Source organism: Lycium barbarum, chromosome 9 (genome assembly GCF_019175385.1).
Source record: "Lycium barbarum isolate Lr01 chromosome 9, ASM1917538v2, whole genome shotgun sequence".
Lineage (NCBI taxonomy): Eukaryota > Viridiplantae > Streptophyta > Magnoliopsida > Solanales > Solanaceae > Lycium > Lycium barbarum.
The window spans coordinates 1630284-1691628 of record NC_083345.1 but is presented as its reverse complement, the minus strand read 5'-3'; the positions used below and the strand labels follow the sequence as shown (position 1 = coordinate 1691628).

Below are 61345 nucleotides of genomic sequence, written 5' to 3'. Positions count from 1 at the left end.
TGAATTCCTGACTTCGTTAAATTTAAAGAAGTGGCTAATGACGTGTCATTTTTTTAACATAAATTAAAAATGGGTATAACGAATCGAAGTCAAATTTATTGTAGTCTTTTGTACATAAACAAAATACCTTTTTCTAGTCCTTACTCCTTACCGTCGTCCTTTGCAAAATAAATTACCGAGCGCGGCTTTCTGTTGTTATATACTTCTTCCGTCACAATTTATGTGACAGTATTTGATTATGCACGAAATTTAAAAAAAAAAAGTAATTAATTTTATGGTCTAAAACAAATTTTCAATATTTGTATGACTGTTAATCATCTCAAAAAGTTAAATTATTTTTAAATATAAAAAAAATGACATTCTTTTTTTAATAGACTGAAAAGAAAAAAGTATCACACAAATTAAAACAGAAGGAATATAAAAAATATTCTTCTTTCTCTCTTTTTAGTTAGTCGTGAGGTCATGATATTATATTTTCTCTGAGAGTTATTGATGTGTTTGTATTTGGGACACAATGGATCCCACAAAATGAAATTTGGAGAAGGTGGAATGTATGCAAAACTTATCCCTATCTTGAAGATGTGATAACTTTTTTGTATGTAACATGAATTTGGCGTTTGAAAATTAATGGGTAATGTATTTGTAAGTTTCTATATCTGGTGCTGACTGTGTATTAGGCTTTGGGATGTATCCAGTCACAAGTAATTTTATAATTGAGCTAAATATTGCATATTTTGCTTTTAAGTTTCTGGTTCACTCATTCGTTATAAAAAAAACATTACTTCTTCAAAGCTTGTACACCATTACAGAATTTCTGGCTACGCTACTGCCTAGAGCGACATTTAGTTAATACTAAAATAATAATTATGTTCACAGTAAGATATTTAATGGATTTATTAATATATATATATATATATATATATAAATGGATGGAAAAAAATTATTAAACTCATGTGAACCCATAATCTATCCTCTGAATCTGCCCCGGAGATAGCGGTAGGCAAATATTATGCATTTTTACTTCAAAGAAGAAATTCTATGCAGTTCATATATATACACATTATTTTTCTCTAGACGTAATTTAGTACTAGTTCTTTTTCAATCTTTCTTATGCAAACCAAAAATCATAGCTCCTAATTATTGAATTACTCAAGCTACTCAAATTTTCTATTACTAATCAATTAAGTTGAACAAACAGTTTAAAGTTCAAACTTTATTCATGCAAAATATACATGTTAAGACTAATAGGGAAAAACATGATAAAAGAAATTAAATTGAGCTACACTGGCAAAGATAGATATAAAATTTATTAGATTTTTCAACTTAGATCTTGTATACTACTACAAAAAATGATAGAGAAGGAAAATGTGTAGAGAGACTACCTCCACATCCTTCAGCCAACGGAAGTACGATATACCATATACGTACTACATAACAGAGGAAACTTGGGGTGAGTTTGGTACGGAGGAAAACATTTTCTAGATATTTTCCCATTTTCTCATGTTCGTTTAATAAAAAAATTTAGAAAACAATTTCCTCAAAACTGGGGAAATGACTTCCCTAATAAAAGTAGGGAAAACAAGTTCACCCAACCCAATCCCATTCACTCTCAATCCCCCACCCCCACACCCCGCCAATTTTATTTATTTTTTTGAGAAAAAGTTTTAATATTATTTTTGGTTTTTTGCAACCCCGCACCCTACCCCCCCCCCCTCCCCCCGGAAAAAAAAATATTTTTTTTGAAAAAAAGTCAAAACTCCCCCCCCCCCCCCCCCCCCCCCGCCTGCAAAAACCCTATTCTTTTTGAAAAAAAAGTTTTGACTTTTTTTTTTTGCACCCCACCCCGTACCCCTCCCCCACCCCCCACACCTGTACCCACCTCAATAAAAGTAGGCGAAACAAGTTCACAAGTTCATTCCACAAACCACCCAACCCAATCCCAACCACCCAACTCCAACCACTCTCGACCCCCCATCCATTCCCCCCGCCCAAAAATATTTTTTTTTTTCAGAAAAAGTTTTGACATTATTTTTGGTTTTTTGCACCCCCCACCAAAACCCCGCACCCTATCCCCCCTCCCCCCACGCAAAAAAAATTACTTTTTTTGAAAAAAAAAAGTTTTTGACTTTTTTATTGCACCCCACCCCGCACCTCTAGCCCCCTCACCCCTACCCCTCACCCCTCCCCCCGGGCAAAAAACAATTATTTTTTTTGGAAAAAAAAGTTGACTGTTTTTGCACCCCACCCCCGCACCCTACCCCTCCCTCACCCCCGCACCTCTACGCCTCTCAGTCCTCCCCCTCCACCCCCCCCCCCCCCCAAAACCCAAACCCTGCACCCTACACCCCCCAGCAAAAAAACAAATTGAAAAAAAAAAGTTTTGACTTTTTTTTCCACCCCCACCCCACCCTGCACCCTACCCCTCCCCCATCCCCAGCAAAAAAAATATTCTTGAAAAAAAAAATTGACATGTTTTTGGTTTATTGTACCCCTCAACCCCCACCTCACCCTGCACCTTACCCCCCTCCCAAAAAATATTCTTTTTGAAAAAAACGTTTTGACATTTGTTTTGGTTTTTTGCACCCCACCCCCCCTCCAAAAAAAATTGAAAAAAAAGTTGAAAATTATAAAAATTGAATGTTTGCGTGGTTAAAAATTAAAACTTTTGGAAGGGGTGATGGGCTATTTGGGGGGGGGGGGGGGGAGGAGGGGGGTTGTGTGGTGAAAAGATTTTTTTTGGGTAGGGGGTGTCTGAGGGTGTAGAAACCCACAAAAGATAATAAAAAACTTCAAAAAATAATGTTGGGGTTGGGGAGGGGGGTGTTGGTGTGGTATAGGTTTCCACGCAAGGGGGGAGGGAGCTGATGGGGCATGTGGTCGTGTAGAAAATTTAGAAGAAAAATTAAAAAATTCAAAAAAAATGTTGTGGGTGGGGGGTAGGGGTAGGGTGCGGGGGGAGGGGGTGGTGTGTGGGTTACGGGAGTGGTTGGGGTGGGGGTGCAAAAAACAAAAAAAATGGAGGGGGGTGGGGGCGTAGGGGTGGGTGAGTGGGAGTGGGGTGGGGGTGAGGGTGGGGGGGTATGGGGTTGGGTTGGAGTTGGTGAGGGTTGGGGTAGGGGTGCAAAAAACAAAAACAAAAAATAATTTTTTTTGGAGGGGGGGCGTAGGTGGGTGGGTGGGAGTGAGGTGTAGGTGGGGTATGGGTTGGGTTGGAGTTGGTGAGGCGTGGATGAGTATTTTCCGGAAAACGTTTTCTATCAACCAAACGAACATGAGAAAATAAGTAAATAATTCACTTATTTTCCACGACCCAAACGAACATGAGAAATTAAGTGGAAATTCACTTATTTTCTAGGAAAACATTTTCCTCCATACCGACCACACCCTTGAAGATTATAGTGTGTGTTTCCGGGTCATTCGCACAAATATTCGATTTCAGGGTGGTCTTTAATTTTGCCCCTCAAATAGCTGGGCCTTAATTTTTGTCCTTCGACACTTTAAATAATAAAAGAAATGGCCAAAAATACCTCTGACACTGTGGATTGGAACCCAACAGAGTTATGCTATAAGGCATAGTTATGTAGTATGCCTTTTCCAGTATAGTTTCATACTATAGATTAATTTCTACAAAACTAGGCCTTGTCCGGCATAGTTATGTAGGAACTAAGTTATATAGAAACTATGCCTTCTCCAGCATAGTTCTGTGTAAATTAAGTTATCCTACAGAATTATGTCTTGTCTGGCGGCATAGTTCTGTAGGATACTATAAAACTGTGTCTTGTCCGGCGACATAGTTTTTATGAAAATCTTGCCTAGCAGATTTTTTTTTTTTTTTAACATTGCTGGGTTCGAACCAAGAATCTCTAATTTCATGAACCAATGAATGAGGATACTTTAGCTCACAAATTCTCATTAAGTGAGAAGTAGAAGCAAAAATTGAAGAAAAGCGATTTAAGGGACAAAAATTAAAGACCAACCCATCTGAAGGCCAATCCGCCCAATTATTTTGTGTGTTTCCCTGTTCGTGTTTGTGCGACTGTAAAATGGGTCATTTGTGTGGGTAAAATTCCAAAATTAACCGCTTTGGGGACTTATGTAATTGAAATATTGCTATAGATTCAAAAGTCCCTCAAAAATAGCTAAGTCTAAGACTTCATGCAATTGTCATGCATGAATTTCGATTTTAAGAAAGTGAAACTTCATCATAGTATCCCAGAGGAAATTTAGGATACAATTTAAGATATTATCATATAGTTTTACTTTCTTTAAGTTCAAAATTCTCGCCAAATCCATGACCATATTTTGGACTTTTACTTATTTAAATTTGAAATCCATGGCACTATAATATTTTTTTCCTATCAAATGTGGCTATTTTTATAACAATTATCAAATACTAATTATTTACTTAAAATTGTCTGAAAAGTGACTAGCGACAGCGAGTATTCCCTCTGTCTCAATTTATGTAACACTTTTCGCTTCTCCAGATTAAAACTGTATAAACTTTGACTATCATTTTAAGATGTTTTTCTTCATCAAATGGATATGAAAAAAGTTGCAATTTATAGTACTTTTCGTGTACTTTTCAAATATATAAATTTTGATGTTAAAATATCGAGTTAATCTAATTCAATTTAGCTTCAAAATTTAGTTAAATTGACCCTCGAAAAGCTAAAAATGCCACATAAATTGGCAGAGGCAGAGCCAGGATTTCAAGTCTGGGGGTTCGAATCATAAGACATGACAAGGACCTCAAGCTAATGTATAACAACCGTTAAACTAACGAACAAGTATCGGTATTTAATATATTCAAAAAAGCGACAAACTACTTATATACTACATAAATATAAGCATTATCATTACAATTGCACTCGATGAGTTGTCATCTTTTGAAAACGATCAATGTTCGCATCATTAGGTACACTTTCAAATACTTCATCCTCTATATAACAAACTAAACAATCATTCAAAAAGCCATCACTAGTTCTACTTCGCAAGTCATTTTTAATAAACTTCATTGAGGAAAAAGCTCTTTCCACTGTTGCAGTAGCCACAGGTAATATCAAGCTTAACTTCACAAGCAAATAAACAAGTCCTCATGTCTTGTGCATATTTGATTTAACCAACGCCATTGAAAGATCTCCAAGTCCTTTCAAATTTGAAAAAGCTTTGTCCACTTCTCTCACATAGTAAATATAATTGTCAAGATCAAAACTAAGATCATCAAGCTTGGAAGCACCGAACTCATTTGGATAATAAGTAGCAAGCTTCATGATCCTGTTTTTATCATAATTTGCAAAAGAATTCTCGGGACTCAAACTAGCCATGCCAAGAAGTAGATCAGTATTCACTTCACTAAAACGATTGTTAAGCTCTGAAAGTTGCAAATCAATAACAGCATAAAAAACTTCCACACGCAAATGATGAGAACAGATAACACTTGAGCTTTTACGCTTCGACTTTCCAAGACCATACTTCTCATTCATTTCCGGGATCATAATACCATTCTTTTCACAAAATAAGGAGACGTCTTCTACCAAAGAATTCCATTCAGATTCCCTCATTGATTGCAAATTTTTTTTTGTGAAATCAACAAGCTTCATAGCACTAACAATATCTTGATCTTTTCGTTGGAAAGCCATATTCAAATCATATGTAATCACCAAAATTTTCAACATCAAATGCAACATGTAGATAAACTCATAAGATCTAATGTCTTCCACTAGACTTTATGTCTTCCACTAGACTTTTTGCCATTGCTTTCTCATGATAATTTGCACCCTCATTTGCAAGAACTCCAAGTACATGCACAATTGATGAGAATAAGGAAATGAAGTTACGTACCATCTTAAAATGAGATCCCTAACGGGTATCACTAGGCCTTTGAAGTCCAAGTTCTAGATTTAATCCACTTCCCGTATGAACTTCACCGAGCACTAGTAATTCCTCTAATTTTTCAGCTTGATCATCTCGAAGCATCTCCCTACGCTTAAAAGAACCTCCAACGATATTTAAAATATTGGCAAGAATGTCAAAAAAATTATTCACATCATGATGTTTTTTTTGCAACGGCTACAAGAGTCAATTGCAATTGATGAGCAAAGCAATGTACGCAATATGCCGAAGAATTATCTTTCAGAATCAGAGTTTTAAGACCATTAATTTCTCCTTGCATGTTACTAGCTCCATCATAACCTTGTCCCCGTATTTGAGATCGACTCAAAGAATGGTCTAAAAGCAAAGAATAGATCACTTCTTTCAATGACTTTGCAGATGTATCTTTCACATGAACAAGACCAAGAAAACGCTCAATAACTTTACCCTCCTTGTTTACATATCTCAAGACAAGAGCCATTTGTTCCTTATGAGAAACATCCTTAGACTCATCAACCAATATCCCAAAGTAATCTCCGTTCAAGTCTTCAATAATTGCATTCACTGTTTCTTTTGCACAAGAATTCACAATGTCTTTTTGGATATCGGGAGAAGTCGTGGTGTTATTTTTTGGAGATTTTTCTAGTAACACATTTTTTACATCTTCCTTCTTATCGGCATACCACTTTAAGAGATCTAGAAAATGACCCCTTCTTGTAGAAGTTACACACTCATTGTGACCCCGGAAAGGCATTCCTTCTTTTAAAAGATACCTTATCACATCAACCGAAGCATTCAAGCGAACCCGATAATCACCTTTAAATTTCTCGAAAGGCTTGTCAAATGAAGTTAGAATAGATTGTTCTTGATTCATCAAATCTAGCATCATCATGAAACGTCGAGTATGAACACTATTCACTTCACCCACATGCTTTTTAAGCCTTTCTATACCTTTATTCCAACTTCGAAAACCTTTCGTTGTGAAAGCATCACTTACTTTTTTTCCATATCCTCCAAGCTCATTTTTAAACAAGTAACAACATAAGCAAAATGCTGCATCTTTTTTAACACTATATTCTAACCATTGAGAATATGGATCGTCAAACCAATCGGGATTAAAATGACGCAATTCTCCTCCAATATCTCTACTTGGAAATTCAAATTCTTCAGATTAGCAAGGTTTCTTTAGTATGTAATATCTCCTCACTCGGTCACGTATATTAGGAGAAAATTTCGACATTTGTTTTCTTTCAGCAGGATCTGATTTAAGATCCAAATCAGCCAACACTTTGTCATTATCCGATGCATTGAAAAGATTGACAGGCGACGAAGAACTTGGCAAAGGAGAGCTAGGAATAGTATTTGAAGGAGCTTGAGGCTTGAAGAAATTCGTGATCATCTTGACTTTTGCTTAAAGATCCTAAAAGTCAAGAAAACACAAATTACACTTCAAATTTTGGAGAGCATACAAAAGCAATATAAATCTGATGTAGTTCACCATAGCTTTTAAAGGCTGTTAACATTTAACAATCAAATAATCTTAGTGTAGACTCATCTAAAAACAGCATTTGCACTTCTTTAATCAATCATAGTTCACAATCTTAAAGTAATTTATTTTGCAAAAAATATCTTAAGCTTGTATACTGTGTAGTCTCATATTTAAAAAGAAACATATTGCACTCTATATAAAAATTAGAAATAAGAAAAGGACCACATACTTGTTTGGTATTGAAATTTGGAAAGCAAAACAGGAAAATTTCATAAATATAGAAGGTCAACAGGAAAAGGACCACATACCATACCAGTCGGCAGTCAGCAATCAGAGGTCCGTCGGCATCGCGTTCTCCAGTGAAAGGGGGCAAACGAAGTGGTGATTTGCAGGCTTCAAGCAAAAGTTAAAACCCTAGCTTTTTTGAAAATTTATTTTTGATTTGGCTTTGTTGTGAAAGAGAAAGATGAACTTAAAAAAAAAGCTGGCTTTGGATCGTTAATATAAAGAGAAAGAGAAAGATTTGGCTTTGTTGGTACAATTTATATTTTGTACCCCAAATCCCAATGGAAAAAGCTGCTTCGTTTGCCTTTTTACTTTTGGGTTTGGATTGTTAATTTTATATTTTGTACCCACAAATCCCAATGGAAAAACTACACTGCTTTATACCAAAGAAAACAAAAAAGAAAGCAATGGGCGCTAGTGGGATTCGAACCTGCATCACGAGTGGGATAGCACTTCGCTAGGCACTACCCAACAACTGAACCGTTTGCTTGCTTATGTATGGGGGTTCGCAAGTAAATATTATCTATATTTACTAATTTTTTTAATACAAATACAAGGTCTATGAAAAAGCTACTGGATTCGGCCGAACCCCCCTATATCACTGTAGCTCCGCCCCTGTAAATTGGGATGGAGGGAGTACAATTTTTAGCATTCGGACAATAACCTTTATGAGGTCATTTCGTTAGCACATTAGTTTAAATTTTGATATAAATGAAAATATTCAATTGCTTTTAAAGCCAAAATTTAGGCCGTTACGTTAATGGAGATATAATTCAGAGTATGATATCGATGAAGGCCATTCAGTGCAAATTTCATGTGAAAACCTATTTTGGTTCGATTAAGCAAGTGTCCATTTTGACCGATCTTTTTCCATGACTCTTGACATAGTGGATTACTAGATTTTTTTTATGAAGTAATGAACCTCTGCTAATTAACAAGCATGAAGAAAATAAGAGATAGAGAAAACTAGATATTCTATGATCATCACAGAGTTTATAATACACTCTATGATTATATTACAAATGAAGATGCTTAAGTAATGTAAAAATAAAAACGGAAAAGGGCCAAAATTACCCCTGAACTTTGGGAAATAGTTTATTCATACCCTTCGTTATACTTTAGGATATACTCTTACCGTTATACTATGGGGTCAATTATACCCTTATATTTAACAACTGTCACGTGGTATCATCCTAGCCCTTCAAAATTATTTTCCTCTCAAATAATTTTTTACCCACTAAAATAATCCAACCCGACTCGATTTTTTTTTTTCCAGCCAAGGGGTAATGGGTTGGGTCCGTATCACTTTGGCTGGAAAAAAAATTCAGGTCCGGTCGGGTTGGGTTATTTTAGTGGGTAAAAAATTATTTGAGGGGAAAATAATTTTGAAGGGCTAGGATGATGCCACGTGGCAGCTATTAGACATAAGGGTATAATTGACCCCATAGTATAACGGTAAAGGTATAATTGGCCCTAAAGTATAACGAAGGGTATGGATGAACTATTTCCCAAAGTTCAGGGATAATTTTGGCCCTTTTCCGAAATATAAAAGTCATGAATAAAGTTGAGTTATCATCCTCAAACTTCATGTTATATATGTATGAACTAAAAAAGATAGCTTGCCCGTCAATCTGAAGTATTTTCCTCTTGTCTTCTTCTTCAAATTTGTCCAACAATACTTGATAGTTCATCACTTCTTGAATTTATTAGATCTTTTTAAAGTTGTTGACACTATCAGATGATTCTGCTTCGCCAATCGGATCGATGGGTGCCTTGGAACAAATTCCTCAGTCACCTTACCATCCCAACTGTGTTTCCTTCCATGTGTCTTCGTTTTGCTTTTGTTGCTTCCACTTCTTTGTTGCCTAGGTGAGAGATCTCCATCCTTGACCACCTTATCAAAGCATATGTCTAGCATAGCATCCTCATTATCCCCATCGGACATGTCATCACCATCTCCCAAGTCAATATCATAAGCTGTAGGTGATGTTGCTTGCTGCCCCATATGCCGAGGAGATGTGGTACTGGTTGTGCAAATTTGCTTATGAACTGAAAACCATCAAAATACCTTATGAAAATAGCATAATCATTAGAGTTAGAGTTGTCTTCGACATGTTTTCATATTCTGACAACAGAAAAATTTACCTAATACTTGATATTCTATTCAAAATACAGTTGGATCTCACTAACAAACTGGAGTAACTAGACTTAAAGAATCAACACCCCCTTATATTTGCAATATTCATTTGATCACAAATTGCGTCTTAGCTCAAATTTTGTATGGACGTGATCGGATAGAATTTGTATCTACAAATATAAATTTCAGATTGATGTAAAAAAATGTAACCTACTCATAAAAATTGTACAACATACATGTAAACAAAACGTAATTTACACATAAAATTTGCACGGTACACAAAAATACTAGAAACTAAAAGACATAGGTTCATCAATTTAACAGGAAAGAAAAGATTAAAAAATTTAAAGAGTTGGCAGCTAAGCTATGGGGCAATTCATCGTGTGGAGTTTCACTATTTTTTTAAAGTTTGGTACGCCAAAATGCCAAATCTTTTTAAAAGTATCTATAAATGGGAGAGGAATGCATATTGTTTGATCATCCACAAATTAAATATCAACAAACTTCTATAAGTTAATTAAATTCATCCAAAATGGCATTCAAGGCAAATGTTTTGCTTATTTATTCTTTGGTTCTTCTGATAATATCATCAGAGGTTATTGCAAGAGAGATGGTTGAGCCTTCACTTCCAATGCTTGAGTGTAAGTTTTTCAATTGTAGTTTTAAGTACTAATAAAAATCTTCATATGACAAATTAAATTAAGTGCATTGTTTAAAGGGAAAATGGTAAAAATAAAAAATCTTTTACTATACGAATAATATCTTAGTTTTACCTTTCGCTTTAATATAAAGTCATCTATATCCTTAACATTAACCCGATATATAAAATATAGTAAATTTTACCATAATTAAAAGTAGATGAGTACTTGAACCTTTTTCTCGAAATATCTTAACACATTGAACTCACATACTCTATGTTGGAGCTCATTCAAAGTCAAGAGTAGATACTGAGACAATTTACTAGCTAGCACAAGAATATATGTAAAATACCCCCAAAATATAATTAAGGGTAAAATTTAGATATCCCATGTAGCAGATGGGCATAGTTGTTTCTAGCATTTGCCTAGTCTAGGTAACCATTGATCCTATATGAAAAACGTGGTATTGACTTTGACTATAGATAAAAGAAAATAATATAATTATTAAAAATATGCTATATTTAGTTACGTTCTTTTAACATATTTTATTTTCTCCATTATCAAATAGAGTACTATACATAAATTTTGATGCAGCAAATGAAGTTCAGAACACAATTAAGATGAACGACGCAACGCTTCACGGTCAGAAAAAAGATGGCGGGAGGAAAGGAAAAGTTGGTTTTAATTTAATGTGTTTTGCTTGCGAATGCCCAAAAAAGAATGATGACGACAACGACGATGATAACAACAATAACAATAACAATAACAATAACAATAACAGCAACAACAGTGGTGGTTTTGTCGATGATGTATGTAAAGCCATGTGCTGTTAGAAACAAAAGGATCACAAGCACTGAATAATCATTTTCTTCTGATCCATTACCTAATAATATATACTTTGTGCCCTAATATTATATACTTTGTGTAATAATATGAGATTGGTTGAATAAAGGAAAACTTTGAGTTATCCTCATGTTATTTTCCACTTTGTTTGTAATAATAATACGAGTTATCACGAAAAAAGTAAAATAGTACGAATTGTAGTACTGCTTACTCAATTGTTATGTGTGCAAATTGTACATGAGACTATGAGAGGCAATTAAATTAGGTCATGGCCTCTTTTACCTGCTGTACTTTAATGTAACTATGTAAGATATAAATTTGAATTAATAAAGGAAAGCTGTAAATGGTTTTCCCCTTTCAAACGATTTGCAATGTTTATTTATATTGTCTTAATTTGCTGTTACGATGGGACGTAAAAACAGTAAATACTTACTCGTAATTAGTATTTATATGAAACTCAGAAATTTAATCTTAACGGAAAAAAAATTGAGAATGTACTCAGAAATTTAATCTTAACGGATAAAAAAATTGAGAGTGTAAATATAATATATGTATGACACAAACAATTCCTATAAAACTTTGTCGGAGAAGATATCGGAAAAGATGGGTTACAATGAATGGGTCTATTTATGTACATTTGGGCTTCAATCCATTTTTACATATGTAGGCCCATACGAAATCAGCACCAACATAAATATTCCTTTCCTGTCATTTTCATTCAGTTAGGTTCATTTTAGCAAAGACTTATTTTAGCCTACCAAATAATTTGTTGCCACTTGGCATTAGTTGGTTAGATAAAGGAATCTAAATAGGTGTATATATATATATAGGAGACCATGTACAGTGCATTAGGAACTCAATACACGAAAAGGGAAAATTTCCAAATCTTCACTGCTTTATTATTTTATTTGCAGTTTCAGTTTCTGTTTTGACATGGTATCAGAGCAGGTTTAATCCTGTAGTTTTAATTTTTTTTTTTTTAATTTTTTTTTTACTAAATTTCGCTTCTCTAACTTATTGATTCACAATGGCAACTTCTAGTGTGCTCAGTGATTCTCTATCACCTTCTGCTGATATTCATGGCAATTCGCTGAGTGCTGGTGTTACACCTTGGAAATCCTCCGTACATGTACAGTGAATGGGTGAGCGAAGGACATAACATATGCGATGTTTTGACGAGCAAGAAATGATATAAATGACCCTAATTAAGATCTCAAGGACATCCGAGATGAGGAAAGAAAGTTAGTAAGGAAAAGCGAACCATATGTTGTGTATCAGATGAAAATAATGAATAACGATTCTGTGATGGCATAATGATGGTTAGAGACATGTTATAACGTCCCTAAGATTGGTATTGAGGTGTTAAGCAAGTACTAAGAAGGTTCCATAAGGATCGGAGATCAAACGAGTAGACAAGAACAAGTCTCGAAAAAATGGGCAAACATACGGCCAGACATACAGGCAGTATAAAATCCACGGACCGTACGTCCAATCGTGGATTTGGCCCAGCACCATATAGTTCACTGGACCAAACATACGGTCCAACATACGGTCAGTAAAAATTATACGGACCGTATGTTGGTCCGTATAAAGTCCCTCGGCCAGATTTCAATTTTAAATATAAGGGACCCTTTCCATTTTTTTTTCATTTCATTTCCACTCTTCACTTCAAGAACCCTCTAGAGAATACTCTAACATTCTTCCATAAGAAAACTTCAAGGGGAATTGACGAGAAACAACATAAAATCCATGGAACAAAGCATATGAAACTCAAGTAGGATTCATCTTCTTCAAGAAAACCCTAAGGAGGCAAAGTGAAACTTTGGTGCAAGAGGAAGAATTCCATTCAAAGCTTGTTCCACCATCATCTAAGGTATGTTTCATGATTTTACTATGTTGTTTAAGGGATTGGAAGGTTAAGATGCTTGGATTGTAGAAAAACATGGAAAATGAGTTTTTAAAAGCATGAGTAGTGTCACAATTGAATGGAAATCATGAATGTTGATATGTTGTGATCATGAATATATTATAAGTATCGTTTAGACCATGGGATAAGTGTGACGTATGAGGAGATGTGATGATAGGCTAAAATCACTAAATGTGGAGAATTTGGAGGAAATTGGTGAATTTTGCTAAATGTATATAAGCGATGATTGTTGGTTTCTATATTGTGATTATTGTTGTGAATGTTTGGGAGCTGAAATAGAATATGAGAAACGTAGTAGAAACAAAGGAGATGCTGCCCAATTTTCCCTAGAAATAGAAGCCCGTTTTTTTATAATTGCTTAACTAACGACGGCATGAACTCTCTTGAAGGTATATACGAGTGCATCATAAGGGAAACGAGCAAGCGATAAGAACGGTAAACGTCCAAGGTATGTGAGGCTAGTCCTTTTCTTCCATGGCATGAATCCTATGACATGATTCTTCTTTCATCCTCATGATTCTCCTACATTCCTAAAGGCTAAGAGTCTAAGATCATGAATAATTATACGAGATAAGAGCAATGTTATGAGTTTAGTAGTGATAGGATGTCATTCCTTGCTTATACTCACCTCATACATTAATCCCTTCGAGGTGAGGCAGAATGGTTATAAATGTTCATAATGGAATTGAGGGTTCACGACCTTCTGTTACCTCGATAGAGTATAGTTGTTCTAGAGTCTTTATGTATATACTATGATGAACATATTACGATGAGCATATATGATGAGCATGTTATGATGAGAACGGCTTTATGTGTCGTACCCCATTTTAACCGGGTTAATTTTAGGAGTACAACATATTGGTGATTCCTATTTGTTTTATTTTAAGGAGTCGCCACCTAATTAATTTAACGGTGAATTAGGACACCTCATTTATTAACTAAGGTAAAGGTAACTAAACCTCCGTTAATAGTCTGCTTAATCATTGTGATTCTAGGTAAGGGTTCTATATTATCCTAAAGGGAAGGGGTTAGGCATCCTTTAGAATCCGTTAACTACGGTTATCCGGCCAAACTTAGGTTAATTAATTAAGAGTAAATATAATGCATAAAAAAAATGGTTCACAAATGTTGCTAAAGTTTTAAAAAGGAAAATAATATTAGTGAAAATAAGATTTACAGAAAATATAATATGAAAGAAAACTTTGAATGTCATTTTTAAAATAAGACTTATAAATATCGCTAAGACTTTAAATGAAAGTAATAATGATGTCATTTAAAATAATACTTGTAGAAAATATGATGTATTGCATAAAAAAAAAAAATTAAATACTATTTAAAATAAAACTTGGACATGCTAAGCCTTGAATGAAAATGTAGTAATGTTCTTGAAAATAAGACTTTCAAAAATATAACAACTCGCCTATAGCCTTTTAGCAAAATGTGAACTTTAGACAAAATTTGTATTATATCAATATGGTGATGTAGAAATACCTAGACTTATTTTCTTTAAAATGTGATGGAAAGGGTATGAGTTTTCTTTCTTTTATATTAACTATACTTGGCTAAAAGACGCATAGTTAGGTAACTCTTGAAAAAATTGTTTGTAAAGCATACTTGAACTCGTATTTTGCAATATTAGTGACGTTTTTAATTTTTAAGATAGCAAGAACAAATCATGATTCTTTTAGCTCAAAAATATGTAGTCATGCTATTTTGAAAATCAATTATTCTAATAAAAATAAATACTATAAATAATTTTAACATAAAAAAGGGAATGAAACTTATGGAACTAATGTTAGTTTTTTTTTTATTAACTACCCATCATATTAAAACTAAACCACTAATTTAACTAGGATTCATTTAAGTTAAGAAAATAAAATAAGATAAGGTGTTAGTCATACAAAGCAAAAAAATAAAAAAAATACACAACAATAAAAATAAGGTAGATGGGGAGAAAAAATGAATGGATCTAGCCCATTTTAAGGCCCAATTGCTGCGGACTGTTTTGCCATTGGGCTTTAGCCCAAAATTCCTTTCTTTTTATGTATATGTTGCGGATGGGCTGGACGGGGAGAAGAGTTTCGTTAGGATTTTAGCCCAACGCCGAATACAGGAGAAGATGAGTTCCCCGGACTCGTATGCGATGTTCATGCATAAAGAAAATGGAAAGAAAAGGATTAGTATCTAATCAATGCATAAGTTAAACATGTACATATACATACATAATCAAATATGGCGCGTATGAAAAGCATATAAGATCTTAAACAAATGTCGAAAATAAATATACTTTAGCAGTGCAATACAAGGGGAAGCAAAGTTTAACATAAACCAACCTTAAAATCAAACTGTCATGAAATGAAATAGACACATCAAAGTATTTTGGGTTTGCTGCAAAGTTAGGTGTTTAAAAGGATTCTCATATAGCTTCCAAACACAACAGAAGTTCGCACACATATATATTTTAGACCAAACTAATTCCGAAATGATAAGATTATTATTTCAAATGCGTCAGGCAAACCCATAACTGGACAGAACTCGTCTTTTAAACCAGTAGTAGACTCTTCAAGGCATGATTGTTGCTACTAAATGAAATAGTTCTTCGTAAGTTTAGCTGAACACTAAATGAACATTTAGGTACACAGGCCCATTGGACCATAGTCTCTTTAATCATACATTGATATCCAAACTTAAATGATCTCTAAACCCCCAAGTCATACTTAACTAAATCATCTTCATTTTCAGCAAGAAATGATACTAAAGCAAACTGATCCAAACAATGCCTATTAAGCTGAGATCCACTAAGCTACTGATTCTTAGCAAACCAAGCTTATGGCCATCCCACAGAGTTAGTAACAAACACTTATATAGTTATACCACACAAATAACATTTGAACTAAAAGAAATCTATAACTAGCTTACACCTTAAATAAAGGAATTGAGCTAACTGACAATCATACTAATAGTGCACCAAACTCATTGTTTAAGCTAGAATAGAATCAACACTATGTGGTTATACACCTAATGCAACAATAAGTAAGCTAGATATACAAAATCCTTCAAATAAGGTGGCAGTTCAAAGAGAAGGCAGAACTGATTTCAAACAAGAGGCATACATGGGATGCAGGCATAGCTAATATAATGGTCAACCCATATAGACACCTTATCCACAGCAAGAGGTCATGCTTACCAAATAATTTTGTATTTAGGCTGAAACAAGAGAGAGGCTTGATAAATTACAGTGTAGATGATTAAATGCATGTTGAGAGTTGTTTCAGATGAGGTGTTGCACAAGATAAGAGAGTATGCATGGGAAGGCAAGCTGAGATGCAAGAAAAAGGAGGCAGGGGAGACACATAATCACACATATGAGGACATAACAAGGTAAGGGGAATGGATGCAAAGAGATACAAGTAGGCTGTGAACTATAAGGAAGCATACACAGAGATGAAGGGGATGCTTATGATGAGAGGCAGGATAGCAAGGAAGGAAGATATGTCAACATCAACATATAGGGGATTAATCAGAACAGTGTAGGTACAATGCAAATGGTGACATGCACAGAGGTCATAATCCAGGATGAAGCTAATATGGTGTTCCAACAGGATAGACTAGTCAATGATGATGCTAAGGATAGTATGACCTACAAATGCATGGCTGAGATGCAATATATGATCCTGGATCCTAGAGTCCAACCAAGGGCTGATCTGGAGATTGACAATAGCAGTGCAGGTTCTTGCCAAGAAACAACTACAAACTAGAAATTTAGACAAACTATATTGAAACCAAAGTTACACCTTTAAAACTGTCATCAGTTTGAAGTTTCAGCAGTAGCTTCAAAACCATTTTAAAGTTACATCATATGCTAATATCTAGACTAGATATAGATTACAACAACAACCAAACTAAGAATGGCAAAAAAAAAAAAAAGAAACAGGCTAATGTTTAACTTGAACTAATACACACTCCACTAAGCAGATCAGAATGAACTTATGCTAAGGCCAAATGTTTATCCAAATTCTTATAGAACAAGCAGGGACCTTAGTGTATGAACTCATACCCAGGGGATTTAAACAATACAAAACCAAAAGCTGGCATTTCTAGTGTAGACAGATGAGATTCAGAACATAGATTTTATGACTTAATCTACAATGTTGAAACTCATTCCTTTTTTATTACCAGCTGACCTTAACAACATATTCTAGTCAAATAAGGAAGGTCATTGTCATATTTTGAGTGAGGTTACCATGACACAACTGCCAAACAAGGTTCAAATCAAACCAACGACTACAGAGGCACAAAAGGTCAATATGCTTATGCCAAATTAATATGAAAGAGACACTAAACTGAAACAATATTCACATTCTTTATTGAACTACTAAAACATCTGAATAAACATATGCAATTGTACCAATAGGATTTCTGCCAAAATAGTATGGGGAATAATAATAAACCTAAACTAAATGTTGTAACCATAGCCAGGTAAAACCACAGGTTTATCTGATGCATGACTGGTCAAGGCTGGACATGTATGGCATAGCTAAGTAGCTACAGACCTGGACTAATATGTGAACAATCATTATTGAGCATACAAACTATACTTAAACTGCTATAAGCTGGATACATATGGTTGATCAAAACAAAGCATAAAATGAACCATCGCGGAACAAACTGAAGGTAAACACATACACGTCGTTAGCAAACCACAAACTAATATACAGAACTAATCTTATGAAGAACAAATAAGCAACGTGAACCTAACAAAACACATGATTAATCCAAATCGATATCTAACATAGAACTGAATAACTACAGAACTAGACACAGGATCAAACTAAGCTCAAACACGCGTAATACAACTAAAACAAACACAAACAGGAATTAAATCATAACTGATCAAACGAATCACACAAGCAGTTTAAGCCCTCAAACATTTACTAAAAATAACTAATGGAAGGGGTATTACCTTCTTCGGGTGCAGCGAAATGGATGCGGGGTCTTTGATTCACACTCGAACACCACACTCCGAATTTGTATAGATCCGAAACAGAACCCAGAGCGAAAAATGGACAGAAATGATTTGATATGTTTCTTATCAATCACCAAAATATATGACTACTACAAATTGATATCTTTTAGGGGGGTTTCCAACTTTAGTCTCTAGGGGATTCTGCCACTAAAACAAACCTGTTCTTGGAGGATTCCATGAATCGAAAAAACCCTCCCCTTCAACTAATTTGGAGATGACTATTTATAAGGCGATTTAGGGTTTCTTGTGAAGAAGAGAGAGAAGAGCGGGGGACAAGACGAAGTGGGGGTGACAGTGGCGTGGGGGGACAAGGAGGAGTGGATGTTGAAGAGGAGCGTGGTGTGGGGTGAGGAAGAGCGGAAGAGAGAGAGAGTGAGGGAGGCGGCTGAGTGGAAGGGGAAAGAAAGAGAGATTAGGGATTAAGGTAAAATAAGGGAATGGGCTAATCGGGTCGGGTCGGGTATTGGATGTGGTGGGCTGAAAATATATGGGCTGGGATATTTATTTTTGGGCTGGGGTGAATTAAAATGTGGGCTGATTTTATGAATTGACCCGAAAATAATACGGGTTCTAAAGAGACTCGTTTTAAATTAATCATTTACTGAGTGTGCTAAAATACCCCCTAATATAAAGTACGTGTTTATTAATATTTAGATGAAAATAAAATGACGTCGTAATAGCCGGGCGATAATATATTTGAGATTCAACAGTAAGTAAATGCTATTATTAAATTACGTGAAGATAAATGCGATGCGTGTGCATAAGCTGGTAAAATGATAAAAATTGTGAATAATAATAATAATAATAATAATAATAATAATAATAATAATAATAATAATGGTAGTAGAAATGGTAATAAAAGATAATGACAGCATAATGCAATGCCGGTATTAATAAAAACTAATAATTATAGTAAAAATATAAATACATTTTTTTTAGATTTGCCAAAATATTAGAAGCGTAAATAGGTATTTCGGAGGAGAGGCGGGACAAAATTGGGTGTCAACATTATGTTTAAAGGTTCCAATTTTACGACCTCAAAGACGACATGAGAATGTTGAGCGATCTATTGACTTCTCGATTTTATTCATGAATGATGACTACATTTTCTCTAAGATTCCAAAAAAATATGGATTGACTTCTTATAAGATTATGACCCTATTTTATGTTTACTCTTGATGTTATTATTCATACCTGTATTCTTCATTGATAGTCCCACCTTATAATAATTGTTCCTTCAAAGTGAGACATGACGATCATGATTAATCCATAATATAGTTGGAGGCTACCTACTACCGACCTTACGTCACTCCGATAGAGTCATAGCTTTTTCTTGGGCTCTTATGCATGCTATGTATATTATATAAGTATATGATATGTATATGTATTCAGGAGATATGGGAAAAGGTGAGGCGCTATAGACGCATAGCCACCTGGTCAGCTGGCATATTATGATCTCATCCCGGACGCGGGATATATGGGTGATGGATCGGGCCGTACGTTCCACGGCATTATATTGATATATGATGATATATGGATCGGGCTGCACGTTCCGCGGCAATATATGATATGATGTTTTATGAGTATGCATGCATGAATCCGCCTTAAGAGGCAAGCAGATACTTGTTATCTTCTTGTATTTACTTTATCTTCTTATTTTCTCCTTATTTCTTGATGTATGCCTTACATACTCAGTACAATGCTCGTACTGACATCCTCTTTCTTTTGGATGTTGTGCTCATGCCCACAGGTAGACAGGGAAACGCTGCAGATCTGTAGGAGTCGTCTACAGATTTATAGGAGCACTCCACTATTCCGGAGGTGCTATTCGATTGATCCTTTTGTGTATATTTGTATATGTCATCCAATAGAGGCTCGAAGATACTCGATGTGGGTTATGTGGTTCCATGAAGTGGATAGTATGTATGTTTATAAGTATATTGAGATATGTTTTTGTATTAGAGCCTTATATTCTGTAATGAAAACCAGATCCTTCTTAAAGTTAACAAGGAATCGATGAATGATTGTTAAATGGGTTAAGGAAATGATAGCACGAGCGGTGCTCGATGGTTAGCCCCGGGTACCCGTCGCGGCCCCAAGTTGGGTCGTGACAGCTGGATCTTCCATAACTAATATGGTTGATTCTTCACACCCTTACTATCTCCATCCCTCGGATTATCCAGGGATGAGTCTCGTCTCTTCACCATTTGATGGCAAAAGCTATGGTGGATGGAAAAGAGCAGCTGTTATAGCTCTTTCAGCAAAAAATAAGTTGGGTTTTGTTGATAAAACATTATTGCTCCACAAATACGGAGTATCAAATTTTATATTTTTCTAAACTTAATTAAAATCTAGATATGTACTTCTTGCATTGATTTATATCAAGTCTTAGAACTCTCATCAATCGAAGATCCCAAAAATTTCTATATCAGGAATGGAGCCATGATTTGAATTTTATGAACTCTAAATTCTAGGATAGCGACATTAGGTATTAATAATTGAGTTTTAAATTTAAACTTTAAACATCTATATATATATATATATATATATATATATATTAACGTAAACTAAAATTACTTGATTCAGCCAAAGCGTACATCGGATTCTAGCTCTGCTCGTGCTAGCCTCCCCAATTCTTGTCAAATACTTTTATGATGAAAAATTTAAGCTCCACTTAGTGGTCCAAAAATTTCTCTTATAATATTCACTATTTAATATATATGTATAAAAAATACATTTTGATCAATATACTTCATATAATTTTTCAACATGCGTTTTTGTACTGACAAACCTTTATTGTATGTGACTATGCTACTCACTCCATTTATACCTCAAACATATCCAGATTTCAACTTTTTATTTTTATTTTAGACTTTTAGTGCAATTCAACTTAGTAAACATATCCTTAATATCATGCATATCTACGACATCTAGCATGATTTTATTTAAACGTTTTAAAGCTAATTAATCTAACTCGAGCAAACTACAGTGGTTTTATCTTAAAACTGAACCACAGTTGTTTGTTCTAACTTGTTCTAAGACCTAACACTAACTACATAAATGCTGCCAAACATTGTTCTCCCCTCACACAACTTCCAATTAACTAAAGTAATATAATATTTCAGCCATGCTTCTATGCCTTCATTGAATTAAAATATGAATTTCCTGGTCATATATGTAATCAAGCATTTAAATTTGAGGTGTTCAAAATTTAGTATTTAATAAAATTTTAAGTATTACTTTTCACATATGTATATCACATTCCAAGAAAATACTCGGTCCGATTGAACCTATAAAATACGACATATCTGCCGACATTGGGTTTTGAGGTATTGTTAAGTCTAGCATTCTGATTCTGATTTGTGAGGACTAAAATGTGAACGTACAATAGCATGCTGACGCTCAACAATGGAAGGGCACTGGACTTCGATAATAGGAAAAGTCAACTTGATCTTTGCTTGTATTACCGGCGCACACAATATTATACAAAATCCAGTAATTTAAATTTAAGTGAAAACATATGTGACTTAACTATAATTAAGGGTGTGTCCGGTATGGAGTGTTAGGATTTTGAATCCCAAATCCGACCTTTGTAAGCAGGTTCCCAGGAAAGATTAGAGGGTCACAGCTGGACCACTTAAATACCAACCTCCTTAGACAGAACCTACTTATGTCGTGATGTAAGCGAAGAATAAATAGCACACACAGATTTATAGTGGTTCACCCTCAATGTGAGAGCTACGTCCACGTTGCTGCTGCAGATCTTATTAAAGAAGAAATATTACAAGTGTTTACAACACTCAACCTCACAACCCCAATCCCAATTACACTCAAGAATTTTTACTAAAAATTCTCTCAAAGACCTTCTCTTACTTAGGCCTTTCACTAAGAGTATTTCTCTTAAATTTTTCTCTCTTTGGGATGTGTTGTCTTCTTCAATTTTTTGGTGTGTCTAGCAAATGAGAAAGCTTCCCTATTTATAGGTATGATATGAACCTATTGATGTCATTAGTGACTCAAGCAAGCACTTGACAATTTGTCAAAGACAAGGAAGATGTTTTCTTCCTCAAAACAAGGGAAGTGTTTTATTCCCTAAAATAAGGGGCTGGACCTAACAAATCTCCCACTTGAAGGCTAATTTTAATTAGTCTTCACACTTTGATCGATGCAGCAGCTCTTTCCTAGTTTCATACTTCGTGCAGGCCAACTGAAGCTGAACATAGCTTCAGTTTGTCTATCGTCACTGCCTTTGTCAGCATGTCTGCTGGATTCTGACTCCCTGCGATCTTCTCAAGCACTAACACTCCATCTTCCAAAGCTGATCTAATGAAATGGTACCGGAGTTGTATGTGCTTCGTTCGAGCATGGTAGACCAGGTTTTTTGCCAAATGAATGGCACTTTGGCTATCACAATATAGCACACTTCCCTCGTGGTCCTGATCCAATTCCCGCAGAAAAGATTGTAGCCACATCATTTCCTTTGTGGCCTCCGTCACAGCAACGTACTTAGCCTCACAACTAGAGAGAGCTACTATCTTTTGCAACTTGGAAACCCAAGAGATTGCAGTACCTCCGAAGGTGTAAACATACCCGGATGTGCTCTTTCTGCTATCAACATCACCACCATTGTCAGCATCAACATACCCTTGCAATCCTGTTTTTTATTTTCGGAAATATAGAGTTGAACTCGAGCTGCCTTTCAGATATCTGAATATCCACTTCACAGCCTCCCAGTGTTGCTTTCCCGGATTGCTTATAAATCGGCTGACAACTCCCACTGCATATGCAATGTCTAGCCTTGTACATATCATTGCATACATAAGACTACCGAATGCAGATGCATAAGGTATCTTGTCCATCTGCTTCTTCTCATCCTCAGTTGTCGGCGACTGATCCTTTGACAACCGAAAGTGTCCAGCCAAGGGAGTGCTGACTGGCTTGGCATCATGCATGTTGAACCTTTTGATAACTTTCCTCACATATTTTTCTTGTGAGAGTTTGATGCCTTCTTTCTGTTGAAATCCCTTTGCAACCAGCCTTGCTTTATAACGCTTGCTTCCATTGGGTTCTTCCTTTATTCGATAAACCCATTTGTTTTGCAATGCCCTCTTGTCCTTTGGCAACTCAGCTAACTCCCATGTATGATTTGCCGATAGTGAATCCATCTCATCTTTCATTGCCAGCTCCCACTTAGTCGATTCATCGACTTGCATTGCTTTTTCATAACATTCTGGCTCCCCTCTATCAGTGAGTAGAATGTAGTTGAGGGATGGAGAGTACCTGTGAATCGGCTTCCTGATCCTGGATGATCTACGTAGTTCTGTGATTGGCGTCTGCTTATTTGTTTCAGAATCGGCACTTTCATCAGCACCTTCTCGGATTGTTTGTTCCTCTGCCTCGGCTGTACCTGGCTGCGGCTCAGGTGTCGGGAAGTCCCTCAAATCGACTATTTTCGATTCCTTGTCCTGACATTCTGAATTTATTTGCAACTTGTCTTTGTACAGTACCTCTTCGTTGAAGACAACATTCCTGCTTCGGATGATCTTCCGATTTTGTTCATCCCAAAATCGGTAACCAAGCTCGGTGTCACCATAGCCAATAAAGTAACACTTCTTTGATTTTGGATCAAGCTTGCTTCTAGCCGTATCATCATTATGAACATATGATAAGCAGCCGAACACTTTCAGAAATGAAAGATTTACCTTCTTGCCACTCCAGACTTCTTCTGGAATTCTGAAATCCAAGGGAACTGACGGTCCACGGTTAATTAAGAAGGCCGCGGTATTGACTGCATCTGCCCAGAATGTCTTGGGCAGTCCAGAGTGTATTCTCATACTCCGACCACGCTCGTTCAACGTTCGGTTCATTCTTTCGGCTATTCCATTTTGTTGCGGCGTTCCAGGAATAGTCTTCATCATCTTGATCCCATTATCGGCACAATACCGTTTGAAATCACCATCAGTGTATTCTCCGCCGTTGTCGGACCTCAAACACTTCAACTTGAGGTTTGCTTCATTCTCAACCATGTCTTTCTATCTTTTGAATACACTAAACACATCGGATTTATTTTTCATAAAGTAAACCCACACCTTCCTGGTTGAATCATCAATGAAGGTCACGTAGTAGTGTGATCCTCCAAGAGAGGGGACAGTGGTAGATCCCCACACGTCTGTGTGCACCAATTCCAGCTTCTCGACCTTCAACTCCCTGCCTGCATTTGAGAAGCTTACTCGCTTTTGTTTTCCGAGAATGCAGCTCTCACACGTATGAAGGTCCACCGTCTTCAGCTCCGGAATTAAGCCATTTGTCACCAACAGCTTCATCCCCTTCTGGCTGATATGCCCCAGCCGACAATGCTACAAATCTGTCTTCTTTGTGTTGTCAACCACAGCAATAGTATCACGACAACTCATCGTCATGTAGAGAGTGCCAATCTTCTTTCCTCGGCCAACTACCATATCACCTTTCGCCACCTTCCAAGACCCATTACCAAAGTTGAGATCATATCCCTCATCATCAAGCTGACCTACTGAGATCAGGTTTCGCATCAGCTTTGGAACATGTCTAACTTTTGTAATCTTCCACGAGAATCCATTTGACATCTTCAAATTAATGTCTCCCGTGCCAACAACATCTAGCGGCTCTCCATCGGCTAAATAAACTTTGCCGGTATTCCCAGCCACGTAGTTTGTCATTATATCATGATGTGGGGTGGTATAAAAGGACGCTCCTGAGTCAAGCACCCAAGAGTCTATCGGGCTGTCAACCGATAGCAACTACGCATCGCCAATGTCTTCCGTAGCAGCGTTGATTCCAGCCCCCTTGTTGTCCTCCTTCTTTGGCGCCCTGCAGTTCTTCTTGAGGTGACCTGGTTTTCCACAATTCCAACACTCAAGTGTTCGTCCTGGTCTGGATTGACCCCTGCCAGTCCTTGACTTCGATCTGCCCCTATTTCGGTTATAGTTTCTGTCATAATTTCTGCTTCTGTTTTCAACATTAAAAGCAGAACTCGTCGATGCCTCTCCAGAATCTGTCCTGCGCACCTCCTCAGCAAGGATACGATCCCTAACATCGTTGAACTTTAGTTTGTTACTGCCGACAGAATTACTAACCGCTGCTCTCATTGGCTCCCAGCTATTTGGTAGAGATGCCAAAAAAATTAGAGCTTGCACTTCATCATCGAAATCAATTTTTACCGATGACAATTGATTTACAATGGTATTGAATTCATTTACGTGTGCAGCAACATGAGCATTTTCCATCATCTTTAGATGAAATAGTTTCTTCATGAGAAATACCTTATTATTTGCCAAAGGTTTCTCATACATGTCAGACAATACCTTCATCATATCTGCGGTGGTCTTCTCCTTTGCCACATTGTGAGCAACGTTCTTCGACAGCGTCAGCTGAATGACTCCCAGAACTTGTCTGTCGAGGAGATCCCAATCTGCTTGCTTCATCTCCTCTGGTTTCGGACTCAGAGGTTCATGAAGCTTTCTGCCATATAAATAATCTTCAATTTGCATTCTCCAGAACGCAAAATCTATACCATCGAATTTACCGATGCCGTGCGTCGTACCATCTTCGCCTCCCATCGTTTCTAAATCACAACACAACCTGTTGCTCTGATACCAGTTGTTAGGATTTTGAATCCCAAATCCGACCTTTGTAAGCAGGTTCCCAGGAAAGATTGGAGGGTCACAGCTGGACCACTTAAATACCAACCTCCTTAGACAGAACCTACTTACGCCGTGATGTAAGCGAAGAATAAATAGCACACACAGATTTATAGTGGTTCACCCTCAATGTGAGAGCTACGTCCACGTTGCTGCTGCAGATCTTATTAAAGAAGAAATATTACAAGTGTTTACAACACTCAACCTCACAACCCCAATCCCAATTACACTCAAGAATGTTTACTAAAAATTCTCTCAAAGACCTTCTCTTACTTAGGCCTTTCACTAAGAGTATTTCTCTTAGATTTTTCTCTCTTTGGGATGTGTTGTCTTCTTCAATTTTTTGGTGTGTCTAGCAAATGAGAAAGCTTCCCTATTTATAGGTATGATATGAACCTATTGATGTCATTAGTGACTCAAGCAAGCACTTGACAATTTGCCAAAGACAAGGAAGATGTTTTCTTCCTCAAAACAAGGGAATTGTTTTCTTCCCTAAAATAAGGAGATGGACCCAACATGGAGGAAAATGTTTTTCAATTTTCTCATGTTCGTTTGGTCAAAAATTTTGAAAAATGTTTTCTTTTGAAAAACATTTTCCTCCATGTTGGGTCCATCTCCATGTTGAAAAACATTTTCCTCAAAATTGGGAAAATGACTTCCCTAGTAAAAGTAGGGAAAACAAGTTCACAAGTTCATTTCACCAACCACCCAACCCAATCCCAACCACCAAACCCCAACCCCCCCTCCCCACCAACCCCCCCACCCCCGCCCAAAAATAAAAAAAAATTGGAAAAAAAATTGTAATTATTTTTGGTTTTTTGCACCCCCAACCCAAACACCGCACCCCTACCCCTCCGCCCCCCGGCAAAAAAATTATTTTTTTGAAAAAAACAAGTTTTGACCTTTTTTTTTTGCACCCTGCACCCTAACCCCTCACCCCTACGCCCACCCACCCCCCCACCCCCCACCCCCCAAAAAAAACAAAATTGAAAAAAAGGTTTTGACGTTTTTTTTTTTTTTTGTTTTTTGCGCTCCACCCCCCGGCAAAAAAAATTAATATTTTTGAAAAAAAAGTTTTGACATTGTTTTTGGTTTTTTGCGACCCCCCCCCCCCCCCACCCTGCACCCTACACCCTACACCCCCCTCCCCGCTCCAAAAAAGTTGACAATTATAAAAATTGAATGTTTGTGTGGTTAAAAATTAAAACTTTTGGAAGGGGTGATGGGGTATTTTGGAGGAGAGGGGGCGTGGGGGTGTGTGGTTAAAAGATTTTTTGTTTTGGGTAAGGGGTGTAGAAACCCGCAAAAGACAATAAAAAACTTCAGAAAAAAAATGCTGGGGTTGGGGGAGGGGGGTGTTGATGTGGTATAGGTTCCACGCAATGGGGGAGGGGGTGATGGGGGATGTGGTCGTGTAGAAAATTTTGAAAAAAAACTTAAGAACTTCAAAAAAAAAATGTTGTAGGAGAGGGTGGGTGGGTGGGGGGTTAGAGTGCTGGGGGAGGACGTGGTGTATGGGTTACGGGAGTGGTTGGGGGTGGGGTGCAAAAATTAAAAATTAATAAAAAATGGAGGGGGTATGAGGGCGTAGGGTGGATGAGTGAGAGTAGGGTGGGGGTGGGGGTGGGGGTGAGGGTGAGGGGTATGGGGTTGGGTTGGAGTTGGTGACAGTTGGGGTGGGGGTGCAAAAAACAAAAAGAATTATTTTTTTGGAAGGGGGTGGAGGCGAAGGTGGGTGCGTGGGAGTGAGGTGTGGGTGGGGTTGGGGGTATGAGGTTGGGTCGGAGTTGGTGAGGCTTGGATGAATATTTTCCGGAACACGTTTTTTATCAACCAAACGAACATGAGAAAATAAGTAAGAAATTCACTTATTTTTCACTACCCAAACGAACATGGAAAACATTTTCCTCCATACCGAACACATCCTAAGCGAAAAATACAGTATCTGAATTGAGGGTTAAGCGCACATGATAGTCTCTAGTCCTCAGCCTTAATCAACTATACACTAACTTGTCGTTTGGTACACGGACCACAGTATTAGCTGAGATATTCCAGCAATAACTGTGGGATTAATTTTGTATTGTGTTTGGTAAAATGTAAAAACTATCCCAGAATAAATTTATATCTTGTACCAAATAAAGTATAAAGTGCATCCCAAACTTAAAAATGGATATCCCATCTTATCCCATTAATTCTGAGTTTATTTTATCCCATCTCTTAGGTGAGATAAATTAGTCTCAAGATCATAATCTTGAGATAATTTTGTCTACATATCAAACGACCCCTAAGCATTTAGCCAGATACTCAATAATATTCCTCTTTGTACCTTTCCACCAATAGTGTAGGCGATCATCTTATATATCTTTTGCTCTCTCGATACATGAAAAAAATGTGTTATGCGTCGCCTAGCTAGTATCATGCCACATGTCATTGTCTTGAGGGTACATGCTCATCTCCCGAATAGGAGTGCATCATTTTAGCGAAGATTCAACTTCTTCTATGTCATCAAGTAACTCAACTCCTCAAGCTTATTTTGCATTTACTCGTTTAGTACAAAAATTGGATGCTTTATAAAATTTGACTATTACAAGACTATCCTTGTCTATGGTTGAACCTATTAACTTATCACAACATAAATAAATTAGAAACATCCAACTCTTATTTGACATTTCGAAATTTGATGGAGTTGAGTTAATTGTTGGATGCAATATATTGGAATTGGAACGAGAAATAGCACAGAGTTATTGGGAGGAAAAATCAATCTTGTGCTGACACGTAATGAAGACGTTGAATTCATATGTATGTAATCTTTTGACCGCACATTATATAGAGCATTCCTGGCAACTCAAAAGAAAGATTCTAAATCTTTTCTACGTATTCGATACTCGCTTTGAAATTTAATAGTTAAGCAAATCAAAAGATCCAAAAAAAGGTTCGTGGTAAACGGGAAAGATGTCCAAACGACGATGAAATTATTTTGTATTTTGTATTTGTATCGCAAAATTTTACTTTGAGAGCAAACGTAACGTTCACTATCAAAATCATATATTCTCAAAATTTTAACTCGAGAGTTCTAATTAAAAATACGGAAAAGGTTCAAGTATGCCATCGAATTATTGGAAATGACTCATTTATGTTACTCGTCAATAGTTTGGCTCATTTATGCCATCGAACTATCGGAAATGGCTCACTCATGCCATTTTTCAATAACGCAGGTTTTACAATACCAGATATGACACTTGACCTCCAATTAGAGGTTCACGTCGTTTAATTAAACCAACGCAAATTTGTCGGTTGGGTTTTAGTTTAATTTAGGATTTAATTTGTGCTGGTAAAATTAAACAACGTGGACCTCTAATTGGTGGCCAAGTATCATATCTGGTATTATAAAACCGGTGTTAATGAAAAATGGCATGGATGAGCCATTTTCAATAGTTCGATGGCATAAATGAGCCAAACTATTGACGAGTGACATAAATGAGCTATTTCTGATAGTTCGATGACATATTTAAGCCTTTTCCGTTAAAAATAAAAGATATTTATCAACCCATCGTGATTTTTTATGACAATAACCGAGCTTTCTTAGTTGGATATGTGAACTTACAACCTACTGTAATACTTACACGGTGATTTCTGAACCGACCACTAAGGAATACTTTATGCAATGAATGAAATTTCCTTTTGTAACTATTTATTCCTTTAGAGTATATGCCTTGGCAATATCCAAGATCATGCCTTTTAATTCAAATCTTTATCCAGAATCTACAAGATCCAAACAAATTAAATGCACCATAAAAAAAGGGTCGTACTTTCCCAAAGCATGAAAATAAAAAACAATTTACTTCCTTTTGTAAACAGTAAACACTAGTATTATTCCAAGATCATGCCTTTTAATTCAAATCTTAATCCAAAATCCCAAAAATTCAATGCACCTTGAATTAAAGGAAAAAATCTTACAATTCCCAAATCACGAAGAAAATTCCAGATGAGATATTAGTTTCATAATTATAATCTCGGAATAATTTAGTCTGCGTATCCTAAAATAATTATTCCAAGATCATGCCTCTTAATTCAAATCTTAATCCAAAATCTACAAGGTTCCAATAAATACAATGCACCTTGAATTAAAACAAAGAAATTGTACAATTCCCAAATCATGAAGAAAAAGCAATGTCAAAGTTTTGCGTTTTAACTTCTCATCCATCATCACCAACCTAACTAAAGCCGACCCATTCCCATCAATTATTAATTCATTTTGACACGCAAACTCTTTCCTAATACGTGTCGCCTAATTATGGACTCTTTTATGAAAATGGAGAATATAGCTAGCTATTATCCAGTACAATAGTGAAATGACCTTTCTCCTACAATTGCCACATGTTTCAATTAGAAATTCACAAATATTGACCCCTTTATAAATTATATTTTCATCACGTGTATCATCGTTATTGGATGAAGTGACAGTGTTACACATGGGAAACATGAATTTTTGCCTTAACAAAGAAAACGAACCTAACAAGGAAAAAACAAACCAACAAAGATTGTACTGGAGAGCATTATTTTTTTTTTCATCCTTAAATCATATTCTCGCGATCAAATTCTGAATATAAAATTATCTTTATTAAGAATCGTTCTACTGCTAGATAAAAAACCTATTCGATACGAATTCAAATTTAGCGACCCCAATGTAGTACCGAATAAGAAAGTGGATCAAAATTATTGATTACTGATTCATGTGAATTCATTAACTTTTGCCTAAATGCAGACATAGTAAGATGCTTACTAAATATTTATAAGACTATTGTTATTATTATATTATTAAATTGAGATTAATATAAGAATTCATAATCTTTAAATATTGAATACGTCTTTACCGGATAGCCACTGAGAAACAAAAAAGAAAGAAAAAAACAAAACCAAAAAAAAACAGGTGTCGCATTACAAGATGGGGGTGAAACAGTCATTTAACATACACAGTGGTCGTTACGCGGTGTGTGTTTCATATTTATATTCTAGAAGTCCCTTTTTTAGCAGTAACTGGAAGCAACACATTACCAGACAAACAAAATAGCTGCCTTTACTCACTTTATTTTATTTATTATATATTTACTACGTTATTTATTTACTACCTTCGTCGCAATTTTATTTAATTTAAAGGGTCAAACCTTTTAATTTGATCATGAATTTTGGCGTATCATTTTTAAGTTTTTAAAAGTAAATTTACTCCCTTCGGTTCAATTTATTTATCTTACTTTCTTTTTTTAATAAGTTTAAAAAAGAACGTCTTTTTTTTTTTTACAACTCTTTATCTTCAACTATTCAGATAGTATTTTTAAGACCACAAGATTAAAAGATATTTTAGTACATTCTACATCTCTTTAATTTAAGACTGCAAGATTCAAAATTTTTTTTTTTACTTTCTTAAATACCGTGTCAAGTTAAAACCAGACAAACAAATACTAGTATAATTATTCTTGAGCACTACAAATACCTCAATAGATATTTAACGAAGAGATAATACACCCCCCGTCTCAAATTATCTGTCAAGGTTACCAAAAATAATTGGCTCAAATTATCTGTCGTTGTAGAAATTCAAGGTAAAATTGGTTTATTTTTCCTCATTTTGCCTTATAAAATTTTGTCATTAATGGAGATACTTGCCTTATAAAATTTTGTCATTAATGGAGATACACATAAATAGAGTAAGCATTTAATAAAGAGAAATTATAACTTAAACATAAATTAAAATAAAATTAGGTAAATATCCCTCCTAATTAATTCTATTACTATATTTCTTATAAAGGCCTATACCAAAAAGTTACAAATATTTTGAGATAAAGGGAGTACTCCCTTCGTCCCATAATAAGTGTCATTTTAGCAAAAAAATTATCTCACAGTAAATGTCAACTTAGAAAATCAAGACAAATTAGCTACTAACACCTAAATGATGATTGAAAAAACCACATAGTAATTTGGTATTATCGAATTCCCAATATCAAAAGGATTACTACTCATGCTTGCTCTAATCAAGAGTAAAAAGTATTTTATTTTTGTTAAATAGGGGCAATTTAATAAACTTTACATTGTATTATTGTTTTCTTAATATGCGTGTTTTTTTACTAAGGTGACACTTATTATGAGACAGAGGGAGTATATCTTTTAACAAATTAAAAAAAATAGAGAAAATTACGTTGTATGTTAATTGAGATAACAATGCTATCAAAATTGACCCCCCCTTTTTTTTTTTTACAAAAAATAACCCAAACTTTTCTCTCTCTCTCTCTCTCTCTCTCTTTCTGCCTTCTTACATGTTGGTATAAGTATTTGTATATGTTTGCATATTTTAGGCTATTTTTTGTAATATAAGTTTTTTATATACTTTCTCAAACTCCGTGCTAAGTTAAAATCAGACACACAAATACCACTAGAATTATTCTTGAACACTACAAATACCTCAATAGATATTTAACGAAGAGATAATACGCCCCTCGTCTCAAATTATCTGTCAAGGTTACTAAAAATAATTGGCTCAAATTATCTGTCGTTTTAGAAATTCAACTCATTTTAGAAATTCAAGGCAAAAATAATTAATTTTTCCTCATTTTGCCCAATAAAAGTTTGAATAAAAAAGTTTATCATTAATGGAGATACACATAAATAGAGTAAACATAAATTAAAATAAAATTAGGTAAAAATATCTCTCCTAATTAATTCTAGTACTACTATTTCTTAAAGGCCTACATAAAAAAAAAATTTAAGACGAAGTACTCCCTCCATTAAATAATAAGTGACATCTTAACCAAAAAAATTTATCCCGTAATAAATGTCACCTTAAGAAATCAAAACATAAATTAGCTATTAATATCTAAATGATCATTGAAAAAATTACATAGTAACTTGGTATTGTTGGACAAAAGGATTACTACTCATGCATGCTTTAATCAAGAGGAAAAAATAATTTATTTTTATTATATAGAGACAATTTAATAAACTTTACATTGCATTATTTTAATATGCGTGTTTTTTTATTTGCTAAGGTGACACTTATTATGAGATGGAAGGAGTATATATTTTAATACATAAAAAAATAGAAAAAATTACACTGTATGTTAATTGGGATAACAATGCTACCAAAATTGATCTATTTTTTTTAATTCTTACAAAAAATGACCCAATTTTTTCTCTCTCTCTCTCCGTGCCTTCTTATATGTTTGTATATGCAGGGGCGGAGCCAAGTGATGGCCAAGGTGTTCACCCTAACTTCATTCGGTGAAAAATTACCATATACATATAAGATTAAAACTATTTTTTTATGTATAAATAGTAGATGTTGAATCCTCTTAGCTTTCTCGTTTCTTACTCTTCTATATTTTTGAATCCTCTAGTGAAAAATTCTAGCTCCATCACTGTATATGTGTCTGTATATATTTGTATATTTTCTCATTATTTTTTGTAATGTAATTTTTTTTTTTTTTTTGCAATAAAGTGACCAACTTGTGTGTTTATAAAGTTTTCCCAAAAAAATAAGGTTAGTCAATAAAAGAGAAACACGTATTACTACTGTAATATTCTCTCTCTTAATAAAATAACAGTACCTGAGAAAGAATCCAGCTGTTTCCATGAAAATCTTCAATTAAAATTCTCCTTACTTTCTTCTCAAAAGAAAAAAACTTAGCAATCTGCTTTCGGAGCTCCAGCGGTTTTTCTTGGGGCGGACGTGATGTTGTCGCAACAGCAGCTGCTGATGGCTAGGGTTCCGCCATATGATGGCGGCAACGTTACCGTCGGTGATCAAAGGATAGATTCGTCTTTTCCATTTCAGTCTGATCACTCCCCATTATCTTCAACTAATATCAAATCTGAAGGTTAGACTATTTTTTTATAACTCATGTAGTATAAACGCACATGTTCTATTTATTTTTTGTTTTGAGGATGGAGTATTATGTTTTTATATGTGTATGTAATTTATACTCACTTTAATATGAGAAAGATTTCATTTTTTCTACGTTTTATCTTTAATATGAAAAAGATTATATTCTATTTATACTACAGACAGATTTTCTCCTATGCAAATGTTTGGTCTTTTTGTTTTTAAGTAATTGAATTTGTTTGAAGGAATGACTTGGTCCATAATCGGGATGGAGTATTTACGTTCAATTATGTTTGTGTATTTAATACTCACTTAATATGAGAAAGATTGCAACTTTGTACTTTTTTTATCCTTAAGAGCTTTTAAGAAATTTTTGAAGAAGAGAATTAATCTTAAATTGAGACATATAACTGCTCTATGTATATGTGGGGTTGTAAAGAAAGATTCTTTTTTGCTTGGTTAAAAGCTTTGAATTTGTCTGCAATTCGATGTTTAGTGTTTAAAGTTATGAATTGGTTATTTTCGATCAAAATTTACGAGTTGGATGATTTAGAAGGGCAGTTTTGAGTATTGCAAAATTGTGAATCTCTGAAGTCTGGAAAGATAGTAGGTTGATTAACATGCCTAACTCGTCATGTTGATCAGTGGAGTTGTAGTATTTGTTTGTTTTTTCTTACTTTCTTTTTGCTAACGAAACATTTACCACACTGTGGTTTGTCCAATTGAAGTTGCTATGCTCTCATCGTGGTTCTTATATATGGCGTATTTACCTATTGTTTTGTTCTTTGTCGTTTGGGTTTTTGGTGGTTGTTTTCAGTTAATTATTTGGAGGAACAAATGAGAAGAAAGGATATTAAAAGACTTTGTTATAGCAACTTTGGATATATGTCCATGACGAACAACCCCCTTCACATATTAGCTGTAACCTTTTTTTTTGGGGGGTGGGGGGGGGGGGTGTTGTTGAATAAGTTTATTCCTTTTGTCAACAGTGGAATTTGGATGACAGCAAAATTGTAGGTTGATCCTCATCTGCTTAAACTTTTGGTTAATAGTTATGAAAAGGCTCAAGGAAAATAAAGTGCTTTGTGCAGTCCAATGAGTGCGAAAGCATCAAAGGAATTGGCAATTGGATCGTGCAAATTAAAAACATCAAAATAAGTGAATGTAATATTTTTAAAATGCATGATTCAGCCGGTCTGAAACTTATTTTGTCCTGGACTCGCCAGTTTCCTATTTAGTGCTGGTATTGACTTGACCTGGAACCTACACTGGTTGGATCTATGGATAACTATTGGGAACTTCTTTTTTGAAAAAAGAGTAAAAACATAAACATCGGGTACCACCAAGTGCAAGAATGAAAGTGAAAGAATGAAAAGGAAAGAATGAAGACCAGGGTAAAAACAGCATTTACTGTCTTTCTTGTTCTGTCCGGTCTCAAGAAGAAAACAACCATGTCAGATGACAATATGTGTATATACAGTGAGATGAGGGAGAAACTAGCCAGGTTTTCTTTTTATTCCCACTTGTCATGCAGATATGAATCAAGCTTGTGCAGTTGAATAGTGAGGTGTGGTAACATTTGAAAATAGAGATAATTTTGGATTCACATCAATATATAACTGATTACATATATCATACTTCACTTACCTATTTGTAACTGTATCCCCGTTGCATTATCTTATATTTACTAGCATTATCCAATATTTCATCTACGTCAAAAGCAAAAGGCACAAAAGAAGTGCCAAAATCTGTTGGGGCTTTAAACACAAAACAGTAAAAGGGATAGGCTTTAACAGCAAAAGGTGCTAATGAAGGAAAATAAAATTACATATGTAATGCTAACAGGATTATGTTTCTGTAAAACCTTCTGAACCTCAAGTACTGTGAATATTATAATCTGTTAAATGATACTAAGAACCTAAAGAATGTGAGACTTCCTTGCTGCCAAAAATAAGTTATGAATAATTATAGGAAAAAGGATAGAGAAAGGAAAAGGGAGTTATTGATTAGTGGCCACATGAATTAGGAGAAATTTAACCTGGCATCAATGGATGTATTCAAATAGCTAAGTCTTGATATATCTCACTGATTGTACTTTTTTGAGGTCATGCAGTCAACTGTCAGCCAAATACTAATAATTTCTGTCTACTGAGGATTGTTTTTAGAACATTTTCTGACATCTCTATTTTATATGCCACAGCCGATGAGGACACTCTTTTAAATCTTGCTCATCAGAACTACAAAGCTGGGAACTATAAACAGGCACTAGAGCATAGCAAGGCAGTTTATGAGAGAAATCCAGGGCGCACTGATAATCTTCTTCTTTTTGGGGCTATATATTATCAGGTGGGTTTCCTGGCACTAATGCGTATGATGTGATTTCTCTATCTTGCATTTTTTATGAGATTATTTTTATTGTTAATTTATTTTTGATGTGATCTGCGGATCTGAAGCATGTTCCCATTTCTTTGTTTTATTTAGTTGCATGATTTTGATATGTGCATCGCAAAAAATGAAGAAGCCCTAAGGATCGATCCACATTTTGCTGAGTGCTATGGAAATATGGCGAATGCTTGGAAGGTATGGTTGTACCAACTCATCTAGAAGCTGCTGCTTGTGGTTTTGGAATTGGACACTGATAAAGTTCTACTGGTGCAGGAAAAAGGCAATATTGATGTTGCAATACGCTATTATTTAATTGCAATTGAGGTTTGTAAACTTCTTCTGCCTTACATGACTGTAGCAAGAGCTTTTCGATTCTGCTCTTATTACTTTGAAGATAGTTGCATTCTTTCTTTTCTGCTCTTGATGATTACGGTTTTATTGGGATGCCATTGTTGCTCAGCCTCATGCTTTCAGAATGAGTCTGTTGGAAAGAGCTTTTAAAGACTTCTGAAATTTTGGGAGTTTGCTTAATTATCAGAGTCTAGCTGTTCAATATAAGTTGTGGCATAGTCCATGTATGGTTTTTTTGAATAATATTTTAATAATTAATCACATATATGTGGGTTGCTAAAGACTTCAAAGTGGAGCAATATCGCAGAGAAAAGACGAGAATAGTTGAGATCCAAGGCAGTTCTCCAGTTCAGGCCTGAATTATCAAAGCGAATATTGGAACTATGTGGTTATAGGTTCTAAGCGGAAAATAGAGAAGTTGCTCTGCATTTGGGTTTCTTGATTGTATTTCTTGTTATCTAACTGTATTTGGTTATCTTTTTATCGCAGATAATAAAATCTGCATAACACAAGAAATCTTATTATGAATCTAATAAAAAAAAAGAGTACTACCTCTTACTACCGGAAAATGGCTACTCGCTCGATTTGGTAGAGTAACCAACATATTCCACATCAGAATGAAAAAGCTCCATCTACAACTTCCAAGTTCCAATTAAGATGTGAATTTAAACTCTGTTGCGTAACATATCTATTATTAATCTAGTAAAGAGATTATTTTCTGTTCCTACAAGCAAAGGGTTATTTGTGATGTGGAATTGAGTTATAAACAGTACATGTATGATTTAAATGGAACCATCTAATAACTTCTACTTGATATATGAATATATACTCAGTTGCGTGAAATGACACAGAAGAATGCAGGTTGAAATTGTGAATAGATAACTTTGTTGGTAGGTGCATCCAGCTTAGACAGTTATCCATGCCTTTGCGTACTGAAAGCATTTTTTCTTTTTTTGGTTGAGGGAGGTGGGGTAAGTTTTGGAGTTAGAATTTGTAGTCGGGTTTATCACTTAACCTTGGAGCTTATTGCAACTTCTTAATATCCTTTTTGTCTGTTGCATCTGTATGTTCATCATCTTTGATTAACTAAAACCTTTTTACGTGGTTAAGCTTTCTCCTATGAGATATTTATAGTGTACCAGGTGTATGCTAGGTAATATGACTTTAAATTTTCTGGCTGCAGCTCCGTCCCAATTTTGCGGATGCATGGTCAAATTTAGCAAGTGCATACATGAGGAAAGGAAGGCTGAATGAGGCAGCACAGTGTTGTCGTCAGGCTCTAGCATTAAATCCACGTTTGGTACTTAAAAATTTATCTTCTTAAAAATTTAGCTATTTGCTTCTTTCAATTGTACTTTCTTTACTGACATTTATTCTTTTATTTTAGGTTGATGCTCACAGCAATCTCGGCAATCTGATGAAAGCACAAGGTTTAGTCCAAGAGGTAAAGGAGAGAGGACTCATATTCATTTTGTGCTCTAATATTTTGGTGACCGAGATTGGCTATTCATGTTCACATCTGCCTTAAGGATGGTTAGGGGGTGGGGGAGAATTCTTCAACGCGCACATACTGTGCCCATTGTACCTGTGTGTGCGCGTCATATGTGGTCCAACATTGTTCTTTATCCACTCACTTTGTGCAGCTTGAAAATCCTCTGATTATTTATTGACTATTGATGTTTCTTGTTGTTATGCTGTTGAGTTTCTGTTTCCCCTTTTTCTTGATAGATATATGCCCTTGAGTTCCTTTTCACCTTTTTTTTTTTTTTTTTTGGATAGGCATACAATTGTTATGTTGAAGCACTGCGTATACAGCCTGCATTTGCCATAGCATGGTCCAATCTTGCTGGCCTTTTTATGGAGGCGGGCGATCTTAACAGGGCTTTGCAGTACTACAAGGTATGAGTAAGGTGTATTTGGAATTTACTGATCAGGTGTTGGATGTGTTTTGCATCTAAATGCAATCGTGTTTGATGTCCTTTTTATTTTTTAATCCTCTCCAGGAAGCGGTCAAGCTAAAACCAAACTTCTCAGATGCATATCTGAATCTAGGAAATGTATACAAGGTAAGCCCTCATGCATTGTGCTAATTGCTTCGGGTGGCTCCAAGTGCCAAGACGAGGATATGGAGAAATACAAGCGTCATCTTTGCATTTTCCAGGCTTTGGGAATGTCCCAGGAGGCCATAGTGTGTTATCAGCGTGCGCTCCAAGTACGGCCAGACTATGCCATGGCTTTTGGTGAGTGTCCCGCTCATGCCTTAGTTAGTGCATGATGCAATATAAAGCTGCCTGTCTCTGGGAGACTGTTTAATAGCATTTCTATACTTAGATATGTTTGTGTATGGGATTTATTACAACACGAAGACGCCGTTTTTCATCTTCAGTGCGACTTGGCCATCCTAATAATGAATTAACACCTGAATCTCCTTTCTGCAGGCAACTTAGCTAGTGTGTACTATGAACAAGGAAATATGGAAATGGCAATACTTAACTACAGGAGAGCCATTACATGTGATACTGGATTCTTAGAGGCATATAACAATCTGGTTGGCACTTTCTTTCATCTCTTAGTTCATAAATTCCCATCTTAAAATTTCATTTATTTTGATAGTAATACTATATTCTCTCCAAAAAATTTCTTATAGGGTAATGCTCTGAAAGATGCTAGTAGAGTGGAGGAAGCAATTCATTGCTATCGTGTAAGCTGTGTTCCCTTGTTGGCTTGACATGTCCTTTCTTTGATGTTGCTTTTATGCTGTTTTCTCAACCTTTTTGACGATGCGTGCAGCAATGCCTCACTCTTCAACCTAACCATCCACAAGCACTTACCAATTTGGGAAACATCTATATGGAGTGGTAAGGTTTACTTAATTGCAAAGATTCTCCTCTTAACTCTTTCAATCAAGTAATTTTCAAGAGTCGCTTTCCTGTTCTCTAGGAACATGATGAGTGCCGCTGCGCAATGTTATAAAGCAACTTTAGCTGTGACAACAGGGCTTTCAGCTCCTTTTAACAATCTAGCCATAATATACAAGCAACAGGTAAATATCTAACAGTACTTCTGAAGAATGCTTAATATTGGAGTTGGTAAAAGAGTTTTCTGGAGGTTTATATACAATATTTAAGATAACCAGGAGGGATATTTTTATTTACATATTACCTATGCCATTTCTCTGTCAGGTTTTTAACTGCCATGAATGTTCTCTTTATGTGATGCAACTTTCAGGGTAATTATGCAGAAGCCATATCTTGTTATAATGAGGTACTGCGGATTGACCCCATGGCAGCAGATGGACTGGTCAATAGGGGTAACACATACAAAGAGATTGGTAGGGTTAATGAAGCTGTACAAGACTACATGCGAGCTATTGCCTTTAGACCTACCATGGCAGAGGCTCATGCAAATTTGGCTTCAGCTTACAAGGACAGGTATGTCGTTAGGTTTACAAGCTTCGAACAACTAATGGTCCCATTTGTTTGTCTTCCTATATGTCCACTCTGCTTGTTCGTAATGTTTTGGTTTATTGTGTAGTGCCAATGTTGAAGCAGCTATAAAAAGCTATAGACAAGCTTTGATGCTACGTCCTGACTTCCCTGAAGCAACTTGTAATCTTCTCCACACGTTACAGGTATGTTCACCCTGTTAATTTCGGCTGTTCTTTTCATCATAGGTTTATCAGAGTTCATTCACAATAGTGTCTAACTACTGAGAATTTGATAAGCTTGCTTATATATGCCTAAAACATGAAGTAGAATAACTTGTCTAATGGCCTTTACTTCTGCAGTTCATTAGTATTTGTCTACTTTGTAAGCATAGCTCACAATGTGCTTTCTAGGTTGGTGACTGGGTCTTTTAGTCTTAATTATGTAGCTTCACATAGTTGACTGTTTGGTTGGGTTCTATCTCTTGCATACCTAATTTGCTCGTTAAATTTCATTGTCTGCAGTGTGTGTGTGATTGGGATAACCGCGAGAAGATGTTTATTGAAGTTGAGGAGATACTTAGAAGACAGATTAAGGTATTACAGCTACTTGCGGAACTGTTACGTTTTGCTTTCTAGGGTATTATTTATCCTGTAATACTGATTCTATCTTCCTTGATTTTGTGCTCTGTCTCATATTTGTCAACCTTCTTTAGACGTCCATTATCCCAAGCGTTCAGCCTTTCCATGCAATTGCTTACCCTCTTGATCCAATGCTTGCTCTAGATATCAGGTGAGGAATTTTCTTTGAGATTAAACATAAAAATGATGTGAGATTGAAACTGACAGTTTCTTTTGCTTGTTCAGTCGCAAGTACGCCCAGCACTGCTCTGTGATAGCAGCTCGGTACTCACTTCCTGCTTTCACTCATCCACCACCGCTGCCAATAAAGGGAGGTGTCATGACTAGGCTGAGGGTTGGGTAAGTTCCTATAAGCTGATAAATACTTGCTTGCTTTTCCTCTGAGGTTGACTTCGCTGTAGGTTTTTCATAAATATTGTTACCTACTGTTAATTTTCTTGAATGTGTCTAGATATGTGAGCAGTGATTTCGGCAACCACCCACTATCACATCTAATGGGTTCAGTTTTTGGGATGCATGACAAAGAGAATGTTGAGGTTCAGAACATGTTATTTTTCCTTATCTTTTGCACTGTTCACGACTTTTATCTCTTGTTCATACTAAATCTGCAAGCACTTCTTTCCCTAGGTGTTCTGCTATGCCTTAAGTCCAAATGATGGTACAGAGTGGAGGATTCGCACCCAGACAGAAGCTGAGCATTTTATTGATGTATCGTCCTTGACATCTGATGTGATAGCAAGGATGATTAATGAGGATCAAATACAGATACTTATCAATCTCAATGGTTATACCAAGGTACATATTGGACTCGATCGAGATCAATCCTGATTGGATTTTACATTTGGTTCGCTAGTGTTGTTTGTGTGTGTGCCCAACCCACACTCAGGGTCCAATTGCTAGGCCCATTAACATAGAAAAGAATGGAAAGGAGCTCCCTTTCTTGGAAATCCTCCACAACTAACAAATAAACCAATGATTTCTGTTCCTTCTTACTTAGCTTAGTTGTGGACACGAATGCAAACTCAAATACTCCCAATGAGAATTTGGTTAGCCATAGCCTTCCATTTGCTGTTTTGAGCAATGAGTCTTTTAAGGAGATTGCCTAACTAAAATGCAAACCTGTGAACTGGTCTCATGAGGTGCACTTTTTGCTGTATATTCTATAGTTGTTATTTCAAGCAAAAATTACGTGTCGCATCTCTCCTTTTCAGATTTCATGATTAATGTGGACATGATTCTGCGTTGCCTTCTATCCTCAAAGGTGTTTTCAGGATGAGTTCATTTATCTAATGTATCATCTTTGACTCTGAAACGATGTGGTGCAGGGAGCAAGAAATGAGATATTTGCCATGCAGCCAGCTCCAATCCAGGTTTCGTACATGGGGTTCCCTGGGACCATGGGGGCAACGTACATAGATTATTTGGTTACAGATGAGGTCATTTGCTAGTGACACCTTTGATATTATATTTGCTGTTAATTTTGCTCTCTATGGGGTCCTTGAGTGTAATTTCGTCTGTATGCAGTTTGTTTCACCAATGAAGTACGCGCATATATACTCAGAGAAGCTTGTACATCTCCCTCATTGCTATTTTGTCAACGATTATAAGCAAGTAAGATTTCCTTGCCGTTTCTGAGATCTATAACAATCTTGTTTCATTAAATCAATTAATGAATCAATTATGTTCAATTTCAAATCTTTAGTTGGAGTTAGCTATATGAATTAATTCATATTTGGTTATTTATGTATTTTATCGTGAATAAAAATCTTATTGATTCAAAAGTAGAAAGACCTGAGCTTATATCTATGTTGAACTCTTCTAGATTTGTTATATTTTTCACTGCTGATGAGTCTCTTGCTGCTGTTCTCTGTGTAGAAAAATTGTGATGTGCTAGATCCAAGCGTCCAACCGAAGCGCTCAGATTATGGACTGCCCGAGGATAAATTTATATTTGCATGTTTTAATCAGCTTTACAAGATGGATCCTGAGATTTTTATTACATGGTAGTTACTGTACGGATTTAAGTTGGCAACTGTTGCCTTCACAAGCACTTGCTATAAAACTTGTTGACTTGATATGTGCAGGTGCAATATCCTTAAGCGTGTACCAAATAGTGCTCTTTGGCTTCTCAGATTTCCAGCTGCAGGGGAGATGAGGCTCCGCGCACGTATGTATTTTGTCGTGCATTTCTTTAAGCTTCTCTTGTGAGACTTTTGAATTTTCAGATCTAGGAATACCTGTTTATTAGAAGTCTCCCTAATTCAGCTCGCTTATTACAGATGCTGCTGCACAAGGCCTGCAACCAGACCAAATTATTTTCACAGATGTTGCAATGAAACAAGAGCACATCAGGCGCAGCTGCTTGGCTGATCTTTTCCTGGACACGTAAGAAGATTAAAAACGGTTGCCCTCTTGCTTTTTAAGAATCTAGTTCCGTTCATCTCATGTTCTTGAATTTTGGAATTTTTTTTTTCACTTGTAGACCACTGTGCAATGCACATACTACAGGAACAGATGTTCTTTGGGCTGGTCTTCCAATGATAACCCTTCCCCTTGAGAAAATGGCTACTAGAGTTGCTGGTTCCCTTTGTTTGGCCACAGGACTTGGAGATGAGATGATTGTCAGCAGGTAGCTGTTCTAGACTTGCTGTTATTTGTATGACCAAAATATATCTACACAATGCGGCCAGACTAAGAAGACTAGCGCCAATTAAATTAAGATGGTTAATGACAACTAAAAAAATGACTGAACTTGTTCAATAAGGTCACCATAATACAGTGTTCTCTGCAAATTAATCGTATTTCCTTGATATGTATTTCATTAGAAGCATATGTTTCTTGATAATTTTGAGAAATCAGAGACATTTTGTTGTGTGTGGCATTGTCGTGGATACCCAATTTGGTGACCCTTTCGTAACCTGCTTTCTCATCAACTCGATTTTATCCACTGGATCCATGGTGTTTCTTGTTTTACAACTTTTTACTTGATACCTGTCATCTTGTTTGTTCTTTGAATAATTGTTGGCATTATCTCAAGGTTCGTTTGTTTGAACTCAAGACCACGTCATGCAAGTTAAGGATCTTTCATTATTTTGGTTTGCTTGTAAATATTGTGTTAGGGACATCTTCATATCCTAATTTTTTGAACTACAGAAGAGTTACAGTCTTCTAAGGTTACATTGACCTTCATGTTGAAAACAGAGTAAAGAGTTTTCCCTTTACTTTTTCGTTCCCTAATTCTATTCCTTTTGCTTCATGAATTTGATTTGCTCTACATTTTGTAGTATGAAAGAATATGAGGAGAAGGCGGTGTCATTAGCACTAAATCGTCCAAAGCTTCAAGATCTCACCAATAGGCTCAAGGCTGTGCGCATGAGCTGCCCTTTATTTGATACAACACGTTGGGTGAGTAATCAAACACATCAAATTTACTCTACTGAACGACCTTCTTGCTATATTACTCGGACTCTCCAGAAATGTCGATGGGTGCATGTCGTATCCTCCGAATTAGTACATTTTTGGAGAGCCCGAGCAACACAGCCTTCTTGATTCCAGTGCTTTGAGTGGACATAAGCTCAGTGGACATAAGCTCATTCTTTCTCCTTGCATTTTCAGGTGAGGAATCTGGAGCGTTCTTACTTTAAGATGTGGAATCTCTATTGCTCCGGACGGCATCCTCAGCCGTTCAAAGTGACTGAGAATGACTCAGAATTTCCTTTTGACCGCTAGGTGTAGGGAAGGAAGAGAACAGGGATTGTAGATAAAACCGAGAAGGAACATAAATTGCTATATATATAGTATAGATTAATGTATTTAGGTGTTTATTGAAATGTGATTTAAGCCACAAGTCTTTAAAAGTATATCCATTCGTGGTCACTGGAAACTCTCAATGAAAGTAAGTTTGTTGCTCAAGTGCTAGTGAATGCCAAGACTCAGGACTCGCCCATTGTCCATTTTGGTTTGAATGTGGAGATGCACAAGAGAGACCGGAGGGAGAACAGTGATGGGTATGTTGTAAAGTTCAAATTGGGTGGTCAAGGAGATGTCAAGATAGGTGAATGATTGTTCTTTATTTTGTATGCCTTCAATTGATCAACCTGTCTTTTGACATTTTCAGCTGATTTTATGCAGGCTTACAGTACCCCTAGTAAATCAACACATTGTGTTTGATCCCTTAATTTTTGTCCAAATATTGTTCTGTTCTGTGGCAGTGCCCGTCGTCCAATGTTGTTCTATTGGTGGTTGAGGAGCTACTTTGAGCGACTGGCAAATTGATTTCAGCAGAATTGCCCTAAACTTTCCTATTGTTTTTAACAGTTGTTGATAGTAATGAATGTGGTTTTCCGAAAACAAGGTCTGGAGTTATAAGAAGATACACGGTGAAACAAATATGTCAAGAGTTGTTCGAAGATGAAAATATGTGGGAGCTCATTAACTCTACACGGTGAAACAAATTGTTTGTGGGGGCTACAAATTCTTTTATCACTAAGTGAATTTTGAAAGTTTGAGCAAACAGGCTGCGGTTAATTATATTAGGGTTAGAAGAACTTGTAAAGTTCTTTGAGATGTTAAAGCTGACTACCAAGTATAAGTGGAATTGTGGGATTATACTGGTATGTTGTTGTAATTGCTACAGTTGAAGATTATGAAGTCGTGTAATCGGATAAAAAAAGTGAGAGCATCTGTCGCTATTTTTACGTGATACGTGGTTGCTCGCATTACCGAAAGCGCTCTTGGTGGGAGAAATCATTTTTAGCCTTTACGAGCTTTTTTTTGTTTGTTTTATGATTTTTTTACAAAATATCTTTGATTTTTTATATAAGAGATTTGAAAAAATCACAAAAGAGACTTGAAAAAGTCATTTTTTTAAAAATTGTATGAGGCTAAGAGATCTCATTTCCTCAAATAGATTACGCGTCACAACAAAATAAAAAATAGGCTGAAGTGGTTAAAACATTTCTAAACTTGACTCGTTTTGCAACCTCAGTCTCCAAACTATTGATGGATTTCAAGACACTTTTAAACTTGGCCAAGTGAATTTTTAAATCACCCTGACCCCGTGTTGCCACATGGCACAAAGAAAATGCCAAGTGGATAGTGCGTGGATTCACATTGTTGAGGTATCCTAACACGGGGGTGTAATAAAATCCATTTAGTCAAGTTTAGGGGTGTGTTGAAGTACATCAATAGTTTGGGGACTAAAGTTGCAAAACGTGTCAAGTTCAGAGGCATTTAAATCACTTCACCCTAAAAAATTAACAAAGAACAGAAATTGATATTCAGGATTCATATGTATCCCCTGAGGCAGAGCTATGATTTAAAGCTAATGAGTTAGAGGTTCTAATTCTTTAAAGTTATTGAATTCTTAATTAATAATTGATAAAATATTTAATACAAATATATGATTCGGACAAAAACTACTGAGTTCGGTCGAATCCACGCTGAGGGGCTAGCTCCGCCCCTGTATCCCACGCCCTAGTTTGGACGTTGAGCATTATTAATTGAATATCTTGCTAAGCTGCAAACTCCTGAATATCAACATCTACGAATTGTTTAATATGAACAACAACCATGAATTTTGGTGCCGATAATCAAATTGTTGATATTGCATCGTGGACATATGCTGTATATCACACCGTTAGATATTCTTTTTAATTGTAACAGTCTCCCTATGTTGTCAAATAAATGAGGGAAAAAGAACACATACAATTACCGGTTCTTGATGTTGAATTCGTGAAAAACAAACAAACCACATAAATGAAAATAACTAAAAGAAAATAAGATGCGTTAGCTACTACCACATGTAATCTTAACTTGATAATGTAAAATATCTTTACACTAATGAAATAACGATAAATATAATTCAAACTCCAATTTAAATTTATGCTGAACATTGTGCATTTGTTTGCCTCTTAATGTGATTGATGTGGCTTGGTGCATGTATGTGGGCCAGCTTTCACTCATTGGTCGAACCTTTTAATCAAGAAACTCTATAGTGCTTATTTTGGCTGACTATTGGTCTTTCTGGATGCTTATGCCGTTTGAGTTTCTTCTATTTTCCCCTTCTTTTACTTGATATGTGTGTGCCTTTTGAGTTGTTTTTTTTTTTTTTTTTTTTGGTGTGGGTGGGGGTGGGCATACAGTACTTATGTAGGCAGTGTAAGCTGCATTTTCTAGAATCCCAAAATCTATAAACTCAAAATTCTAGCTTCTCTATGCATACATACAACCTACATTTACCATTGCATGCATAGTCCAATCTTGCTGTCCTTATGGACATAGATGATCTTATCAAGGCCTTGAAGTGCTACAAGGTATGAGTGATTAACTTTTAATTATAGTGTATAGCATATTTTAGTTTACTGTGATTATGTTTTTGGATGTGTACTTTTGCATCTACCTACGTTGTCTCTTTGTTATTAGAGCAATCATGTATGATATTGTGGTTCAATCCCTTCCAGGAAGCAGTCAAATTAAAACCCAAACTTCTCAGAAGCTTATCTGGGCATGGGAAATATATACAAGGTAAGCCCTCTTACATTGTGCTAGTAAATTCCGGTGGCTACAAAGCCAAGATCCTCACCTAATGGGATTCAAAACATACTAATAGTCGTAGTATTTCTCCTGTAGTTTATTGTCCTTCAATTTTTGTTATTATCTGATGTTCCTTGCTTTCTATAGTATCTTGCCCTAGTTTCTTCACTTCCGTTATTTCCTTTTCTGACCTCCTTTGATATGCTTTTCCTTGAGTCGAGGGTCTATCAGAAATAGTCTGTCTAGCTCACAAGGTAGGGGTGAGGTCTGCTTACGCTCTCCCCTCCCTAGACCCCACTTATGAGATTACACTGGGTATGTTGTTGTTGTTGGGATTTAAAACATAAAAAAGCAAACACATGAAGAAGGGGATTCAGTATCTACTATATACATAAAAAATAATGTTGACCTCATATATCCGTGCTTGGAGAAGGACATGGAGAAATATAAATATAAGCATCTTCTTTGCATTTTCCAGGATTTAGGAATGTCCCAGGAGGCCATAGTGTGTTACCAGCGCGCACTCCAACTCCAGTCTCCAAGCGAGACCAGACAATGCAATAGCTTTTGGTGAGACTCCATTTTTACTCTGTCATGGATTTTTTATATAGTTTTGGACAATACTCACCTCTTGAGCTTAGTTGAGTTAACATCTGAATTTCCTTTCGTCTCTGCAGGTTACTTGGCTGATGTTTACTATAAACAAGGAAATCTGGAAATGGCAATGCGTAATTATAGGAGAGCTATTGCCTGTGATGCTGAATTCTTTCAGGCATATAACAATCTGGTACATTCATAATATTCCGATCCTATATTATTATTTTTTTTCTATATATTAGTTCTATATGCTCTCCAAAATGTTGCTTATAGGGTAATGCTCTAAAAGATGCTGGTAGATTGCAGGAAGCAATTCATTGCTATCATGTAAGTTATGTTCTTATTGGCTGGTTATATGTTCTGATTTCTTTATTGTTAATTCCTCTGTCCCTATTTATGTGTCACTTTTCACGTTGGACTAGATCAACTCCATAGTTTAAAACTAAAATTTAGATATTAAAAAAATCATATGATAAAGTACTATAAGGTGCAATTCTACACATGTCGGTGTGATGACAAGATGCATTTTAAAATGTCTGTAAAAGCTCACATAGTTTGTATCTCAAGAAGCGAAACGTGCCACATAAACTGAGACAGAAGTAGTACTTTCTGATGAATGCATGCATCAATCAGTGGCGGAGCCACATAGAGCCGAGGTGTTCATCCGAACTCCCTCGGCGTAAAAAGATACTGTTTTTACAAGGTTAAAATTAATTTATATGTATATATAATATATGATGAACCCCTTAGGCTTCTTCGTATGTTTACTTTTTTATATTTTGAAGCTCTGCCACTGCCATCAATGCCCCTCTCTTCAACCTGACCATCTACAAATACTATCCAATCTGGGAAACGTTTATATGGACCGGTAGGATTTTGCTTAATCGCAACGATTCTCTTAATCTTAACTATTTCAAGCGTTTGGACGTTCGATTTCATCCTTTTTGTCCATGTTTGATTCAAAGAAGACCAGAGATTAAGGAGTGCATTTTATGGCCATGAGGAAATAAAAAGAATCCAACTTTCAGCTATCAATTCTTGATGTTGGAATTCTGAAGAAATATAACTCCTCGTTTATAACGAAAGTAGATATAAGAACAACTAAAACAGCAAAAGGTACTACCATGTAACTAATCTATAACATATTAATCAACGTTGATTACTGCATCACATTACAACAAGTCACCCAATATAAGTTACAAGAAAAGGCTATGAAATAAAGGATCCCCCAAGACAAAAAGACTCAAAATTAGATTAAGCATTAGCACCAGTGGTTTTAACTTCTAACCACTATTACTTATTAGTAGTAGTTTTAACTTCTAACCACTATCACTTAGTAGCAGATTTAACTTTTAGCCACACTAACTATCACTTAGTAGCAGGAGAAGGTGAAGGTGAAAAATTGAGCAATTGTTTCTTCTTTTCCCAAGCTTTAACAACCAAAACAGCATCAAACATTTTAGGAGCACCAGATGAAGTAGTTGCTGATATTTTAAGGTAATATTTAATACCAGATACAACTTGTTTTTCCGCTTCAACAACTTGAGAGAAACTCAACAATCCATTATTATTCTTTTTCTGCAAACTTCTGTTGTGCTCTTCAACACAGTATTTTCCCAAATCTTGAATTTCCTTATTTGTTTTCACATCTTTTATTTGTGTTTTTCCACCTAGTGCATTTGATGGGGTTGATGAAAATATGGTGAAGATAAAGAAAAGAAGGATTAAAGAGAGGATTTTTGTGATTTTTGCCATTGTAAAGTTTGGTGGTTTTTTTATTTTATGAGAAGAGTAAGGTGAGTTATATAGGGATTTTTTTTAGGACACGTTATGAGGGGGGTGGCAACACGTACGTGATGCCGCGTTTTTGTGAAACCGACGATAGATATGAGGGGCCAAACAATCTGTTGCTCTATTTGTTTTTTTTTTTTTTTTTGCTTTGGTTTGTTTTCATTTGGCACTATTTATCTGTTTATTAAGTTCTGTTAACATTACTCTCTCCATCTCAAAATAAGCGTCAACTTAATAAAAATCACACCTATTAAAAAATTAATAGATACAATGTAAAATTTAATAAACTACCCTTATTTATTGCTCCCTTCATCTCAATTATTTGTCGCCTTTTTTTTTTTTTTACATGCGCTTTATTAATTAGGACGGGCATTTGGCTTCTTTTACCCTTATTTATGTTTAAGTTATATATAATGCCTTCATTAAATATTGCTTACTTCATTTATGTGTCATCTCCATTAATGATAGAATTCTACTAAGGATAAAATGGAGAAAACTAATTAATTATGCCTTGAATTTCTAAATCGATAAATAATTTGAGACAATTAATTTTAGTAACCACGACAAATAATTGAGACTGAGGGAGTAGATGTTTTCTTAGAATAGAGTAGTATTAAAGATGACTACTTCTTTCATGCTAAGGGCATAGTTGAAAACACTTGTCAATTTTTATCTTGAATTTCTAAGGTGACACTTATTTTAGGATAATTTTTTCTTTTGCTAAAGTGACCTTAATCTGGGAAGTAATATAAAAATAAAATAAAATCAGTTTCATGGTTATGCAAAGGATTTAGATTCAATATTTTGTTGGGATCGAAATAATTTGGCGGCATCTAAAAGTTATAAATTTTAAATGAATAAATTCAAAACAAAGAGAAGTATACAAAAATATGCACAATAAATTTAATATGATTTTACCAATTGGCATACATGTGAGAAAACTAATATAAGAGAAAGTATAAAATTAAAGACAACCTAAACAGGAATTTTACAACTAAATAAACTTTAGTGACAAATTTAAGAAATTGCCAATGTATATTCAGCCTATATAGAAAGCTTCTCTTTGATAAGCGGTCATAGGGGAGTTCAGAAAGGATCTAATCGTAGATAGAGACTTCAACCTGTGCAGGGGTAGGGGCGGTTGTAGCCAAGTGGATCAAGGCAGTGGATTGTGAATCCACCACGCGCGGGGGGATTATTATTTGTTTCATGGATGTGCAAAAGATTTGGATTCATTATGTTACTCCCTCCAGTCACTTTACATGGCATGAGGTTTACGTGTCTTGATAATTTTCAGCGCGTATTTAGATTAACCTGAAACACAAAGCATGAATTTTCATGTTTGGTTGGTCAATTTTTAAAAGATATTCATTTTAAAAAACAAATTTATTATAAAATAACTTCCTTAATGAAAATAGGAAAAACACTTATCGTAGTAGCTAAGCTATCACAACACTATCAATTCATATAAGATAAACTCTGTAAAATAGATGTAATATAAATAGTAAAAGTATATCGTTATAGACATGCATATATTCTTTAGTGTGTTTGGATGCTAGACTAGAAAAGATTTAGCACCCGACGTATATAGGTTAATTAAATTCAAAGACGTCGATCCTAATTTCAAGTGCATCTAAATTCTTTTATGCAGGGGCATAATCTCTCATAAAAGATGGTTTATAATAGAAATTTGAATTTATCGAACCAGTAAACTCAGAAACTCCCAACGAAAAATGTATTAATGGCTGTCTGGCACTCACTCTTGGCTTGTTATCCTTTTGGTTTCATGTGGGAAATAATGCTCATCTGTTTTGGGCCATCTCTACTATAGATGGCTAAAAGGTGAGTTTGCAGTGTGGACAAAGGCAATTTGCAGATGTCATTTCATTTGTCAATTTCTTCTTTAATTAATGTTGGATGTTGGATTTGTTGTATCCCATTACCTCGTCTCCCAGGGGTTGGATTTGTTGTATCCCATTACCTCGTCTCCAAGGGGTCGTTCGGTAGATAGTCAAAATTATCCTGAAATTATAATTTCGGGATTAATTTATCTCATCTATTGCAATTATTTTATACCATCTTTTAGATGGTATAAAATAATCCCAGTATAAGTGGGATAAGAAGGTATAAGCTGGGATATCCCAGCACTAATTTTTATATCATGTTTGGTAGAAGGTATAAATTTATCCCGGGATAAATTTATACCTTCTACCAAACGTGGTATAAAAATTAGTGCTGGAATATCTCAGCTTATACCTTCTACCAAACGACCCCTTAGGTCATTATATTGACTTTCATGACCACAATATTTAGGTACACATTGCTAAATTATACTATCAGTATGTACGTCTTAATTAGTACTTTGTTAATGGTATTACTTCGATATTAAATATAAATTTACTCCACTTGCCATTAACCATCATACTGCTCCTCTTTTCCCTTCCTCGTACTGGCTACCTAAGCTACTTATTATGAAGTATAGAAAAATCTAATAAAGCATTTGTTGATTAACTTGTTAAACTTCAAATAATCATATGTTCAACTTCAAATTCGTAATACTACCGTTTAAATTATGATATATTGATTAACTTGTTACACGTGTTGAAATTAATAGGTCAAATGCTTATTGAAAATATTTTTAATCCGAGAATAACGAAATTCCTAATAGGGTTGGTTTCACTTTAAATAGGTAGGACGCTGTGCCAATGCAAATCCATTGGGTCATTGGATTCTGGATATCAAATGGTTATAAAAAAAATGCTATAATGGAAAGACGAGGGTAGAAATTAGAAAATCCCCACATCACACCCAAACTAAAGGGATAAAAATAATTGTTCTTTCTTCTGAAATCGGTTGTCAATTTCAACTCTGTGTAAACTATGAGGAAAGGAAGATAAAGAAGAGAAAAGGCAAAAGAAATACTTAAAAAGTTGGAAAAGGATTTTATTTGACTATGAACTAGTATTTAGTTTAGCATAATCTGTGGCCTAATACTTGGAACAACTTTGGTGACACATTCAGCAACTTGAAATATATTACACTTTCATCTTTCAGATAATTTTTTTAATAGCTCCCTTAACAATTAGCTGATCCTCTTCATGGGTCAACATCTTATAATATTCTTGTATCTTTTAAATAAGCAGTAGTAATTGAAAAACTAAAATAATAGCAAACTATCCAAATTCAACTACGTCATTAAAGTTTTTGCTAGGCAAAACTTCAAAGCTTCAAAGCTTAGTCGCAAGCTGAGATTTTTTTTTTTTTTTCAAAAAAGTAAAACCCACTATGGATGCGATTTATAAACTAATGAACACTCCTAAATTAATCTTTACAAATTGAATTATTAAATTAAAAATGTTACACTATCAAATTTGTGGGACTATCTAAGTATTTGGCCTTTAAATACTTTTTTTTACCCTTTAGATTATACTTTTCAACAAAATTGATCTAGGATAACTTTTTTTGTTTTCATTTGACATTAGCATGGTTGAGTTAAACAATATTTCTTTTTCAAAATAAAATCTAAAGGGTACTCAGACATAATTGTTGTAAAATCCAGACTAAGATGAAACGTTCTCTCAAACTCATGTTATAAGTAGAAGTTAGCTGTACGAATTTTAAACTGATCTTGGCTTCAGTGTGCAAGAAGGATATTTTTAGTATTTTACACATATATTTATTTCCTTAATTTTTGTTTTGATTAAACTCAATGTACTCTGATCAAATAAAGAACATATGCAGTATATAGAAATAGAAGTGCCAAAAATAACACGGGATGACAGGAACCAGCCTAGAAATTACAGGTCTAGGAATTCGTGATTTGCAAATTCAATAAAAGTCTTTTTCTCCTGTCATTTTCATTCAATTTTTTTTATGTAATTCAATTCAATCTTTTTTTTCTTTTTTCTTTTTCTTTTTCTCTTTTGTTATTTCTACACTTCAATCTCTCTTGGACTTTTCACGTTGCATGTTTTGAGCAACTCCTAACGACTTTTAATCAATACAACAACTATTACGATTAGTAAGTTGCGATTGTTATATATATGATTCTTTATTAATCATGTCCCTTTATTTAAACTAACTTAAAAGGGTCAAAATTACATTGGGGATTTGCAAGATAATCTACTTTTGACCTCAATTTAAAGTTGGGTCAATCTTGTTCATGGTGTTACAAAATTGATGCACATTTGCCTAACACTTCCAATTTTATTTGTTCCAAGAGGTATAATTTACCTATTAGTTATGTAAAACTAAAGCAAAATAGTTAAAAAGGAAATTTAACAAAAATCAATGTGGAAATGTGAACTCTATAATTATCAGCACAGAATTGAAATTTTCAGAGGTATGGGAAAAAAATATGAAAGATAACATAAAAGTTAGCCAAGAAGACAAAATATCTGTTCCTTTAGGCCTAGTTGCAGCGGGCACGTAAAAAGTAAGCTTGCCTTTCCTCTTATGTATTTGCAATAAGTATCAGCAGGCAGTGGCGGAGTCAGAATTTTCGCCGAGGGGTTCAAAAAATAAAAAAGTAAACATACGAAGAAGCCTAAGGGGGTTCAACATCTACTGTATATATATAAAAAATAATTTTAACCTTGTAAAAATAATGTTTTTTTCCGCCGAGGGGGTTCGGATGAACACCCTCGGCCTAGTGTGGCTCTGCCACTGTCAGTAGGGATGAGGAGAATTGTTGACGTTTGCTTCTTTGTGCATTCCAATGATACATAAACCGTTACATTAGAAGTACATTAACAATGACTCTCGGCATCTTATATATCGACTCTTACATTGATGAAGAACGTAGCAAAATACGATTATTGGTGTAAAAGTTGCAGAATCCATTGAATTATTGGATCTTTAAACGCAAGTTATGCTTGAAGCTACTAGATTGAGGACACAACTGCTTGGGCGTCACACGTCGCGTTGAAAATGAAGAAGTTCAATTTACCAATTCATTTTGGAATGGGTGATTCCTACTTTTAAAAGTAAGTAAAGGAAGAAAGCTTTCTAGCTGTTAAAGGTTTTGGCATAGCATAAAGTATTAGATTTTAACTAAGTTCTATAAACTTAAGTATAATCTAAAAAACGAAGTAGACCCTCAAAAGAAACATGTTTCTTCAAAAGCCTGACCCAACCCGCTTAAGGTCCATATAATGGTTAGGGCTCGTGGGCCAAGGTCAAATTGATCAATTTTATAATCGGCCCAGTCCAACACCTTAATAAAGGAGCCTTGCCCCAACGAATCCAAGCCCAACTTGCTACGGAGTAGCGAACCAACATCTGTTCGGCCGACCAATTTTCCAGGTATGCGCGGAGGGCGGGTGGGGCCGGCCGACCGAGGATCAACCATTATTTGTAACATTAGTGGCCCTCCACTCAACATTGGTCTAGTTTATATACTAGATCAAAGGAGTCATATGATTGGAAAAATACCTATTGTTCATACGCCTTTTAGCTCTTATGGGTAGTTTCAGTCTCATTATGCTCATGAGGCCCGTGACCACAGATTTGGGTATGTTTTACCCATTGTATGGTCATACCCATATCTGTGGTCTAGTGGTTGCTTTTTCTTTGAACCATCACAAAGTTGGGTCTTGGCAAGCAACCAAGCTGCTTTTCTTTGTTGCAATATGATTATTGCTAGAGCTGTTTTCGAGACCCTTGTGTTAGAAATTCTCTATTTAGTGGAATCACATTTTTAATATAATTGTACATAGATGTGCTATCAATTGAAGACACTTATTTTACTGATCTTATAAAGTCTTATTTTTATGGGATATATATATAAATCTTATGTTATAAGGTATGGATTTTATATGCATAGAAACCTAATTAACTCTTCAATTGTAATTTATGAGTTCATAACTGAAGTGTTACACCTCTTCTGAAAGGTTACATTTAAAGCTAAGGGTTATGTCTATTCCGAAAAGGTGACTCACTTTTATATATTGATTGTGGTCTCTAAGTCTGTTATCGATTCTTTTCTGCTTTGTCCCATTAAGTGAAGTTTCCTGAAGAAGGTAACAAGACTTCGAAGATTGTGACTTCCTTCTATCGATTCTTATAATGGATCAAGGTAAGTGTCCTTACTATTCTTCTAAACTTATTTATCACTGTCTAATGATTTACTTACGATCTTGTGTGGAATTTATAGAGTTTTCTAATAAGTGGTATCAGAGCACAGTCTATTTGGATCATTAGACGTGATATAAAGGTATTTATGATCCATAAAATATTGTAGTTTAACCTGTGGATGAATTTAAATCTAAAATTACTATATTTTTCGATTTTCAAAAAAAGTTTTGAAACATTGCTTCGATCTCTTAAAGTAAAATTCGGCAATAGATTTAAGTTTTCTTACGTCTCTCCCATTCTTTCTTACAAATCCTTTTAATTATAATAATTAAAAGTGGGAAGGATTTGCAATATATGATTGCCGAATGTCAAATTAGAAAATATGCCGCAAAAATCAAGGATTCTTGTGGCAGAATCCTTTGACACTAAAGAAAAACTTTTTTTTTCTTGATTAAAAAGGGATAAGGAAACACTTAAGGTTTAGTGCTATTAGTGTTTTTAATCTCTCTATTTCAATTTCATTGGAGACGTAATTTTTTGAAACAAAATTGTGCAGTCTTTGCCCAGATTTGTTGCAAATTTTTCTGCAGAAATTTTCTGGCCCCTCAAAGGCACTGGTCTTTAATTTTTGCTCCTCAAATTCGAACTCCTACTCTGTCAAAAATTGAAAAAAAAAAAAAAACTATGGTGATTTTTTTTGTGTGCTGTACAATTCAGGAAAATATAGTAACGACTCTATTTATTATCAGATTATGGTGGAAGGATAAGGTCTCTTCAACTACCCCACCCGACTTTCTTTTTCTTTTCTTTCTGATGTATTAAACTTTGGGGAATTATAAACGAATTCCTAAAGTCGAAACTTGCAAAAATTCAATACTCTTGTTTTTTCCTTTTATTTTCTTATAAAAAAAACTAGGTTTTCACAATTAAATAGTCGTTATTATGTTCTAGTTTTCTTATAAAAAATTGGGTTTTCACAATTAAAAAGCAGCAGGTCCTTCTAGGACGAACCTGTCGTGTATTTCAACGAATACCCTACCATTCTGGGGTGGGAAGTAAGGTAAGAGATAACACCCACTACAATTTCTTTTCCCCTGCTTAAGGCTGTTAATACAGCCTGGCATTTCGCTGTATCTGGGGCTAATTCTTGATTACCAGAAGTTGATGGATTATTTAAATCACGAGATGGAACCTCTGCAGCCATTGAATGAGTAAACTGAGTACCCCTGCTATTGAGGCCAATGACCACAAATATGAGTATGTTTTACCCATTTTGTGGTCTTGTGGATAGTTTCATCATAAAACACTATGGCGGGATGTATTGGAGACTGCTATGACTGTGTTGATTTACTTCATCGTGATAGTGATAAAAGTCATTTTAGAGACAGCGGTTATCTAAGCAGTTATAGCCAGGTTTGAAATCTAGCTAGTACAATTAAGTGAATCATCTTCATTTGTAGTTGCATGTGGGAGATAATGAGGATGGGTGAGGTCAACACAACTCCCCAAAAGTGATTCCTACCAATTTCTGTGTTGGGCTAGGCTGAGCTCACTCTTAGGGGGGCGGTTTAGAGGGTGAAAATGGATAATCTGACCTAGTATTCTAACTAGGTTAAGGGTTTTTCGGGCTGGGGGTCGGGTCGAGTAATTTCTTTTACTTTGCACTAATTGAAGTTATAATTGAATTTTGTAAAGAGAGACAAATTTGAAAAGAAATTCAAAGTCTCATTAATTTTGTTAATAGATAAATTCAAAGGCTACTTTGATGAAAAATTACTTACAAGTATATTACTGGTTCATGCAAAAAAGTAAAACTTGTTATGTTGATCCTATTTTGGGACGGAGAGAGTGTCCTTTTTTCAAGATTAGAGAATGCACATTTAGGAATATTTTTTTTTCGTTAAAAAAAAGGTTTAATATCTATAACCAGAATGACAGTAGGAATTTCAAATCCACATTTAGACATAATGTATGATGTTAGATTAGCTTTTGTGAAATAATAAATATAGACATATTTTGATGCGATACATTTTAGAATGAAAAAGTATTTAAAACCTATGTGGAAATAGGCAGACAAAATATATAGGGTAAATTTAATATTACAAAATTAAAATAGGCAGACAAAATATATATTGGCTTAATACATAGATATCATCAAAAAGTTGCCAGGATATGTTATTTAGACACTCGAACTATGAATATTTCAGCAAAGAAAACCTTCCCTCTCAAATAGTTCTAACATGGATGATAGAGAAAAAACTGCTTGGTTTGGTTTTTACACAATCGCTCATATCAGCTGCAGCATCCTTTTGCTTCGTGATGCTTTTCTGGGAATGAAAGAGAAAATTAACTGGTTTAGGTTCTATATCTTATAGAGAGTCAAGTGGTTATTAGCTATGTGAAGATATGTAATTCAGTGGGTCCATTCTTTGGCATCGTGGTGTTTTTTCGATTGGACGTACCAAAGGAATGATTAATAAGCTGATCCATTTCTCTATTTCATTTTTCTGAGCGCTCCTATCGCCGACTTTGCCGTCATTGATGCTATTGAGGCCGGTGACCACAGATATGGGTATACTTTACCCATTCTGTGGTCTCGTGGTTAGTTTCGCCATAAATCACTATGGTCGGGATGCGTTGAAGACTGTTATGGCTGTGAAGATTTGCTTATTGTTGATAGTGATAAGGGCGATTTTAGAGACGACTGCTATCTGGGCGGTTATAGCCACGTTAAATCGAATCACATTTATGATATCTACATAACCTAAAGTCAGCTAGTAATTAAGTGGATCATCTTCCTTTTTAATTGCATATGAGAGATAACATTTATTTTTCTATTCTAAACAAAATGTAATAGTAAGTACTGCTTTTATTTGTACTCTGATTCAACATTTCATGGTGGGAGTGAGCATAGAAAAATTATATAGCTTAAAATGAAACTCATTATATTTGTGTGAAATATTTTGCCCTTCGCTTAAAAAAGTGACCAAAAATACCCCGATGTTCCGGATTCAAACCCCTGCTCAATCAAAAGTTAAAACAAATAAAATCGCAAGATAGAGTTTGGATTCGCACTCTACCTTGCGAATCCAGATTTTGCTTGCAATGTTTTTTTTTTTTAACTGAGCGGGAGTTCAAACTCGAAACCCATTGGTTTTTAGGCGAAGGTTAATATTAAAGACCAGCAATTTGAGGTGCAAAAATTAAAGACTACCCTCAAATAAGGCCATTCGTGCAAATTACCCCATTCGCACAAAATCCCGGGGATGGTCTTTAATTTTGGTCCTTTTAACACTTTTCACGCAACATAAGTTTAGATTTTGCTCGGTATAAATTTATATTTTCTTATTATAATACTCTACAAAATTATGCCGGATAGGATTAAAACTTTCAAAACTCAACATAAAAATGTTCAAAAACACATCAAACTCCACAAAAACAGCCACAAAAAAGGATAAAACACATATGCCCAAAAAACATAATTTCAGTTTCCAAACACTACAATAATTTCTAAAAATACCACACAACTTATGCGCATAACATAATTCCTACAAAACTTGTTGTCGAGCGATGTAAGAGTTTAATTTCCGAAGATAAATATTAAAAAACTTATGTCGTGCAAAGTAAGTTTGGATATATTCATTAAATGAACAACAATAATAAAAATTAAAGACAACAAATATGGAGGACAAAAAACTAAAGACCAGTACGTTATGAAGGTCAATCCGTGCAAAAACTTCAATTTTGCACAGCCTTACTTAGTTCAGATTGTACTTGGATGGGCTGCTCTTTCGGCCCACTAAATGGGCTCTCAATGGCAATGGACTTTGCTCTCCTCTGAGAAATGGATTTGCACTTTTGATCTTATTTTGTGTTGGTCTTTAATTTACATTTTTTTTGCACGGATTGCCCTTCTTTTGGGGTGGTCTTTAAATTTTGCCCCTCATATTTGTGGTTTTTAAATTTTTCCCTTCACTTGGATATCTGAGGTTCTGGGTTCGAACCCCCGCTCAGGCATAAAATAAAAAAATAATTTCGCAAGGCAGGGCTGGGGGAGTGTATGCCGGATCCGGCATAAAGTCCTTAAGGAAAAACTAAAGTTATGCCGGAAGGGGCATAACTTTTCCTCAAGGCATAGTTTAGTTATGCCTTATAGGGCAAAACTTTTCCTAAAGGAACTATGCCTTATGGGGCAGACTTTTAATTAAGGCATAACCAAAAGTATGCCCCATAAGGCAGAACTTTTTCTTAAGGTATAGACTTTGCCTTATAAAACAAACTTTTAGTTATGCCTTAAGCAAAAATTCCGCCTTATGTGGTATACTATAAAAGTTTGCCCATTAAAAGTATGCCCCCACCGGCATAAACTTGTGAAGGAATTAACAAAGTTATGCCGGACTCGGCATACTTATGCCAAGTCTGCCCATAAGGCATAAGTATGCCGGGTCCGGCATAAGTTTGGTAATTCCTTAACAAGTTTATGCCGGTGAGGGCATACTTTTAATGGACAAACTTTTATGCCGGACCCGACATAAACTTGTGAAGGAATTACCAAAGTTATGCCGGACCCGACATACTTATGCCAAGTCTGCCCATAAGGTATAAGTATGCCGGGTCCGGCATAACTTTGGTAATTCCTTCACAAGTGTATGCCGATGGGGCACAACGAAATTTAAACTCTGCCTTGCGATTTTTTTTAAAAATTTTGACTGTGTGGAGGTTCGAACCTGGAACCACGAGGTTTAGCCGAAGGGCAAAATTTAAAAATTTCAAATATGAGGGGCAAAATTTAAAGACCACCCCAAAAGAAGGGCAATTCTGCGAATTGCCCTTTAATTTATGTACCTCGTAACAAAATAAAAAAAAATATATTAATAAGGCATAAGTTTATATTTTTGTATCATAATACTCCTTAAATTATGCCCTATTAGACATAAATTCGATTGCGAAAAGGCGACAAAAATTAAAGACCATCCCATTTTAACGGAAAAAGGTGGATTTGTTATACTATTTAATTGTCCATGTATGTTGTTCTTCACTACAAATTTAGGGGTAATAAGGTGAAAGTTATTCATTTTGTGGTGCTCAAATTCAAGCTTCATGAATATTTTTGCAAACAGCTACATACTTAGACCACGTAAAGCTGCTAATGTGAAACCAAATACACTTATAATCATAAGGCCCAAAATTACATAGAAGCCCAATAAACTTGAAAAGGCCCAACCCATTGAGAAGCCCATTTTTTACACTATGGAAGGTGAAGGGAAAGGTATCAAAATTTTCTTTGTATTTTATTGATATATATACTAAGAGAAGTTGGAAAATAATTTTGTCTTTCTTTTTAAGACATGTATTTGAGGTTTTGATGTTTCAAATTTTGCTCCTCTGCTTTTACGAATGAAAAAAAGGTGACAAGTACCTTGATCGACAAGAAATTTAAAATAATAAAAGCAAATCTGTGGGACATCTAAACCAATAGCAAAAGAGAGGAAGGATAAAATCAATTAGTCAAAATGCTTAAAAGTCAACTTAGAAGAAAATGAGAACCTAGAGGAATCCCACTAGTAACAGTAATAAGTCATAACCAACACAAAATAATCCACTAGGGCTCAAGTTAACTTTCCCACACGTATCTTGAAGGATTGTGGTAGGATGTAAAGAATTACTCCCCTTAATTAGAGTTTTCGGGTTCGAGTTTCGAATACGGAATAAATTCCTAGTAGAAAACGTTTCTCCCGTTTAATGGACCTTATACATATTATGCAAACATGGTAATCGCGGCCC

General features: G+C 35.4%; 4 protein-coding genes across 5 annotated transcripts; 2 read left to right on the top strand and 2 right to left on the bottom strand.

Moving 5' to 3' along the window:
* Positions 1-5786: 5786 nt before the first annotated feature.
* LOC132610969 (uncharacterized) lies at positions 5787-8096 on the bottom strand. Its single transcript, XM_060325376.1, has 2 exons — positions 7669-8096; positions 5787-7291 (listed from the first exon to the last, which is right to left on the bottom strand). The coding sequence occupies exon 2, from the start codon at positions 6761-6763 to the stop codon at positions 6047-6049; it is 717 nt and encodes a 238-aa protein (XP_060181359.1). The 5' UTR covers positions 6764-7291; positions 7669-8096; the 3' UTR covers positions 5787-6046.
* A 1236-nt stretch (positions 8097-9332) lies between these two features.
* On the top strand, positions 9333-11510 carry LOC132610231 (uncharacterized). The gene is made up of 2 exons (XM_060324534.1): positions 9333-10423; positions 11015-11510. The coding sequence occupies exons 1-2, from the start codon at positions 10315-10317 to the stop codon at positions 11251-11253; spliced, it is 348 nt and encodes a 115-aa protein (XP_060180517.1). The 5' UTR covers positions 9333-10314; the 3' UTR covers positions 11254-11510.
* A 21936-nt stretch (positions 11511-33446) lies between these two features.
* LOC132610623 (probable UDP-N-acetylglucosamine--peptide N-acetylglucosaminyltransferase SEC) lies at positions 33447-44742 on the top strand. Of its 2 annotated transcripts, XR_009571195.1 has the most exons (29): positions 33447-33757; positions 35963-36108; positions 36244-36342; positions 36421-36471; positions 37682-37798; positions 37886-37942; positions 38278-38397; positions 38502-38564; positions 38660-38738; positions 38937-39046; positions 39146-39199; positions 39289-39356; positions 39439-39541; positions 39727-39929; positions 40033-40129; positions 40448-40519; positions 40639-40715; positions 40790-40903; positions 41016-41100; positions 41192-41359; positions 41890-42000; positions 42089-42175; positions 42440-42567; positions 42649-42731; positions 42844-42949; positions 43047-43193; positions 43849-43969; positions 44180-44618; positions 44696-44742. XR_009571195.1 is itself a non-coding variant. In XM_060324940.1 (28 exons), the coding sequence occupies exons 1-28, from the start codon at positions 33613-33615 to the stop codon at positions 44291-44293; spliced, it is 2925 nt and encodes a 974-aa protein (XP_060180923.1). In that variant the 5' UTR covers positions 33447-33612; the 3' UTR covers positions 44294-44742. The 2 variants fall into 2 exon arrangements, 1 of the variants encoding a protein (XP_060180923.1); XM_060324940.1 differs by having other exon boundaries at positions 44180-44742.
* A 4070-nt stretch (positions 44743-48812) lies between these two features.
* LOC132609396 (cysteine proteinase inhibitor B-like) lies at positions 48813-49492 on the bottom strand. Its single transcript, XM_060323369.1, has one exon. The coding sequence runs from the start codon at positions 49448-49450 to the stop codon at positions 49064-49066; it is 387 nt and encodes a 128-aa protein (XP_060179352.1). The 5' UTR covers positions 49451-49492; the 3' UTR covers positions 48813-49063.
* Positions 49493-61345: the final 11853 nt, after the last annotated feature.

Bases quoted from the DNA above. Each gene is read 5' to 3' on its own strand.
- LOC132610969 (XM_060325376.1), bottom strand. From the start codon at position 6,763: ATGATGATGCTAGATTTGATGAATCAAGAACAATCTATTCTAACTTCA.
- LOC132610231 (XM_060324534.1), top strand. From the start codon at position 10,315: ATGGCATTCAAGGCAAATGTTTTGCTTATTTATTCTTTGGTTCTTCTG. The intron at 10,424-11,014 runs GTAAGTTTTTCA...ATTTTGATGCAG, and splicing joins TTCACTTCCAATGCTTGAGT to CAAATGAAGTTCAGAACACA.
- LOC132610623 (XM_060324940.1), top strand. From the start codon at position 33,613: ATGTTGTCGCAACAGCAGCTGCTGATGGCTAGGGTTCCGCCATATGAT. The intron at 36,343-36,420 runs GTATGGTTGTAC...CTACTGGTGCAG, and splicing joins ATATGGCGAATGCTTGGAAG to GAAAAAGGCAATATTGATGT. The intron at 40,520-40,638 runs GTATTACAGCTA...AACCTTCTTTAG, and splicing joins TACTTAGAAGACAGATTAAG to ACGTCCATTATCCCAAGCGT.
- LOC132609396 (XM_060323369.1), bottom strand. From the start codon at position 49,450: ATGGCAAAAATCACAAAAATCCTCTCTTTAATCCTTCTTTTCTTTATC.